We start from the raw sequence: 72089 nt of genomic DNA on the forward strand, positions 1-72089 counted from the left end.
AGCTGTGCACTCACATCAGTTTTCTTTTCTCATCAGTCAGAGGGACACCTTCCAGTGTTTGCTGAAGGGAAGGTATTCATGGTCAGATTTCTAGCATCAGGATCATGCCACCGATAGGTTTTATCTATTTCTTTGCTTGTACAAGCTGTTTGACATCACTGGGTCTCAATTTAGTCATCTTTATTTTTTTTATTTTCTTTAAATTAATTTATTTATATATTTTTGGCTGCATTGGGTCTCTGTTGCTGCGCGTGGGCTTTCTCTAGTTGCGGTGAGTGGGGGCTACTCTTCATTGCAGTGCGTGGCCTTCTCATTGCGGTGGCTTCTCTTGTTGTGGAGCACCGGCTCTAGGCATGGCGGGCTTCAGTAGTTGTGGCACGTGGGCTCAGTAGTTGTGGCTCACAGGCTCTAGAGCACAGGCTCAGTAGTTGTGGTGCACGGGCTTAGTTGCTCTGTGGCATGTGGGATCTTCCCAGACCAGGGCTCGAACCAATGTCCCCTGCATTGGCAGGTAGATTCCTAACCACTGCATCACTGGAGAAGTCCCTCAATTTAGTCATCTTTAAATGGAGACAAAAGTTGTAAATATTTGATGAGGTTATTGTGAAGATTAAATGAGATGAAGTGTGTACTAGGTTGAACATCACATTGTAAAGGTTTTATAAATGTCAAGTACTTAGGTTTTTTATGCTTTGTTTTAAAACAAGATTTTGGGGAGTTACTAAAACATGTGCAAAATTATAAGATTAACATAGGGTAAATGAGAAAGCCAGAGTTAGGAGGGAAATTGCATTATTAAAGAGAATCGTGAGGGTTTTAGCTTTCTTACATTGGATACCAACTTGGCCATTCATTCATTCATTTGCTGAATCAGTGCTTAACTTTGAGCAGCCCTTGGGAATTCCCTGGCGGTCCAGTAGTTAGGACTTCGTGCTTCCACTGCTGGAGGCCCAGGTTCAATCCCTGGTCGGGGAACTAAGATCCTGCAAGCCACGAGGTGCGGCAAAAAGCAAAACAAAACAAACAAACAAAAAAACCTTTGAGCAGCTCTCAGCATGCAGCGTATACAAAGGAGTAAAAGACCTTGTTTGTGCTTCTGGTTCGGACAGCTAGCCCAGAGAGATCCAACTAAAACACAGTGTGGCAGGAACTGTGAGAGAAATGGAGGAGGGCACGTGTGCCAGGGCTTGCCTGGGGGAGTAGCCCTCCCATACCAGCTGGGTTTGCAGTTACTTCCTGGGGGGTCCTGATGACATATCTGCTTTGTGTTCATGTTTCAGCAACCACCTTGGGGCTGAATGTGACAAAGCAAGAAGATGGCCAAGATTAGCACCCAATACTCCCGCCCTTCCAGGACTCACCACCTTGTGGTAAGGACCACGGACAGAGATCTCGATAGCATTGAGAACGGCCTCAGCAGGTAGGATGGGCTTTTAAGTTCATGCCTGGAACAGGTTATTTCCATAGCTGATCTAGACCTGGGGGAAAGACTGCCTTAGCCTGTGGGCAAGCACGGGTTGGAGGGCGGGGTCTGTTCACAGCACTCCTTCTAACTTCATTTTCCATGTCCCTTACTCCTCACAACCCACACTGAAGTAGTTTTTATTCTCATTTTAGAGATGTGGGAAAATGAGGCTCCAAAAGTTATATAACTTTTGTAACTTTTTTCTAGAAGGCAAGAAAATGAATATTCATATGCAGCAGATTAAATTCTACTGTAAAAATGTCCCCAAACCGCCACACTTTCCCTTGTATACATCAAACATTTATCGGGCTCTGTCTGTGCACCAGCCACTGCCCTGGGCACTGGGGTGGAGTACAGATCAGGTGCACTGTCCCTCACTTCCAGGAGAAGGCCAGGACTCAGCCGTGCTCATGTACCTGGGGGGAGTGGGCCGTGCCCTGCCAGCAAAGCCATCAGCCCCATCAGTGACATCCCGACACAGGCAGCCACATGGAAACCTGGGGCTTTGAGTTCTACTTCTAGCCCTGTTCCTAACTTACTAGTAGACCTGGGAAAACTCACTAACCCCTCCATGCCTCAGTTTCTTCAACTGCAAAATGGAGCAGCAGTGGGAAATGGGAGAGTATCTATTTGGTGCAAATGGACTTACATTCTTATGTTTCTTAAATTCTCAGTGAGTTGATTGAGTTGAACAAGAAGAAGCTTTATTTCCAATATTTATGTTATTTTTGTCTCACATATATAACACTTAAAACCTCCCTGCCGTGAAAACTGCATATTACCTGATGGCCAAAAGTGCAATGACAGTCCCTCAATCCTCTCATCCCTGGCACTAGGCCCTCCTCCATCGTTTCTCCTCACTAACTTATATATGTCACTTCCTCTCTCAAATGCACATTTGGTTTTTCCTACATCTAGGTGCTTTGTCCCAGCTCCTTAGCAACTCGGCTAATAAGTGATAGACAGCAATTTCCCTATCTTTGCAAACTTATGTAGTCTTTGGACCTCCACCCTCTGGGATTCAGGCAAAGGAAGGAAATCTCAAAGCATGGCAACACATATTCCCTCCAACTCTTTTAAGTTGGTGCTCGGACCCAGGAAATTTGATAGACTCAGGGGCATCAGAAATTCTCACCCTACTCAAATTTCTCCCTCCTAACTGGCCGACTGTCAATACTTGTGTTCCACAACTGAGGACTCCTTCCTTTAGGTTAAGGCATTGCCCTTATTTAAAAGGAAGAGGAACACTATTAGGACAGTTGTCTACTATTAAAACTTAGGTGTGCATTAATAGTTTCTTTCCCACATCTGAGCTAATAAAACCCCCTGAAGAGGGGCTTCAAAGAGGATTGTGGTAGAGGGGAGAAAGGTCCCAAGCATGGAGCACAGCAGGAAGTCAGGCTCCCTGGGCAGCATCAGGCTCCTGGGGTCTTGGGCCCAATGGGAGAAGGAAGAAGCTGTTAGGATCAAGAAGAATTTGCAGCAAATGGAACTTTTCCCCATTGCTCCCTTTTGCCTCGAGCAGGACAAAACCAGAGCATCTCGTGGAGCTTCCAGAGTCCCTGGAGTCTCAGTCTGGCTCCTCCTGGTGAGAAGGCGGGCCTGGCGAGTGGGCTGGGGCTCCTGCCCAGAATGCCTGCTTGACCCAACACCACCATGAGCCAGCTCTGCCCGACTCATCCTGGCTCTGCCTCGGCCGGTGGCCGACAAGCTCCGTCTGGCTTGCAGGCCGTTCAAGAGCCTCTGGCTTCCGAGAGCCTCGCTGTGGGCTCACACTGGGTCCATGCACACTCCGGGGATAGGTTGTCCACACAGCCGGTGCTCTGAAGTGATGCTCTGGGACAGTACTCTGCCATCTCACGGGTGGGCAAATGCCCTCCCCTCCCCCACCCCCATCCCCAGGCCAGCGTGGTGACCAACAGCACAGGCTCGGGGTCAGACTGCCGGGTTTGAAAAGTGGCTCTGAAAAACTGCTCAACAGCTCCAAGCCTCAGTTTCCTCATCTGCAAAATGGACTAGTACTGACGTCAGGGCAGAAATGAGGGTAAAACAGGGTAAAGCTTGGGGCACAGCCCCTGCCACGCAGCGAGCGCTTAATCGGTGCTCACCGCGGGTCTTGGAGATGCTGCCCCTCCTATGGGCCTTCTCTGGCGTCCCAGCTGAAGCCTCCTTCACCTCCTCTGACCTCAGATGGCCCCAGCTGTCCCGACATCTGGAACGGGCCATTTCCTGCCTGTGCCCACATCAGGCTGTCTCAGCCTGACCACTAGCCGAGTCTCAGCAAGCTCCACTTGGGACCATGCCCAGCTACATACGTGGTAAAAGCTTGTTGACAGATTAGTACAGAATCCCGTGGAAACACTTGAGAGGTTTCAAAAGGAGAGAGAGGAAAAATGCTTCCTTCTTGAGAAGCATTATCTCATGGAGGCAAGAGTGGGTTAACAGACAGAAGTTTCCAGAATGGCTCCTTAGCATCACCAAAGATTGAGAATAGGAGTTCAGGCTCGGGGGAGCAGCCTTGGGCCGGAAGGCCGGGTCCAGAGCCCTCCCCTGCTTCCCAGAGCAGCCCGACATCTGTCGATTCACAGATTAGTTTTCCCTGTAAGATTGATTTGAGCAAAGGACTCTGGCACAGTCACATAAAATTTTTAAAGTTTCAAATCACTATTTCCAGGGAGGAAATGGTGTTTGAACAAATCGTAGATCTTTGCCTTGAAATTCCAATCCTTTTAGAAAACTTTTGGGAGAAATAATCATGAATGTGTGTCCTTAAATATTAATCCCTCTTTATCCTCAGTGATATCACACAGCTGTGCTGGGGACATATGCATTGGTGTGGTCCTTTGCCGAGTGCCCCCCAAAGCAGGGAGTATCATTTCCCCGACCCCTGAGACATCCCGCCTCCCAGGTCTTTCACCAAATTAGAGACCCAGGTTTCTGTTTCTCTTTTTAAATCATTGGGCCTATTTTCCTAGTGAAGAGTCATAAGGAAGGATGAGAATGTTTCCTTTGAACAAAAAAATTAAGTTTATACCTTGAAAAGACCAGAAATAAAAATGTCTTGAATTTTGCTTTTTCTATTTAGATCTGTTTGGTTGACTCAGTTATTTGAGAGCCGTCTGGCATATTTTTGCAGATAATGCAATAGAGAAAGACTTCACAGTCTGCCACAGAGAATTGCAGCTAGGACCGAGGGCACCCCAAACCCCAGATCAATCTCCTAGTGTAGCTATTTTAGGCGAGCTTTTGGGCATAAGGGGTTGTGTCCTACAGAGAAGGAGACTTCTTCATGCTTTACCCTGAACAGAGCCCAAAGCAATTACCACAAAAGAAAACCATTTTCAACCTGCTTCCCCAGGACCCCAAGACAAAAATGCAGTGACTTCAGTTCCCTGGTCACATGTGGCCGGGGCAGTACCTGCCCATCACTCTAGTTCCTCAGGGCTTGAGAGCAGGAAAAGTAAAATAAGGTATCATTTTCTCCACCCTTGTTCCAAAAGTCCACTTCTGTTTCCTCTTATGTCCCCAAAGTCACTGAAAGAAGACACCAGATCCACAGAGCACAGAGTTGATCACCAGTTCCCGTTCTGATGAGAACCTCTGTTCCCTCCCAGTGACGAAAAAGCTTCACCTTGTGGGCATTAATTCCTCTGTATAAATAAACTCAGAAGATGAGCTTTACAGGTTGAAAATGACCTTGTCTTTCAAAACAGTCACTTCATTTTGTTTCACCAGTTGCCCTTGATCTTGCTGGTTGCTAACTTCACAGGGCTTCTTCCTACAAAGGCACCATCACCACGGAGAACCGGAGACTGCGGGTAGAAGGCAACTTCAGGTTGTCCTGGCCTGATCTGCTTGTTTTACAGAGACCGAAGCCTGTCGAGTCCTGAGCCAGCCCCCGGCCGGACGGTACCTGGCCCGCACTCTCTCCTGCCTATGTATTTCCCTGGGAGGTTCTGGATCCCTGATCTTGCACTGATTGCCAGAAGTTTCTCCCTTTTGGCAGTACCTGTGTGTCCTTGGGGACACAAAATATCACCTCAGACATTTGGTTCCTCTTCTCCTAGCCAATCTCCCCTTCCATTTACCTCGTAAATCAGTTTCTCTGAGGAATAACTAATTGGGTTTGCTATTTAAATACCCCCAGGCATTTAACGAGGGTAGAGACTATGGAGCTGGAAGAAAGACAGCAGAGCAGAACTCTGGGCATCAAGAAACAAGTGGGGAGATGCATCAAGAAGAAAAGGCCCCTTGGGTCCCTTGAACTTACATCGTATAAGACCCTTCCTATTCTTCACAGCTAAATGTGCCTTTCTGGACTTGGGCGTTTGACCAATACTTAAATCAATATGAAATCAATTTTTCCTTTGTTTTCTTTTCGAAGACCAGGAAAATTAAACTCAGGGAGGGTAAGTGACCAGCCCACGGTGCACTTAGTTAATAGGTGCTGGGGTAGGGATTCGAACCCAGGCCTCCGGGCTCCCCACTACGCCGCCTCCCCTTCACGTAGGTGTCAAAGGTCCAGGCCACTTGCAGTAGCTCTCACTGCTGCCAGCTGCAGGCCTGCTTTGAAATCTGGGGTGAGTTCTGCCCTTCTCACCCACCCACAAGCCCTGATGTCATGGGCGTTGAGTCCTTTGCTGCTGATGCACATAAATCTGGTCTCAGGATGTACCCCCAACACCCCCCTGCAATGAACAGAATCCAGACTAGGCAGAAATGCTGGGCCGCCTGCTCGGTGCCTAGAGCTCCCGGAGGAGGGAGCTGCTGGTGGGGCCAGAACACCTCGTCCTGGGATTGCCTCTAGACCTTCCAGGCACACATTCTGTGGCAGAGCTAGAGCCCAGCTGTTAGTTGCTGCCCGCACCCCAACTCCCCACCCCCAAGCATGCCAGCTGCTAGGATCCAGGCACTGGAGAGATGGACTCACTTGTCCCCCTGCCGCTGCCTCCTCCTGTAAGTGACCCGGGTGCCTTGCAACATGCATTCCCACCTTTGTAGTACGCAGAATATTAGAAGCGCAAGGGTATTGTAGCTTCCTAACTGCAGCAGGGCCTCTGGTAGGGTCTCTCATAGGTATAAGGATGAGGTGTGAGTGGTCTCTTATGAGTATAGAGAATTCAATTAGGCGGTTTGGAAATAAAAGAGCCATGCCCACATTAGTGCAGCCAGGGGAATCAGAGCCATGTCTCTAGTGGCATGCCACAGGGCTCAGCTCTCAGCCATGTCCTATTCAACTTTTGCTTTAATCAGTGCCATGTATGAAAGTACAGAAGGCAGATTCATGGAGTGGGTGAGAGCAGGCTTTGAAAGGAGATGGAATGGCATCCAAATCTCAGCTTTGCCACTTGGCTGTGTGACCTTGGGGAACTTACTTAACCTCTCTGAACCTCAGTTTCCTCTCCTACAGTTTTTATGTGGATTAAGGATAAAATGTATGTGGCTGACATACAGCAAGCAGTCAATAAATGGCGTGTACTTTGGGTATCACATCTGTGAATGAGACAGAGTTGGGAGGACCCTGCATACCAAGGGTGCCAAAACATCAAGTGACTCAGATAAATGGGAGAGTCCAATACTTATTTCCAACAAATCAATGGTACATGCATAAGACAAGGCCTTCTGGCTTAGCAGCAGCACATGTTCTAAGAGATTGGGTTTTGGATGACGGTAGCTGGTGATGGGGCACCAAAAGCATGTCTTGGGCTCCAGTAACAGCAGGGTGGTTCTCAGTCTCTGTGCCCAGTCAGGCAAGAATACAGGAAGCTGCTCACAGGAGAATGACCGTGACGGGGAAGAGACTTGAACCTGCTGAGGAAAGGCTGGGTGAGCTGACGCGTCTAACCTGGAAAAACGAGGCAGCACGGGTGTGAGAGCTGTCCCTTCGTGGGAGGCGGGCTGTTAGAAGATGAAGTTGCCTGACTCCATGTGGTTCCAGCAAAAAAAAAAAAGTGTATCCTTGATATGGGGAAGCAGAGGGAGAGAAGAACCTGCTGGCAATCAGGGCTGTGCAGAGAAGACCTGGAGGAGCCATGGAATGGTAGTGAGCTCCCCACGCTGGAGACGGCAGAGAGGTTGCAGAAAGGAAGAGGCAGCGGCTCGGCGGCTGAGATACGGGATTCTGACTTCGAATGACTCACTGGGGAGAGAGAGCGCCTTTACCCTGACATTAATTCTTGCTTGCTTCTTCAGCCGTGTTGCCACCTTATTAAGAAGGCTGATTAGGCTGGAATAGGTCATGTGATCGAATTAATTTGTCTTGCCTGGGCTCTTCAAGACTCGTATAATGAAGTGCAGATCCCTGGAGGCCAATGCCTGGATGGCTTTTAATCAGGCCGATCAAACTTCAGCCCTAGGAAGTTTCAAAAGAAAGGGAAAAAAGGAAAATTACACCCCAGCAGGGAGGTCTTATTCCAGGAAGTTCAACCAACACGAGGCTCTGCTGATGCTCGGACTGAGCTGTGGACACCTGTCCTGTGGGTGCTGTTGCTTTTCGCCCTGAATTGCACAGGTGAGGTCCCTGCCTCCCTTGCCTCTGCGTTACAGGGGACACGGGTTAGGGCTTGGCAAAAGGTCACAGCAGAAATGGATTTTCATTTGAAAGCCTTACACAAATGCACGTGGAGGGCTAGGCCAATTCCTTACAATATTGCTGGACCCTCTTAACCAGTGGGCTCCTGCAGTACCTACACACTACGACAGAGGGCAAGGGAAGACCTCTTGAAGGAGGTGGCACTTGATCTGACTTTAGGAGATAGGATTTCAGTATGCAGAGAGGTGTGTGAACCACAATCCTTGTTCTGGAATCCTTGCATGGAAACAGCTGCTGTGGCTCCCGGGACCTCCCCCCCACCCCAGTGCTCTAATAAGGACCATTTGCTGCTGGCTTGCCCTTTTCACCTGGGCTATGGGCAGTAGCCTCCTTGTCATAAAGGAAAGGCCACTTTCTCCTGAAAGCCAGGACCTGCTGGCTCCTGCTAGAGTATGAACTGAAGTGGGGAGCTCTGGGGTGAGGATCTGTGATGGTAGCTTTCCTCTTTAAGCAGGGCATCTGGCCATCTCAGTCCTCAACGTGTCCAGGAGGTTGGAAATCAATGTCAAGGATGAGCTTGAAATCAATTTCACTTGCTGCATATTTGATTTCCTAGGACCCACTTGCCATGTGAGGAGACGCCGTCAGAACTGCAAGAAGGCATCACCATGGAGACCAGAGGACTGGCTGAATCCAAGCGAAGCTCCTTCACCAGCCAGGGGCCCGCCAGGTAACCGACCAGTCTCAGCCCTCACCTTGGGAAAGGGCAGACGGAGGCAGAAAGAAGGTAGACAAGTCTCAGGAAGACATGGTGGTTGAGGGTAGGGTTGCAGATTTGGAGAAGAAAGGGGCAGGAGAAGCGGAGTCAGAAATCTATCAGGGAGTCATTTCCTCTTGGGTCAGGTGTTCCGAGCTCAGAGAAGTCTAAGAAAAACTGCCTTTATCTGAAATTGCTCTCATAAAAAGTGATATTGAGGTACTTGCTCAATTCTGGAAGAATTCAAGAAAAAAAAGCCAACCAGAGAAGTTTCAGAAAAGAATTCAGAAGAAAGATCAGCCAGCCGTGGGAGACCGTTGGGTGGATCACGGTGGCATACAGAGGGCAATCGTGGCTCTGTCGGAAATAGCCCCTGGCAGGTCCTCACTCACACGGGTCTAGACTTCATAGCTTACGTCCTCGCAAAAGTATTTGAAAGATTAACTAGGCTCCAAGCTCTGTCTCCCTTCTGATAACATCTGTCCTCTGGCTTCAGTAGCTGTACCACCTGGAGGAAGTCATTTCACCTTTCACGTCTCATCTAAAGATGCATCTAGTAACATGAGGGCTGCGGCAGAGCCCAGTGCTGCCTCACGACGGGCGCTCAACAAATGTGGGGCTCATTATTTCCTTCCACTGATTTTTTTTTTTTAACCAAAGCCAGAGTTTCATACAGTCATGTGTTCTACAGGTTTTGCTTAAGAGTATTGCGAAATGTTAATTTATCTATTTATTCTTCATGTTTTTCATTGTGGAGGATTATTTATTTCACTCGCCACTTATAGCTGGGCATTTAAGTGATTTCCAGTGTTTTTTGTCTTACTAATAAAATATCTTACTAATAAGAGGCCTGTTGATCGTAAGTTAGAGAACACCTTCAACTAGCTCAAATGAAAAGGGTAGGGCTGGGGCAGGGGCTGGTATAAGCTAAGATCCAGGCCACCTTGTGGAAACGGAGCCAGTGGGGCTGGTAAGGGGCCGTGGGGAAGCAGCTGCCTTCCCTCTCTCGTTTCTCTAGCAGCATTTCATGATCTGTGTGCTGTTTTCCTGCGTGCCTCCTACGTTTCTGGCTTTCTCTGCTCACACCTGAGCAGGCACAGGCTGAAAACAGCCTTCACCATATGATCCTGAGTTGAAACACCCAACCCCACCTTGGAGTGGTTTTTAGTTCAGAGGCTTGAGTGACTCTGTGGGTCAGTCGTCCATCCCCGAGCCTGTTGGCTGAGGCTGGAGCTCCGGGGAGTAAGACCTTGCTTCTCTCCCTCAGCAGAGGGAAGACGTGGGTGTGGGGAGTGTCAGAGCAGAGAGGTTGGGCTGGGCAGGCACCTTGCCATTCATCTGCAGCAGCCGCTGTAAGCATCTCTGTTCATGGGATGTTCCCTCACTTCAACTTATTCCCTTAGGCTGTGGTCACAAGTGTGTGATGGGGAGGGGATCAAGGTATGTGACAATTCATGACTCCATGCCAGGTTGCTCAGAACCGATTTCTTGGGGACAGTGGCATGCACAGTGGGTGCCCAGTCAGGAAAGCTGAGCTCCAAGAAACAGTTGAGTCTCTCTTTCCGTTACCCCCTGGCCAAGACGGGGAAGCAAGAGGCAGGGCTGAGGGAAGCTTTTTTACAGAAAACTGAAGCTAAGATGAGCTCTGGGCGTGTGGACTGCCTGGTCTCGGGTGCTTGAGGCCCGGGTGGTGTCCGCTCCAGGAGAGAGGTCAGGGCACATTGCAAAGGAACTTCTGCACAGGGCTGGGGGTAAGATAAGAGTTTGTATGAAGAGCAGTTCATAGGACAAGGGTTGGGGAAAGAACCTAGGGTGTATCTGGGTGCTTGTTCCTTTATACTTAGCTCTGGATTTTATCACTGTTCGGAAATTGTATTTTTTACTGTTCCTGTGCTTACCAGTCGTAACAAAGAGCTCTACATGGGGCAGAGGAAAGATGAGCAGAAGAGCTTGCTAATGGCCCATTGGCAGGGTCACGCCTTTGATGGAGTCCAGGTGTTAAAGGGACAAAGCCATAATGAAGCAATGTCCCTTATGGAGGAAGCTCCGTCCCAGGTGGCAGAGGTGGAGGGAAGAAAAGGCTCTGGCGAGTGGGGGCCGGGCGTGGCGTGCAAACCTGAGCCCGGCCCCGGGACCCACATCCTGCCGGCATCTCTGCCCCTGCCCCAGCCCTCTGGGAGGGGGCGTCCGTCTCCTTCCGCACCGCCCTCGCTGCGGGTCTGTGCCCTTCCAGGTTGTCACGCCTCATCATCTCGCTGCGCGCCTGGGCCGCCAGGCACTTACGCCACGAGGACCAGAGGCCTGACTCTTTCCTGGAGCGTTTCCACGGATCCAAGCTCAAGGAGGTGTCCAGCCGCGAAAGCCATGTCCAGTCCAACGCGGGCAGCCAGGAGCCGCCAGAGAGAGGGAGAAGGTAAGGGGGGCGGGGCTGCCTGCCCCAGACCGGGAGGGAAGCACCTGCTGCCCCTTCCGTGCAGCGTGGATCCCGCCCCCCACCCCGGGGTGGCCGGGAGCAGGAAGGGGTCTGTCCTGGGGGAACACTGCATGCTCTAGGAGTCTCCACACGAGCCCAAGAAGCCCTGCGGGAGCGGAAACCCTTTAACCAGAGCCCCCAGCCTCATGGGCAGCTGACCCTGTCCTCCGCGGAGCTCCCGCTAGCGCCCCCTGGAGTTGGTGCTCAGAATCGCACCCGGGACGGTAGCCTCACCAATCTCTCCGTTAAAGGACCCTCATCCTACTCACCTTGCACTGTGACCCACCTTGCTAAAAAAATGGGCCTTTTGTACCACGAACCTCAGAGAGTACCTAGATGGTACCCACAATTTTATGGATGGGTATATGTACATTCTTCTGGGGAAAAGGTCCAAAGGTTGGTTAGAACTTTCAAGGGGAACCATCCTCGTCCCAGGTTGGCTTAAGAACCGTGGGGGGCACAGTAGGTGGGAGTAGGGTGGGGGATGAGGAGAGTGTCTGCTTTTTAGTAGGAGAAGGGTCTGCAGAACAAGGGCTCTGAGCACCTTGCATGGCCCCCTGCCCGGTGGGGAGCTTGTGGCTGGTGCTGTCTGGTGCCTGCAAGTAGAGAAATCTGCAGGGGCTGGACTGACACCCCCCAATCCCCCTGCCCCCCTGCACAGAGCTGCTGCCTCCCCTCCCCCTCTTCTCGTGTTCTTGAGAAGTCACCCCAGCCTCTGGTGGGCGGGGAGACCACTGGCGACCGTGGGTTGAATCCATTGTCGCTGAACAGCAGAGGGTCTCTCTAGGACCCTTGGGGCAGTTGCGGGAGAAGAGGTAACACGTTCAGGGGAAGCAGACCTCCTCTCAGCCTCACAAACAGGAGGACACTTGCTCAGAACCTGTTTTAAGGAAAAAGGGGCTTGAAAAAGATCTTTTGGCTGAATTCTCTAGGTTATGCCAGGGTTTAGAAGACGTAAAGTGTGAAAAAAGAAGCATGAGGGCTTCCCTGGTGGCGCAGTGGTTGAGAGTCCGCCTTCCGATGCAGGGGACACGGGTTCGTGCCCCGGTCCAGGAAGGTCCCACATGCCGTGGAGCAGCTGGGCCCGTGAGCCATGGCCGCTGAGCCTGTGCGTCCGGAGCCTGTGCTCCGCAGCGGGAGAGGCCACAACAGCGAGAGGCCTGCCTACCGCAAAAAAAAAAGAAGAAGCATGATTGTTGCAGAACAGACAGTCCCTGTATAATTTGCTAGAGAAAATGCTGTCTGTTTTGGAGTCAAAGGAACAGAAGGGCTCGGTTGCGGGCCCCTCGAAAAGGCAAAGAAAGCCCCTGGTGGGTGAAGGCCGTGAAGCCTCAGGGGAAACAGATGAATCTTTCTGGAGCTTCGATTTTATTTCCAGATTTGGGGCGGGGGGTTATGTTTATTATAGGTTATGCAGTGCATTGCAAAATGTACAAGATGTACAAGCGTATTTAAGATAAAATATGAGAGTTCAAAGAGATGTCTTGCCAGAGACATTTGGAGAACTACATTAGTCTTCTCTGCTGTGGAAAGGTGTGAGAATCTCTGGCTGAGAGGCGGAGGCCCAGTGGAGCAGTGTTCTCAGGCTCCCATTTCCCATGAGCTTGGACTATAAACCCTCGGGCTCCCTGGGCTGTGGGAAGGGGACCGTGGAGGGCCTGGGTGCTGGCTGGATGTGTGCAGGGCCATCCCAGGTTCCCAGGGCCGGGCATCCCAGGCTGTGTGGGAGCACCAGGACCACGAGGCCCACATGCTGTTCGCTGCTGAGCCAGAAAGACAGGAGGGATAGCAGCTAAGGACGAAGGGAGGGTGGATGAGGAGGAGGAAAGAGTGGAGGGGGAAAGGAGGTTTGCTAGCAAGCCAGCCAGGCTGGTTCAGTTCCTTTTAGGCAAACAAAGACTTCCTTGGCTTAACTGATCAAACTTCTTCTCCACAACTTTAGACTCTGCCCATTTCCCTATGTGACCAGATTAACGGAGGGTTGACCCCATCAGAACCAGGCCCCAACTATGCCACCAATGCCTGGTCACTTGCTGGAAGGTTCAGAGGGGGCAGGTGAATGCAAAGGTGCAGGATGGGAGCAGATCAATCAGGGAGGCTTCCTGGGGGATGAAGACTTTGAATTTTCAAGGCCAAGTCCCATCAGCAAAGCAAAGTGTATGCAGAGATGGGTCTTAGTTCTCCTGTGGGTTTGGCCCGATGAGATTATGGCAGATTATGGTGCAGCTCACGGGCAACTGCACCCCAGAGAGCTAAACTTTCCTCCATAAGCTCACAGTTTTGATTCCCCAAGGGATTTTTAGATGATCTGAACCAATCCTGAAACAAGCAGTTAGAGCCCCATCCTGGATGGGGAGAGGGAGGCTTGGGAGGGATGAGCAGAAGTACCAAAAAGGCATTTGGCTGGATGTTCAACATCATAGAACAGGTGCCCTGAGAGTCAGGCTGGAGTGTCACCAGCGCCTGGCTCTGGGCCCCAGGGTCTCCTGTCCTGTGAATGGTCTGCAGTCACCACAGACAGGCAAGCTGCCCTCTAGCCCTGTGAGGCCAGGCTGGCTTTCTAAAACCAGCTGTCAAAGATGCGAACTGGCAGGTGAGCTCAGGGAGATCACGCCTTTTCCTAAAGAACATCACCAAGTATTGCCCAATGCAGCTTTCAATAAACGTGCTTGGTTGTGAAACCAGCCCCCACCTTCTACCAGATTCTCACATAGATCTGGGGTGGCAGACCCTGCAGTTTTAAGATGAATGTGGGGCAGGGGAAGGGGGAGGATGGGCTGAAACCTGGGGCAGCTCTGCCCAGAGTCCATTTTTTATTTATTTATTTTTGGCTGTGTTGGGTCTTCGTTGCCGCGCGTGGGCTTTCTCTAGTTGTGGCGAGCGGGGGCCACTCTTCATCGCGGTGCGCAGGCCTCTCACTGTCGTGGCCTCTCTTGTTGCGGAGCACAAGCTCCAGACGCACAGGCTCAGTAGTTGTGGCTCACGGGCCTAGTTGCTCTGCGGCATGTGGGATCTTCCCAGACCAGGGCTCGAACCCGTGTCCCCTGAATTAGCAGGCAGATTCTCAACCACTGCGCCACCAGGGAAGCCCCAGAGTCCATTTTTTGCCCTGAGAACTGGAAGCGGCCCTTGTGATGGGGTTTCCAAGGGAAGGGCCCTGTGACAGCCACATCTCTGCAGAGGGGGCAACAAGTTGCTGCTGCTGCTAACTATGTCCATTCTGGTCCAAGGAGCTTGGCCTGTTCACCCAGGAGCACCCGAGGGCAGGCGCCACACCGGGTGGTCTCTGTGCCCCCCGCTCCGTAGCACCTGGCCCACTGCCTGGCACATGCTAAAACTGGAGGACATTGAGAGGAATCGAGGCTAGGATGCTGGATGGGATTCAAAGAGTTAATCCTCAGTTATTCAGAAGCCTCAGTTTACCTAGGTGTTCATCCTCTCTCCTTCACCAAAACTAACTAGTCACAAAAAAATGTCTGTCCCTGACAATAACAATTCCCTCTGTTCAAGCTGTGTGGAAAGGCCCGTGAGACAGGGGATGGGTGTCCCAGAATAACCGCCTGGGGGCAAGGGGTCCCCAGCAATTGGACTTGACTTCAGATTCCCATGCTGTGCTCTCTTTACCTCCCCGCAGTGACTGGCCCCTGGCCAGAAGCAACACCAATGCCTGCAACAACTCAGAGAAGGAGTGAGTACCTCGGCTCCCTCCCGCTCCCTGCGGCCAACCGCCTCCCTGTAGCCACCCCAGCTTTGTACTGCTACTTCCCCCAAACCCCACCAGACCATTCTGGGGTCCTGCTCCTTCCATTGGAAACCCATCCCTGTGGACAAATGGGGAGAGGGACCTGGTCTGTGTGACTTCTTTGGGCAGGTCATTTTATCTCTGTGTCTCTCATTGTTCTTATCTAGAAAGCGAAGGGGTTGGATCGGTAAACATTTTCAGTGCTAACACCTCTGTTGCTGTGTATCTGAAGATGCAAAGCTGGAGTCCCTTTACAGAGCAGTGGATAATCTCCTTCATGATGAGAATGCACTTTGCATTCTACATCCTCAAGCTCCTGTGTGCCAGTGAAGTGCCCTTGTCTTAAGGCCAATTCTGGCCAATTTGGAGGGCATGATCAGGATGGTGGAAAGAGGAAATTTAAATAGTTCCGGAGATTAGCCTCTTGAAACCGTGACCCACTGTAATTCCTTCCTACCACCCGATGCTGAGCTGGCAGAGCAGTTTGATGTGTGATTCTGGCAACATCACCCAAGAGCCCAAGCAGACAGTGTGCGTATGTGTGTGACCATATTTGTGTGTGAACACGTGTGCGTGTGTGCCCCGTTCTCCAGCCTTCCTTTTTGGAACACCGTGGGGGTAGGTAGCGGAGGGGGGGTCTCAGTTGGAGCTTAGGGGAAAACCGTCAATATCAGCCAAGAAATGCCAATTTCTTGACTTCCAATTGACCGAGAACTGTGCTGAGGCTTTTTCTTGTTATTTCCCTTTGTTCTTCTGATAGAACTTCTTTCCATTTCCCTCCATGAACCTTAGTTGCATTTTGGGGCTTTTTTGTTTGTTTTTTAAATGTATTTTTTTTTAAAGGGCTTCAAATGCTTGGCTATCTATCTATCTATCTATTTATTTATTTATTTATGGCTGTGTTGGGTCTTCGTTTCTGTGTGAGGGCTTTCTCTAGTTGAGGCAAGCAGGGGCCACTCTTCATCACGTTGCGTGGGCCTCTCACTATCACGGCCTCTCTTGTTGCAGAGCACAGGCTCCAGACGCGCAGGCTCAGTAGTTGTGGCTCACGGGCCTAGTTGCTCCGTGGCATGTGGGATCTTCCCAGACCAGGGCTCGAACCCGTGTCCCATGCATTGGCAGGCAGATTCTCAACCACTGCGCCATCAGGGAAGCCCTAAATGTATTTTTTAAATTGAAGTGAGTTTACAATGTTGTGTTAGTTTCTGGAATACAGCAAAGTGATTCAGTTACACATACATATATTCTTTTTCAGATTCTTTTCCATTATGGTTTATCACAGGATATTGAATATAGTTCCCTGTGCTGTACAGTAGGACCTTGTTGTTTATCCATCCTATATATACTAGTTTGCATCTGCTAATCCCAAACTCCCAGTTGATCCCTCCCCCATCCTCTCCCCCTTAGTTGCATTTTGTTTACATAAATTGGGACATCAAATCCAGAGACCCAAATGCCAGCAGTCAAGAAAAATGAAATGATTCAATCTGCAAAATGATAGCTACAGTGATATGTGTTTGATGCCCTTGGAAACCTGGTGTTGAGTCCCACAGTCAGGCAAAGGCTCAGGGCACCAGAAACCATAGGTAGAGGTCTTGTGGGTGGGTCTCCAGGCTTCTCCATCCTGGGGCTGGGATGTGGGCAAGGATGGCGTGGATGCCGTCAGCTACATCAGGCTCTTATAAATCTTTTCAGATGGGCTCATATCCTGGGTCCACATTGCAGCCAAGGACCGAGGGACAAAATTGGGGGCTGCCCCCAAATGGAGCCACCTGGGTACAAAGATACAGAAGTAATTCTTATGGACACCTTCCCCCATTCTTCCACCACATTTCTAGCATTTTCACTTAGTCCCATGGGTTCTGAAAATTTCTTTCTCCCGATCAATCTGTTCTCAGCCAAAACCAGCCTTGTTTTGTAGCTCTGTGTAGGTCCCCTGGGGCAGTGCTGGGTGGATTCTGGGGCACAGCTGGATGGCACGGGGTCTTCCCTAGGCCCTCAGCAGGTTGGTACCCAGAGGAAAGTCCAAAGCTTGTAACCTGGGGCCACAAATCCTTAACAAGGGTGGCAGAGCCTGGTGTAATTAAACTCCCGATAAGCTTGTGGGCAGCGCCCTCTTCTGGTGTCTTGACATTAAGACTTCAGCTGCAGAAAGACCAGTAGATTCAAGAGAACAGAGGATGGGTGAGTGTCCTTGCTCTTCTCATTTAAAGATTCTAACAACATTTGTTCTTAGTTTATTAATATGCTCATTGTCAAAAACTTAGAAAACACAGAAAAGCACCCACGAGCATACACCCATAAAAAAGTACACTTTATGTTAGCAGTTGAACCCCATTATCAGAGACAACCCCTCTTCACATGTTGGCAAATATCCCTCCAAGTTTTCTCTAGGCATATATATATTGAATAGATAGATACATGGATACATAGATACACAGATACGTAGACAGATGCAATATGTTTAATATATGTACTGGTTAAGAGCATTTGCATCCCAGCTCAACCACCTAAGAGCTTTGTGACCTTGAGCAAGTTACCTGACCTCTCTGTGCATCAGTTTCCCGACTTGTGAAATAGGGGTTGTAATCGGCGTCTTACACAGTTGTGTTAAGACTGACTGTTCTAATACATATGAAGTGCTTACAACAGTGCCTGGTACGTAGTAAATGATCAATCAATATTGACTACTGTGGGAAGCAGAGTAATTTCACTACCACAACCTCACCAAAAATGTTTCCATCCTAATCCCTGGAACCTGTGAGTAGATTATCTTACATGACAAAGGAGACTTTGCAAATGTGATTGAATTTAAGGACCTGCAGATGGAGATATTATTCTGGATTATCCAGGTGGGCCCAATGTAATCACATGAGTTCTTAAAAGCAGAAGCGGGAGGTAGGAGAGTGAGTCAGAGATATGAGAGGGAAGGAGGAGAGATTCGCAGTGTGAGTGGGACCATCCTGTCATTGCTGGCTTTGAAGATGGAGGAAGCGGGGAGGGAGGCATGAGCCACGGATGCAGCAGCCTCCAAAAGCCAGGGATCCATTTACAGCCAGCAGGAAAACAGGGACCTTGGTCCTGAGCTTCAAGGAGCTGGATTCTGCCTGCAATCCCAGTGAGCAGGAAACATTCTCCCCAGAGCCTCCAAAAAGGATCACAGCCTGAGGGCACCTTGATTTTCATCCAGTCAGATTATACGACTTCTTCCAATCTCCAGAACTGTAAGAGAATAAATTTGGGTTGTTCTAAGATACTACACTTGTGGTAATTTGTTATGGCAACAGTAGAAGATCAATAACACAGCTTTCGATCCCAGAAGTGGAGTGCTGCTGTAACAAATACCTAAAATGTGGAAGTGGCTTCAGAATTGACCCTAGGCAGGATCTAGAAGAATTTTAAGGAGCATGTTTTTGTTAAAAAAGCCTAGATTGCTTTGAAGAGGTTGTTAAAAGAAATATGAATGTTAAAGACTCTACCAGTAGCACAGGGAGATCAGCTCGATGCTTTGTGACGACCTAGAGGGGTGGAATAGGGAGGGTGGGAGGGAGGGGATATGGGGATATATGTATATATATAGCTGATTCACTTTGTTGTACAGCAGAAACTAACACACCATTGTAAAGCAATTATACTCCAATAAAGATATTAAAAAATGGGGAACAATCATCAGAAAAAAAAACTCTACCAGTGAGGGTTCAGAAGGAAAAATGGGGAGCATTACAGAGAAAAACCTAAGTTGCCTACATACTTAATACCTAAATGATCGAAACAGACTATTAGTAGAAATCTGGACTTTAGGGGTGCTGCTGGTGAGGGCTCATAAGGACGTGAGGAGCAGGCTATTAGAACCTGAAGGAAAGGGGATTCTTGTTGTTTAGTGGCAAAAAGCTTAGCAGGATTATGTCCCACAAGTATGGGGGAAGCAGAATTCGTATGCAATGAGCTTGAATATTTAGCTGAGGACATTTCTAAGCTAAGGTACTGAGGGTGCAGCCTGGTTTATTCTTGCTGTTTATGGTAAAACTTAAGAAAGAAATTGAGGGAAGAACTGATAAATGAAAAGGAAACACGACTTGATGATTTGGGAAGTTCTCAGCCTGCTCAAATGGCAAAAGAGAATAAGTTTTAAAAACTCACTGTCAGGGGCTTCCCTGGTGGCGCAGTGGTTGGGAGTCCGCCTGCCAATGCAGGGGACACGGGTTCGTGCCCTGGTCCGGGAGGATCCCACGTGCCACGGAGCGGCTGGGCCTGTGGGCCATGGCCGCTGAGCTTGTGCATCTGGAGCCTGTGCTCCGCAGCGGGAGAGGACACAGCAGTGAGAGGCCCGCGTACCGCAAAAAAACAAAAACAACAACAACAAAAAAAAACAACTCACTGTCAGGAAAGCATGTCTTCAAGGAAAAAGCTGAGGATGCGGCTGAACTTTTGCTAATAACTCAAAGATCAAAAGTTCTGAGTATTCAGTCACCTAAAAGACCTTCTGAAGAGACTGAGGGTGTGAACCATGGCTCATCTCAACAGAAGCCAAAAATAGGAGATTTCTCAGAAAGATCTGTGGATGAGCCTCTGTCTAGTGGAGTGGATCCCTCTGGTATACATGACCCATTAAGTTCTAGAAGATTTTATGGCAGCAGAAACGCTGCCAGCTTGGACCTGAAGGATAGAAACAGTACAAAATGAAGGAAAACTGTTAGACCTTTAAATTCTAGATGCAGAAAGCAGGCTGATAAAAAACTACTCAGCTACAAACAGGTGCTACCTTTCATGAAAAAGAAAGGATGACTGAGGGCGGAGCCATGAGCTATAGAAGTTTATTCTCAGGCCTTGAAACATACTGACCGATGGCCCTGCTGGATTTCGAAATCACTTGGAACCACTGGCTCCTTTTGTCTTCCCATCTTCTCCCTTGCTGAACTAGAATATCTACATCTGGTGTCCTATGCCTGCTCTTGCATTGTGTTTATGGAGATGATTCGTTTCTTTAGTTCCACAGGTAGGGAGGACTCGTGTCTCAAATGATTCACACCCAGAGTCCACACACACCTGATTTAGATGATGAAATTTGGGACTTCTGAACTGATGAGACTTAGATGATAATTTTGGACTCTGAGTTGATGCTCTAATGGGATGAGGCTGGGCGATCTTGGAATGGGGGTGAAGTCATTTTGCACATGGGATGCAAGGAAATCTTTGAGGGCCAGTGAAGACTGCAGTAGGTAGCCCGGAGGTGCCCATATGCTAATCCCCACATCCTGTGACTATGTTACCTTACACGGCAAAAGGGACTTTGCAGATGTCATGAAGTTTAAGGACCTTGAGATGGGGAGATTATCCTGGCTTATCAAGGTGGACCCCGTCGAATCACATGCATCCTTAAAAGTGGAGAACCTTTCCCAGCTGCAGAGAGATGGCATCTTGAGAAGGACTCAACCCTCTGTTGCCGGCTTTGAAGATGGAGGAAGGGTGCCATGAACCAAGGATGCAGGAGCCCCTAAAAGCTGGGAATGTCCTCAGCTTGCAGCCAGCAAGAAAATGAGGATATTGGTCCTATAATTACAAAGAACTGAATTCTGCCAACAATCCAAGTGAGCAGGAAACAGTTTCTTCCCTAGCGTCTTCAGAAAGTATTACAGCCCTGCCGACACCTTGACTTTGATGAGACCCCTACCAGGCCTCTGACCTACAGATCTGCAAGATCATACATTTGGGCTGTTTTAAGCCACTAAGTCTGTGGTAATTTGTTCTGGCGGCAATAGAAAACTAGTACAGCTATTATTAGAAAATCTTTTGTAGTCTACTTTTTAACTTAGCAAAATCTGAGGAACATTTTCCCCTGTCACTGAATATTCTTCCACAACCTCGTTGTAAGTGGCCTCATAGAATTCTGTGGTTGATGAAGAATTTCCTCTCTTGTGTGATTAGATTGTTTATGCTGTGACTGTTAGAAATAATGGTGGTGGTGATTCTTCTGTATGCGTGTTGGCACACATCTTTGATTATTTCCTGGGGAAGTGCTGTGTAAAGTGCATTGGTCCTTTTCAACAAGTGTTTAAATAGCAGACACTTATTTCTCAGCCTTTCCTTCCTCCAGGGGGAGGAACAGGGGAATCAGAAGGGCCTGCGGGTGATTCCGGGGGTGCCCTGAGGCAGGCAGGGTCTTTTACCCTCCACCTTTGTTTCCTCGGCTGTTCAGTGGGCAGTAATGCGTGCCTTGCAGGACTACTCTAACCGTTAATAGGTAACCCTTGTAACTGTGTCCAGCCCATAAAAGACATGCAATAAAGAAGGGGAAGCAGAGTAAAGCTGTGTGTGTTGAGGAAACATCTGCCCTTACAGGCCCTTCCTGCTGATGCAGACAGGAGGGCGAGGCCCCACATGCAACGCCACATCCAGCAAAGTCTGGAAGCATCTGAGCGTGGCTGCATTTGCCTCAGACGACTTGAAGACTTGCTGCTGCACAGCACACCTGTGCCTGCCTAAGGGTCTTGCTTCCTTTCTGTCCCCTGGCTTTCCCATCGAGGGCCAGGTTTTCATGTGACCCCAGAACAACGGAAAAGCCACCCCCATTCCTCAGAACAAAGCACGTTCCATGTGACTCCCAAAACTCTGAGTGACTTTTCCACCCTAAAGGTGTGGATTTGGGTTTATTTCCCATTACCTCAAAAGTTTCCGGTCTCAAGCTGCTTGTGACTTTCTAGGGACTCACGGAAATAGGTCAGAAATCGTAGAATATTAGACTGAACCATTGTGTACATTTCAATGTATACAATGGATACTTCAGTGGAGGTGGTACCCTCCCCCTTCAGGAATAATAATAATGATATTATTCATGAAATCAACAACCTCATTTCATCCCAGTGTGCTGGAAAGATTGGTTTCCTGCACCACGCCCTCTCCCCCGTGTCACTGTGGCCTACCCTCTCCCCGTGGTAATGACCTTGGTATATGAAAATTGCTAAATGTCACTCTGTGTCATCCAGTGACAAGGCGAAAAAGGAGGAAGAGAAAAAGGAAAACCCAAAAAAGGAGGGGTAAGTACTGAGAGAAACTGCCCCCAAAGAGGGGGTTCCATGGTCACAGCAGGCCTGGTTCCACACCACCCGGCCCTGGCCCTGGGGAGGAGAGAGGTGCAGTCAGGCCTTAGGGTCAGCCCTGGAGAGAGGGCTGCTTAGGGCTACAGAAAAGGAGTTGGTCTCAGGCAGGGATCAGGCCTGCTGAGATCACGTGAGGGTCTCGTTCTGCAGGGAAAGTCGGGGAACCCAAAGTGGGGCTTGTAGGTAGGCAGGTTTGTCTGCAGCCTCAGGTGAGCAGTTTGGGGCTTCCCTGGGAGCCTGCTCCGGTGCCCTCCCCTTGGGCATTCTGTTTGCCCACAAGGTGGCCATCCACTCAGTGGGGTATGCAGAGCCCTTTTCCTGGGTACTAGAAAACACTATATTCACAAACTTTAATCCAAACCCAGTGGCAATGAGTGTTGGAAACGTGCAAAGCGCAGTCGATCAGCAGCTGATCTTGGACTTGCTGAATTGAGGTGAAAACAGAAAGGCAACTCAGGGTCTCCTCTGGGGCGCGGGAGCAGCTCCGCAGGCCTTGGCTGGCATGGGGGGCAGATGGGGTGGGGGAGGAGACGCGTGGACCCAAAGAAAGATCTCCAGTACCACCTATAAATTCCAATCCTCCGAAAATCCTGAAAATAAACACGGAAAGCACCCTAAGCTATTTCTTCCATTCAGTGTTGGCTGACATAACCTCGGTGATTCCCAGGTTGGTGGTTTTTGGTGGAGAGGCAGGAAGTGTCTTTAGAACATCTGCACGATTGCAGTTAGGTGGAGAGAGCACATTCCCAAGGGAGAGCTCTGGGCTCCCAAGTTCAGTCCAGAGAGGAGCTGTCTCAGAACCACCCAGGGCAGTGATTAAATGCACATTTACAGACCCCAGTCCTGGAGGGGTCTGGCTGGGCCTGGGAGTCGGCATTTTCACAGAGCTCCCCGAGATGGTTCCAACATCACTGTGCTCCATTTTCCTCCTCGGCATCCTGAAGGCTATGGATGATACCCCAGGACATGGGAATGTCATCACTGTGGTTTTGTAGTCACCGGTGGCTTCCTGGGGCACTGAGCTGGGAGAGAAGGCCTTCGGAGTCTGCCCTGCTCCCAGCCTGGGTGGGGGCACCCATACAGGGACACCCATGTGACCCCCCTGGGACTGACAGCACCCTATCTGGGAAGCCATCTCTAGCTGCAGCCCACAGTTGCCCTGGGGTCTCTAAGCCTTTCCAAACCTGTGGTCTTCCAATGCACTGAGCTGCTTGTGTGTCGGGGTTTCCAGAAAGAAGAAGGACACCATCATGGTGGACCCCTCCAACAACATGTACTACCACTGGCTGACCATCATCGCCGTGCCCATCTTCTACAACTGGTGTCTGCTCATTTGCAGGTAGGGGCGTGGGGCGGGGCCTCAACACAGAGCTCTGAGTCCCTGGCAGCCACCATCCAGCTGCATGTGCCTCAGTTCCTCCTGGGTTCCCTGAAGCACTGGTGGAGGCCTGGCTTTGAGATCAAAACCATGGTCCTGGCACCTTGGAGCCTCCTTGATGGAGTCGCAGGAGGAAGATGCAAGGGCGAGCGTTGCTCTCCTGAGGGGAAGTGGGAGGGGCTGGGTCACTCCTGAGCTGACCTGCAGGACAGGGATGCAGGCGCCAGGAGATGTTCTCGGGCTGTCGGCTGTGGGCTTTGGGTTTTCTGAGCCGGTTGGGAAGCAGGGTGAGCTGCTGCTCTTGTGAGGGCAGCCGGGGCCTCAGGGTGCTCCCAAACTGCTAACTTGTGGGGATAGATGTGGCTTGTTCTGTTGTTAATCTCGCAGAAATTGTTATATCTTTGTTGGCATTTAAAGGCCCCAGAAAGGGCAAGTTCTCAGCCCCTTCCTCTGAGGCCTGGATAAACTGCCCCACGGCCGGGGGAGGGGAGCAGTCTTGTCGCTAATGCTGCGAGGCAATGGGGCCCACTCTTTGGGGTCAGTCCCAGCTCTTCTTAGGAGCTCGGTGACCTTGAGACAGAAAAGCGTCTGAGAGCCTGGGTCCCCTCATCGGGGCTGGGACGCTGATTTTGGGGTGCAACCCTGTGGGCTGGGCTGTGAGCGGGATGAGCTGACCCCAGGTTTGTAGCACAGAGCTGCTGCCCGCCTTGGTCCCGCCCCCCACACACCTGCCCCCTCTCACACTTGTTTCGGGCCTGTTTTGAGGAGCTTCAGTCAGCACCTGACGCTTTGGCTGGTCCTGGACGACTCAGCCGACTTCCTCTATGGCTTCGATGTTCTAGTCCGAGCCCGGACAGGTGAGCGGGCCCAGGACCGCAGACCCCACAGCATGATTCGGGGGCCACCTGGGGGCCACAGGGCGGGTTCAGGGAGATCCAGAATGGTAGCCCTTGGAGCTCCTCTTCTTGGACAGTCAGAGGAGCCAGGGCATGTTACCCCATGGCTTTTAGAGGAGGTGTAATATACTGAAAGTATATTAGTTTCAGAACTAAAATCTAAAACAGGGCCTAGGGGGATATGACTTCCTTCAGATTAAGACAGGCTGGGACCTGGGACCCTCTACCAGAGTGCTTGCACTTGCCGCTAGACAAACATCTCCTCTAGCACCAGGACACAAAGAACCTGTAAAGGACTAAAAATAACTACATGGCATGTGCAGACCACCTAAGCCCCCCCTCCAGCCTAACCCACCAATCCACCCCCATATCCTTTAAGGGACAAGCTCGCCCCCACCCCTCAGGGAGCAAGCAAGGCCACCTGTTATTGTTTTCGCTCCCTTGTGCTGCAGCATGAGTCCCAATAAAGGCCTGAATTCCTCATCCGGACTCTTATCAATTTCTATTGATTAAAGAGTCCAAGGACCCCAGTTGGTAACAAGATCACCTCTAGTTGTGAGTGGGGGCTAAAGACCCCACCCATGCCTCAGTCTCCAAGCTGTGCCTCCTTGGGCCTCCTTTTTCTGATTTGCACAAAGGCATCACATAGGCTGGTGGAGGCCCTGCTTGTCATTTCCAAGATTTTTAAACTCAAAACTGTGCCATGGTTGTGGATATAAAAGCCACTGGATCACAGCAAAACCTCAGGGTGGCTTCATGGTGTATGAGGCATTCCAAGCACGTCTTGTTTTCCCATGAGAACTGCTGCAGAAGACAAGAAGTGTAGGCATGATTATCTCCATCTTACTGCTTTAGAAACTGGGGCCCAGAGAAGCTGAGTGGCCAGCCTAAAGGCCATAGTCACCACCCAGCAAGCCAGATGGGTGCCCGCCCCTGCTCCAGAATTAGTGCCCTGCATCATAACTTAGAAGATCTCAAGAACACAGCTTGAGGCTTGCCTGGGTGACTTGGCCAGTCCTGGTGGCCTGCCACTCCATGGTTACATGAGCCTATGGAGATGCAAGAGCCCCATGGGTGGCTGACTCGTTGGGGGGACTCCCTGCTTCAATCAGGCTTCAGTGGGACAGGCAGCCCTCACCCAGACATCGACCATCCCTTTTTGTGCTTGGTACTGTCCTTGGCAATCTAAGATTCAGCAGAAGGCTGGGAGAGAGAGGGGGACAGGTGGGCACAGACACCAAGAGGCCATGGATCATACTCCAGGAGCAAAAATCGTCAGAATTGAGGCAAGATATATTAAGGAGGTGTTGAGGAGTCCCAAGGCACACGAGTGCAATGTAATGATCCAGGCACTCAATAAACACGAGTGTAACCAAACAAACGGGGGATGGGGAGCTGGGAAGCCAGGTGTCCCTAACGTGTGACAACAAACTTGATGTTTGCTTTTCACAGAGGGGGCAATCCTACCTCTTTCTAGCCCTCAAAGTGTGGCCCTGGACCAGCAGCATCACCTGAAAGTTGTTAGAGATGCCCCAGACCTATGGGACCAAACTCTGGGGACAGGTCCAGCTCTGTGACTTACAGAGCCCTTGGTGTGTTGCTGTTGCTCACCCATATCTAAAAAGCATTTGTTATATTAGTCTGTCTACTCTTTTGCATGTTTGAAAATGAAAGAAAGAAAGAGGGAGGGAGGGAAAGGAAGGGAGAGTGGGACGAAGGGAGACGGCAGGTCACGGCCTACTTGGTGGATTTCCCCAGTAATAACACTTCACGACTCCCAGGGTCCAGCCCATCTGCAGACTAGGGTGGGTCCCAGGCTTCATGTGTTTTCAGAGCCCCTTGGGTGACAGTAATGTGCAACCAGGAAGGAGAACCTCTGTGCTCCTGGGCAAGGTTTTACAAAGATAAGTTGCAGGACTTCCCTGGTGGCGCAGTGGTTAAGAATCCGCCTGCCAATGCAGGGGACGCAGGTTTGAGCCCTGGTCCAGGAATATCCCACATGCCGTGGAGCAACTAAGCCCGTGTGCCACAACGACTGAGCCTGCACTCCAGAGCCTGTGAGCCACCACTACTGAGCCTGCGTTCTGCAACTACTGAAGTCTGCGCGCCTAGAGCCCGCGCTCCACAACCAGAGAAGCCACCACAATGAGAAGCCCACGCACCGCAGCAAAGACCCAATGCAGCCATAAATAAATAAATAAATAGAGTTTAAAAAATAAATAAATATAAATAAATAAAAAATAAAAAGATGGGTCATGCCCCATCAGTGACTTGTAAAGTCAGTTTGCTAGGCCATGACCAGTGTTTTCAATTTTTTTTCATAAATTTATTTATTTAATTTATTTTTGGCTGCTTTCACCTTCATTGCTATGCGCAGGCTTTGTCTAGTTGCATCAAGTGGGGACTACTCTTCGTTGCAGTGCGTGGGCTTCTCACCGCAGTGGCTTCTCACGTTGCGGAGCACGGGCTCTAGGCGTGCAGGCTTCAGTAGTTGTGGCACACAGACTCAGTAGTTGTGCCTCACAGGCTCTAGAGCACAGGCTCAGTCGTTGTGGCTCACGGGCTTAGTTGCTCCGCAGCCTGTGGGATCTTCCCGGACCAGGGCTCGAACTCATGTCCCTTGCATTGACAGGCAGATTCTTAACAACTGCACCACCAGGGAAGCCCTCAAATTTTTTATTATTAATATTTTCAAACATATACAAAACTGAGGCAGTAGTGTTGTGAATCCCCACATACCCTTACCCAGCTCCAAATGTTATCAACATTTTGCTCATCTTTTTTCATTTATCCTCCCACTCCCTGTTCTTGGATGGAGTTTTTTAAGGCAAATCTCAGACAGTAACCATGTTAGCATGTAACCTTAACTAGGGGCCCATTTTTTAAGTATAACTTAAAAGTATATAAGTATAACTTCCATTTATCTCTGAAAATTTAATAAGCATTCCTTACTACCATCAAATACCCAATATCCACATTCAAATTTACCTAACTGATCTATGTTTTTAATTGAATAAAATAGATTAGGTCATTGAATAGAAAATACCAGAGTGCATTTCCTGTAGTAATGGTATGTGTGGTTTGTGGAAATTGTTTCTTTTATATATGTACAACCACGTTTTGTGTGGTCTTGAGGTGAGATACCTTTCTGCGGGCCATGGCCATAAAAAGGCCTCTTTGATGCCCATGTGATCTATCTTCTTCATCAGGCTTCCTGGAGCAAGGCTTGATGGTCACGGATGCCAACCAGCTGTGGAAGCACTACACAAAGACCTTGCACTTCAAGCTGGACATGTTGTCCCTGGTCCCCATGGACCTGGCTTATTTTAAGCTGGGCATGAACTACCCAGAACTGAGGTTCAACCGCCTACTGAAGTTGGCCCGGCTCTTCGAATTCTTTGACCGCACAGAGATGGGGACCAACTACCCCAACATGTTCAGGATTGGGAACTTGGTCTTGTACATCCTCATCATCATCCACTGGAATGCCTGCATCTACTTTGCCTTTTCCAAGTTCATTGGTTTCGGGACCGACTCCTGGTTCTACGCAAACATCTCAAACCCAGAGTATGGGCGCCTCTCCAGGAAGTACATTTACAGTCTCTACTGGTCTACCTTGACCCTGACCACCATCGGCGAGACCCCACCCCCCGTGAAAGATGAGGAGTATCTTTTTGTGGTCCTCGACTTCCTGATGGGTGTCCTGATTTTTGCCACCATTGTGGGCAATGTGGGCTCCATGATCTCGCACATGAACGCTTCACGGACTGAGTTCCAGGCCAGGAGTGACTCCGTCAAGCAGTACATGCAATTCCGCAAGGTGACCAAGGACTTGGAGACACGGGTGATCCGGTGGTTCGACTACCTGTGGGCCAACAAGAAGACGGTGGATGAGAAGGAGGTGCTCAAGCGCCTCCCCGACAAGCTGAGGGCCGAGATCGCCATCAATGTGCACCTGGACACTCTGAGGAAGGTCCACATCTTCCAGGACTGCGAGGAGGGGCTGCTGGTGGAGCTGGTGCTGAAGCTGCGGCCTGCGGTGTTCAGCCCCGGGGATTATATCTGCAAGAAGGGGGACATAGGGAGGGAGATGTACATCATCAAGGAGGGCAAGCTGGCCGTGGTGGCCGAGGACGGGATCACCCAGTTCGTGGTCCTCAGCAATGGGAGTCACTTTGGCGAGATGAGCATCTTGAACATCAAGGGGAGCAAGTCAGGGAACCGCAGGACGGCCAACATCAGGAGCCTCGGTTACTCGGACCTGTTCTGCCTCTCCAAGGACGATCTGATGGAGGCTCTCGCTGAATACCCTGAGGCCAAGAAGGCGCTGGAGGAGAAGGGGCGGCAGATCCTGATGAAGGACAACCTGATCGAGGAGGAACTGGCCAAGGCCGGGGCGGACCCCCAGGGCATCGAGGAGAAAGTGGAGCACCTGGAGTCCTCCCTGGACACCCTGCAGACCAGGTTTGCACGGCTCCTGGCTGAGTACAGTGCCACCCAGATGAAAGTGAAACAGTGGCTCAGCCGACTGGAAAACCAGGTAAAGATCGGACGCTCCACAAACAGAGGCCAAACAACAGTGAAGACGCAGGTGTCTGTCTCCCGCTTCCCAGAGCTGGCTGTCAGTGTGATGCTGCACGGCGTGGGACTTGGCCAGCGTTGAATTCCAGCTTTCCTTACCCTTTGCGAGCTGCATGGCCTCAGCTTTCCTCATCTAGAAAATGGGACTCTTTACATCTGCCCCAGTTAAGTGGCAGGTTGCTGTGAGCTCCACAAGAAACACTGCATGGGGCTTCCCTGGTGGCGCAGTGGTTGAGAGTCCGCCTGCCAATGCAGGGAACACGAGTTCGTGACCCGGTCTGGGAGGATCCCACATGCTGCGGAGCGGCTGGACCCGTGGGCCATGGCTGTTGAGCCTGCGCGTCCGGAGCCTGTGCTCCGCAACGGGAGAGGCCACAACAGTGAGAGGCCCACGTACCGGAAAAAAAAAAAAAAAAGAAAAAAGAAAAAGAAACACTGCATGCAGCAGGGCTTTGTAAAGTGTGAGGTGTCCCCTGCTCAAGAGTATGAAAGTGTGAGCACAAAACTCTTTTAATTTTTATCCACGGGGAATCTTTAGACTTTTGAACTTCTTTTTTTTTTTTTTATAAGTGGAAGATGATTTAGTCACCCACCCGCCCCTGCCCCTCACTTCACCCCCTTCTGCTGAGGGAGATGTAACAGAATCTGAAGTACATGTGGTGACTCAAATTCAGTACACGAGACAGTTTGGGGCTTGTTTCTGACTCTGGTATATCCTCGTGTGCTCTTTGGGACCCTAGAAATCCTGGCCATTGGTGCTGCAACAAGCACAAGGGATAAAGCCAGGTCGCCCCAGTTGAGGTCACTTCGAGTCTGAGAAGCAAATCCAGGCTCCCTGCCATCCAGCTGCTGTGAAAACGGAATCTGTTTCATAGAAAAGAGCATCTCCGTTAGGGAAAGAGACATCTCCTAACTTGCCAGCAGGGTTCAAAGACAACCTCTCTCCTGGTATCTGAGTCAGGGTTCTGGGGCAGCCTGTTCTGACTTGGTGGGGGGAGTTATGTGGAGGGGAAAGGCTCCCAGGTCGGAGGTCAGAATGGGGTCCTAAGCCAAACAAGCTGACCACCAGGACTTTTAGGAGATGAGACCCTTAGGCCATGTTTTTGCAAACTGCTCCTTGACCCCTGAAGAGGAAGCCTTGCTCTCCCTTGGAATTACATCCTGAGGCAAAGCTCTTAGGTGAAAATGTGCACAGTGTAGAACCTAGCTCTTTTTGTCTAATCCAGTAAATAGTATTGCATTAACATTTTATATAAGATCTCTAGATTTGGGTTCTGTTTGTGAATTATTACCTTAATGGTCCATCCTTTGTTTAATACACATTGTAAATTACCCAAAGACGAGTCACTCTCCTGATGCAGAGAAGCCGTATGTGTAGGTTTTCGTGATCCTCTTTTCCATCAGTCTCTCTGTCTCTGTCTCCCCTTCTTCTTCCTTCTTTCTCTTCCCTTCCTTCTCCTCCTCTTTCTTCCTGTTCTCTCTTGTTCTCAGACAAGATGCCCCATTTGCTTTGAAGTCTCTGTGGTCCACTGTTATATAATCCATATTCTATATAACTCGGCCCTAATGTAGTTCATCCAAAAGGTGCTGCCTTTTCAAGTATGTATTTTGGATTTACATGGGTCTCTTCTGGTTTTTACTATGGATCATTTGACCATTTTAACTTTCTAAAAGGAATTTCAAAGGCCTATTAAAGGAAAGTGTGATCCAAGCTCATATCAACAGCAAAATGTAACTAGCAGCGTGTTATCAAAATGCATATATTTTAAAAAGCCTTTTGACTATTAATTTTGCCTACATTCATGTTTGCACAGGAAAAATAGAGACCTGGATTTTAAAAATACTGAATGACTCCTGCTTCATAGTTTGTTATAAGGGAAGATTCAGTCCTGGGGTATGTTTCTAGGGCGATGAGCCCGGCTTCCCCAAAAGAACGGGCGCTGGTGAACAGGGGCAGCAGATGCTCGATGTGAAGGGGATAAGTACAAAAGCAGGTAAGAAAATGCAACCGAAGCGGCAACGTTTGTCAGAGTGAGTGATTCAAAGCATTCAGATATATAAGAAGTGTATCCCAAGCAGGATGCTAAGATTCCTGGCATCATTTGTCCCGGGTCACCATGGGGGTTGGTCAGGCAGTTCGGGAAGGCATGGATGGACAGAAAGCTGGGTAAGCGTTTCCCCAGCTTTGTCCAGTGCTTATGCCCAAGGAGTTTGGGTGGCAAGTTAGAATATGGGCTTTGGGGAATCAGGACTGCTGTCGTTCAAGTCACAGCCCTGCCTCTTGGGCAGGTTATTTTGCCTCACTAGGCCTCGCTTTCCCCACCTGAAAAATGGGAACCATATTGCCTGTCTCACAGAGTTGTTGTGAATAAACTTTAAAATAACACAGTATAATGGGGATGGCCCGTTCAACTTCTTGGGTGCACAAAAAGTCACATTATTGTCCTAGAGAAATAAATGAATACAATTTCATCTAGTTAAGATGAAAAGATTGTTCCAAGATTGTTGGGAAGTTGAGTCTCGGGTTGTTTTCAGGACTGCCGTTCACTGTCTTGGAACCTGAGACAGGGTTTGTGGTCTCCCAGCCCCTGAAGGCCATTCTTCCCTCTGTACTGGGTTCAGCCATGGGGATCCATGCTGGGAGACAGCTTCTCTTTGTGCCTTTTGTGGGAATCTAAGCTCATTGAGGTCCGTGTGTGTGTCTGTCTGTCTGTCTGTCTCAAGAGAGAGAGTCTCTGAAACAAAAAAGAAAGAAAATGTTGGTGGGCACCCCTCAAGGTATGGACTGATGCAGGATCCCTGGCAGAACCCTGGGAAGGTGAGAGGTGGCAGGACCTCAGATGACCGGGCTGGAGCTTTTTGACTCTGGGGAAAACAGCCTGGTAAAGAGTCCAATGCCTCAAGCTTGGAAAGTCCCAAAGCTTCCAGGCCTCAAGGAACCACACAGAGCTGGGCAAAGGATATCTTGGCAGTAACAGTATAAGGAGCATCTGAAAAAATTTGTAACTCAACTGACTCAGTAAGAGAGAAGACTGCTCCATCCCCCCTGAAACACTGGCCCTCAGACATCTGATGCTACCAACTCCCAAAATTAAGCAGGACCAGAGACCTGCTGTAACTTTATCAAGCACACTCTGGTCCCTCTCGGACCCTTCTGCCAGGGTTCTATCAAATAGAAGGAAGCCAAGGCAGATTCCTTCTCTGGGTCTGGGGCCATTAGTAATACTCTGAGGAAGGAGAGGTGAAATGCAAACCCTGAATGAATAAAATGGAGAAGAAAAATGCTTCTCTGAAGTGCAGGGAGTGATTTTGATTAGTAAAGTTGAAGACTTATTCCTGTAACATAGCAACCACACTTCTGGCTCCCATACACAGGAAAGCTTTCACACATGTGTACCCAGAGACATGTACAAATGTTTATTGTAGCATTATTTTAATACAAAAAACAAAATAACCTAAATACCAGAATCTAAGAACACCCTTGCAGCTCACAGTTATTACAAGGGTTGGGGAGCACCCCTCTCCTTTCAATTTAAAGCCGGAAACATCCTGTGATCTCGGTCCTAAATGGGCTCCTCCTCTCCCTCCCACTTTGCACCCTCGGTCCAGCCTCTCTTCTGACATCACACACGAGCAACCCCTGTCCCTCACTGGACGCTGGCCTCGCACTCAGCTGCACACAAATGCAGTCAAGGTTGGGGGAGCCTCCGAGAACCACTTCCGAACCCCTACAGTGCTCCTGGAGCCCTCCAGAAATTTTTTTTAAATGCCAAGCAATTGCCAGGCCCCCAGGGTGGGTGCTCCATTGCACCGCTGGGGCACAGCTGGTTCGCAGAGTGCACTGGTACAAGCCCGGGAGCCTGAAAGAACAGAAGGAGCACCCCCGGGGCTTCCCAACTCTGCAGCCTCCTCTCTGCAGAGAAGAAAAGCAAGTGGCTTTTGGCACCTGGATTGTGGTTTTCTTCTGTCTGGTGTCTGCCCCCTGGTGGGTGAGGCTGGTCTAGAAGCTGGTGAGGGCTTCCACCACTGAGTGGAGCTGGGTCTTGGCCCTCTGGTGGACAGGGTCATATCTAGAGGTGGCTGTGAGCTCAGGAACTCTTCAGGCAGCGTCTGCTAACGGGTGGGGCTGTGTCCCTGCCTAGTTAGTTGTTTGGCCTGAGGCTTCCCAGCACTGGTGCCTGTAGGCTGTTGGGTGGGGCCAGGTACTGGGGCTAATGAGCCATAGTGGAAGCCCCAAGGAGCATTGTTCCCACACTAGAACGTTCCCCAATATTGCTGCCACCAGTGTCTATGTCCCCCAGGTGAGCTGCAGCCACCCCCTTGCTCAGCCTCTCTGGGACACTCTCCAAGGCCAGCAGGTAGGTCTGGCCCAGGCTCCTGTCAAATTACTGCTTTTGCTCTGGGTTCCTGTGAGCGTGAGATCTTGTGTGCACCCTTTATGAGTGAAGTCTCTGTTTCCCCCAGTCTTCCCAAAGACTCCTGAAATTAAACCCTGATGGTCTTCAAAGCCAAATCTTCTGGGAGCTCATCTTCCTGGTACAGGACCCCCAGGCTGGGGAGCCCGAAGTGGGGCTCAGAACTCTCACTCCTGTGGGAGAATCTCTATAATTATTCTCCAGTTTGTGGGTTGCCCACCCAGGGGTATGGGACTTGATTATATCACAAGTCTGCCCCTCCTATCTGTGTTGTCATGGTTCCTTCTTTATGTCTTTAGTTGTAGAAGATCTTTTCTGATAGGTTCTGGTCTTTTTTATTGATGGTTGTTCTGTAAATAGTTGTGATTTTGTTGTGCTCATGAGAGGAGGTGAACTCAGGGTCTTTCTACTATGCCTTTTTGGTCATTATCCCCTCATCCTCTCAAATCTGACCTGCACTTTGTCCCTCAACCTTGGATGTGAGCCTGGATATAACTTGAACCTCAAAAATAGTCATGGGCCTTGAACCAAATCCTGGACTTGGACATTGGAAGTAGACCTTTGACCTTGCACCTGAACTTTGAACCTGGAACTCAGACCTAGCCCTAGACCTCGGACCTGATCTTTGGACTATACGTCAGATCTCAACCTGGTCAAAGGCCTTGGCTACTGACCTTGTCTTTGGACTTGGACTTGAACCTGAAAACCAGACACCAGACCTCAGCCATGTACTTGGATTAGTCCTGAACCTTGAATCTGGCCTTAAATCTGATCTTTAGTTATAGATCTGAACCTTGATACATGGTCCTCAAACCTGGACCCTAGACCTCAGTCCTGGACCTAGATATGACCTTCACCCTGGAACTTCATACTGAAACTTGATCTGCCCTTGAACATTGAACCTGGAGCTTGGACATGAATTTGAAATGAAACATGTGCTTGACATTATTATACTTTGGACCTAGGACCTAGAACCTAGAATTTGGAACTGGACTTCTAAACTTGAATGTAGGGACTTCCCTGGTGGCTCAGTGGTTAAGAATCCACCTGCAAGTGCAGGGGACACGGGTTCGATCCCTTGTCTGGGAAGATCCCACATGCCGCAGAGCAACCAAGCCCATGTGTGCCACAACTACTGAGCCCACAGGCTGCAACTACTGAAGCCCACGTGCCTAGAGCCCATGCTCTGCAACAAGAGAAGCCACCGCAATGAGAAGCCCACGCACTGCAACAAAGAGTAGCCCCCGCTCACCACAACTAGAGAAAGCCCGCGTGTAGCAACGAAGACCCACCTCAGCTATAAATAAATAAACAAACAAACAAATAAACTTGAATGCGGACCTTTGGTTTAACCTCAGATTTGGACCTAGACCTGACCTTGTTCATAGACGTGGGCCTGGACCTTAGATCTGGACATGGATACTGAACTTGGACTTTGGACCTGCGTGAAGTCATCAGGGCTCGTGGCTGAACTGTTCTCCTATACTTTGGTAATGAACCTAGACCTGGACCTTGAACCTGTACTTGGACACTGGTCCTTCATCTTTGATCTGGATTTGTCCAGGATCTTACGGTTCACTAGACCAGCCAGTGGTGAAGACAGAAAAAAGCTAACTGATTATTCATTGCTATAATCATGCTTGCTTTATCCAACCCAATGAGAATTGTGGATTCAGTGTTGAAAATAATCAGGTATTTTAAATTTCAGTCCATTTCAAGGTCCTGGGCTCTAGGCATTGATTCCTCCCCCCTCCCCCAACATTGTATTTTGAAAATTTTCAAACATGCAGCAAAACAGAAATAATTGTGCAGTTAAACAACCATATACGCACCACCTAGATTCTACCATTTACATTTTACTGTATTTATTTTATCAGTATCCATCTTATCCATTCTTCTATCCATCCATTAATGCACCTAATTTTAAAATATATTTCAAAGTAAATTGCAGCTATCGGTATTCCTCCCAAATACTTCAACATGCATATCATTAGAGTTCTGTGTTTACAGATTTTTTTTCTATTGAGGCAAAATGCATGTGTGAACTATGAAGTACACAAATATTAAGCGTATGTCCTCTGAGTGTTGATAAATGTATACCCTGCAACATACCCCTATCCAGATGTAGAACATTACCAGCACTCCAGAAAGTTCCTCACACTCCTTCCCAGGCAACCTCCATTCCACTCTCAGAGGCGACCACCTTTCTGAGTTGTTCCCATCAGAGATTGCTGGTTTTTAAAAAATATCTAACAAAGGTTTTGTACTAAGCTTTCCTGATATATGGGGCCCATGTGTCAGTGGTCATGGCTTTGAGTGGCTTTTTGTGAATGGTGATGGGAAGTGTGACACCAGGCTAGGTCAGGCCCTGATGGCTCATCAGGAGGATCTTGCATTTGCTGATGGATGCCCTAAAATCCAGGAATGGGGGCTGGCTTATGACCAGAAAGTACTAATTTGCCTTGGGCCGGCATAGAACTGGGATTTCCCAGACCCAGGCTCTAATCAGTTAAGCTAATAGGAAGAGAGTTGGAGACACATGCCGTAATACTCCCTGACACGTGGAAGGCACTTGCTTGGTGTCTGGTACAATATCAGCTGCTCTGCATTTCTTTTATATTCAACCTTGAAGGCAAGGAGTAGAATCCCCATTCTACAGCCATGGAAACTAAAACTGAGAAAAGTTAAATGTCCCACCCAGTGTCAAATCAATTGAGATAGAGAAAAAAGCACCAAATGTTGGCATTGAATTCACCCATATACATTATCTGTGATCAGAGCATAAACATTTATTAGTATATATTTTGTGGCCAATTTTGGATTCACGATTTTTCTTCTAGCAGGATAGCATGCCTGCTAAACAAAAATGAAGTTAAATGCAGCCCAACAAAAACCTGGACTAATGAGAATTTCACATTCTCTTAATAATTTACTAGGATAATCATAGCATAGAAGGTAGAAATTTATCTGAATTTTAAAATTTTTCTTTGAGCCAGTCATCAGATGAGTCTGTAGCTCAGTTGTCCTCACCCTCATCCCCACTAAGACTTCAGTATGTATTTTATAAGAAAAAGAACAAGAACATTCTTTTACCACAGAGCAGTTTTCAAAAGCAGAAAGTTTAACTACTTACTGATTTAATACTTTTATCTGATCTGTGATCCGTATTCACATTTCAGTGAGTCCCAAGAAGCTCTCCTTTTTCCATGTCCAGGATCTAACCCAGGTACAAATTGCATTTATTGTCACATCTCCTTAACCTCCTTTCATCTGGAACAGTTGGCTCCTCAGTCTTTTTTCTGGTCTTTTGCTCCTTTGACAGTTTTTTGTGGTTTTTAAATATTTTTCTTTCTTCCTTCCTTCCTTCCTCCCTTCCTTCCTTCCTTCCTTCCTTTCTTTTTCTTCGTTATTGTACACTGGCTTTCTCTAGTTGCAGTGAGCGGGGACTACTCATCATTGCAGTGTGCAGGGTTCTCATTGCAGTGGCTTCTCTTGTTGTGGAGCATGGGCTCTAGGTGCGTGGGCTTCAGTAGTTGTGGCGCATGGGCTTAGTTGCTCTGCGGCATGTGGGATCTTCCTGGACCAGGGATCGATCCTGTGTCCCCTGCACTGGCAGGTGGATTCTTAACCACTGTGCCACCAGAGAAGTCCCTGTGCAATTTTGGGCCCTAAGATTTAAATGGTTAAAGGTTGAACATCAAATTGGGCTCCAAGGATCCAAACAATGAAAGTAAAAAGGCAAACACTGTAAGTCACGTGACTTGTTATCAGAAACCAAGAAACCATGCCATTCTTATTCAAGAGGCTTACACATTTAGCATTTTTATACATCCTGCCTGAGTCTCCCACCCCCCAACAGCTCTATCAGTGTACCCGCCCACCCCCTGTCTGAAAGAGCAATTCTCCCAGTCTTGCTGGTGGTGAGTGCGGTCAGTCTTTAATCACACATCTCCACTATTCATTTCTTATTTTGTGAATGATTTTTTATTCTCTTTGTTCATTTTTCTATTGAGGTTTCATCTGATTACCTCCTACGCTAAATTCCATTCTGACAAAGATCAAGTCTTTCTTTTTTTTTCTTATCACAGTATACCCAGCAAAGGGCCAAGCGCAATAATAGGTGTTCTATGAATATGTGCTGAAAAGTTGAAGGGATGAAGCTCCTTAGGGTAAATTCCTGGAAGTGGAATTAGTGAGTCAAAGTGTAGAAATTCTCCAAAAAGGCTTTTGATGCACATTAAGTTGCTTCCCCAAAAGTTTACATCATTTTACAGTTTATAAGAGTAACTGTGTGTTATCATTTTTTTATTCTTTATCAAACTGATAGTTGGGAAATTATCTTATTTTAATATGATTTATTTCACTATAAATATAAATGGATCTTTTATATAATAATTGGTTATTTATAATTCTTTTTAAACCCCTGTTTATAACTCTTCCTATATTTCTGTTTTTCTTCTCTTTCTTATTCATTTGTGAGACAGTATTAGGAAAATGAATTGGTATTCCTTTGTCAACATGTGATACAATTTCCCCTCTGCTTAGTTTTTGTCCACAAAAATTTCTACATTTTTATGTAGTTGAAGTTATCAGTCTTTTATTCGTTTTGGCCTTTATGTCATAGTTAAGCCTTTTCATTCAGGATATAGAAATATCCACCCATGTACACCTCTAGGATTTTTATGGCTTCATTTCATATATCTGAATTCTTTATCTATTTGGAAATAATTCATTTTGGTAAAAGGAGTTAAATGAGGTTGAGACCACAAAGTTCCAGAGCAAAGGTTTTGATGTAGATAAGATACACACAGTGAAGTGGAGAAATCGTAGATGTAGAGCTTGATACATAGTTACATGTGGACATGAACTCACAGGCATAGAACAGTTCCAGCATCAGGAAAGACCCCCTAGTGTCCCTTCCCAGTCTAGAACACCCTGGAAGATAACCATTTTGACTTCTATCACTAGAGATTAGTTTTGTCTGTTCTCAAACTTCATATTATAGAATCATATTGTATTTGCTTTCTGTATCTGACTTCTTTTGTTAAACATAAAGTTTTCAAGATTCATCCATGATGTTATATATAGCTGTAGTCCATATTCTCATTGCTGTCCACTATTTCATTGGTTGAATAGAACCTGATTTATTTATCCACGCTGGTAGTGACGGGCTTTGGGGCTGTTTCTGTTCTTGGCCATAATGAGTAAGGTTGCTATGAGCGTTCTTGTGGTGGATGTGTGCGTTAATTTCTGTTGGGCAAATATACCTATGGATCATATGTTTTTATCTCATGTTTTCTCACACAGTAATGGGATGGCTCATGAAGTGAGAAGCTCCTTTCAAAAGTTCAGCTACGTTATCACTGGTAGACTTTGACCACCACAGTGTGGAGTTTCAGGATCACTCAGTACCAGGAACTCTGTTTTGGGAAGAATAAAGAATCTGTTGCTGGGAGCTGCATGGCTCTACTTCAAGGCCACTGAAAGGAGGCAGCAAACAAACAGATGCCTTTATTAAGGATTCTAATAGTTATTTCTTTGCCTCTTCTGTCTACTTGCCGAAATGTAAAGATTTGACCATGTAGAAAAAGATAAATCATGTTCCCTCTCTCCTTTCTAAATCATAAAGCACATTCAATTCACTTAAAATATGAGCAACAGAAAAGGATCACAGCCAAATTCCAGGCAAAGTCATTATTAAAAGAGAGAGAGAGAGAGAGAGAGAGAGAATAAGATAGAGTATAATGTCTCTCTATATAATGAAATCCACCAAAAAAACATGCTTACAAAACAGACGTAAACTGTGACCTGACATTTCAAAATCAGCCCAAAGAGATTAAGAAAATGATGGACACTCTAAAGAACAACATAAAGCAAAATCAGGATTGAAGTGATTGAGGAAAAGGGAGAGTCAAAAAGAGAGGTCATAGAACTCAGAAAAGTATTGGAAATAAAAGAAAAAAATCACTTCAAAATAAAGACTGAAGTAGAAGAAACACTGAAGCAAATAAACATAATAGATAATGAGAGAAATATCAAAGATGGAAAGGAATACTTTAAAACTCAAAAATAAAAAAATTGAAAAGATTTGAAAGCGATAGATACAGAGGACAAGCAATGAAGATCTAACATGTTGACAAAAATTTCCAAAGAAGTAAACCAAAACTCTGGAAAAGAGCAAACACTATAACTTATAATTTAAGAAAACTTTCCTAAAATAAGTCAGCTTGAACTGTATATTGAAAAAGCATCCTGCATCCTGACAAACTGACCCAAGAAGCTGGCATTGAGACATATTCTTCCAAATCTTATGGATCTTTCTTTAAAGGAAAAGAAAAAAATATTTTAGGCGCTCAAGCAAAAAGACAAAATCACTTGTAAGGGGGAAAAAACAAGGGGGACTTCTATAAAGTAGCACTTGATGCTCGAAGACAATACAGTAACACATTTAATATATTTAAAGAAAGAAAATATGAGCCACAAATTTTATATCCAGCCAAACTGACCTTGAAGTATAAAGGCCACAGATAAACAGTTACAAACATGCAGCAACTCAGAGAATACTGTTTCAATGAGCCCTTCCTGAGTAATCTCCCAAAGTACAAGAAGCTTCTGAAGATCAAAAGATTGGGAAGATATTGGCATAAGGAGTGTCCATTGAAAAAGCTCAGAAACAACGACAATTCTGTAGTATGAGTATCCATAGAACCCAGATTGCAGTCTTTAAACTTATTTTCACATTTAAGAAACCAAAATGAACCTGGACATTTTGTTTTGCCAGAAAGCAAGGGAGCTATCAAAGACTACTTATTGGGGTTACATCCATAGGACACAGGAGCCGGCCTAAATGAACTTCCAGTGGCCAAAGATGGGAGATTTGAGCATTGAAAAGAAAAGCAACTGCAGTGGTTCGAACTAAATCAAATATATATACATATATATGTGTGTATATATATATATATATATATTTTTTTTTTTGAGGTACGCGGGCCTCTCACTGCTGTGGCCTCTACTGTTGCGGAGCACAGGCTCTGGACGTGCAGGCTCAGCGGCCATGGCTCACGGGCCCAGCCGCTCCGCAGCATGTGGGATCTTCCTGGACCAGGGCACGAACCCATGTCCCCTGCATTGGCAGATGGACTCTCAACCACTGCGCCACCAGGAAAGCCCTATATATTTTTTTAATCTGTGAGTTGATAAGTATACTAAAAAGTAATCTATTGGTCACCATTGCAACTCGACATTCTGAAAACCGTTGAGGGGAAAGAATCAAGCACTTATCCTGATCTTCCTGTACAAACTGTATTTCAGAGCAGCCTAAACAGTTGAGGAAGGAAAGTTCTTCTTTATAGAAGAATTCCAACTAAAAAAATCACCTTATGAAATATTGGATCTAGGCAATAATATTAAATGGATGTCAAAACTGCTAGTTGAAAAGTTGATGGGGAAATTTATTGTGGATCAGACTGACAAATCTGAACTCAGTGACCCCCTTTAACATCACTACAGGTGGCTCAATCAAGCATTATGGGCCCCCTCACTTATGTAATAAAAAGGACACACCACGAGTTATGAAATGTTTTCACCAAAAGTGAAAGGAAGGAAGCAAAGGAAGGAGAAGGGAGGTAAGGAGGGAGAAGGAAGAAAGGAAGGAAAGCACTTCCTCCCTATTACTTCAGCTCCTGATTTATGATAGTCTTTACGGAAAAGATGGCCTTGGAGATGTTCCAAACCCTCAAGCTCTACACCTGGCTCAGGTGAGTGTGAACAGCAGTGTTACAGCGATGAGGACAGAGTCCTGGTAGGTACAGGAGAGCTTTCTGCCATGTACTTACCACCACCAGGCTGTTCTCCTGAAGGAGTGAGCAGAAAGCAGCCTTCCAGAAAGCCTGTTCAGGGATTCTCAAAACCATTTTCTCATGGAATGTGTGTGTGAGCTTTGCTCTGAAATTTAGAAAGGGCAGTCTTTTGCCAATCAACAGAAAACAGTAATGGCCTTATTTTTTCATTTTCCTCCTTAAGGTTTGCTGAAACTTTTGCTCCCCGGTACTATTTGTGCTATTCGCAGACAAAATGCCTTAACTATTAGCAAATCATATTAAGATAACGCTAGCTGCTGTGATAAATGAACTCCCAAAGGTTCGTAGCTTGATGCAATACAAGTTTCTTACTCTGCAACAGGGCAATGTGGGTGCTTCTGGCTGGCAGGGATCCAGGCGCTGTCTATTTTGGGGGTATGCCCTCCCCTTGGGTCTCAAAGCTCTGAAGCCTGCAGATGGGGGGCAAGGGAGATAGGGAAGGCACCCCTGCTTTCACAATCACCTCAGCCTAGAAGAGATGTACATCACTTCTCTTGGCAAAAATTTGTCATGTCTAGACACACAGGAGTACAGGGAGGGGAGTGAAAATTATGGTCCTTGACTAGGCAGCCCCTTCCTGGTGACAACTCTACCCTCTGGAAGGGAGCACAGTCTTTTAATAGACCTATAGTTGTCCATGCAAACTAAAATTAGCTGAAAAATCCTTCAGAATTCATGTAGCTCACCAGCTTCCTTTTATGTCCTCATACTTGCTCTTGAATTTGATGTATTTCATATACATATAATAGAGTCAGTCCTATTCTCTGATGACTAAACATGCCAGGGAAACAGGATCACCCTTTATATAAAGGCTGGGTAAGGAAAAAATCAAGTGTAGCCAAAATTACCCTAGGAAATGTTTCAAATTGCCCTCTGTGTACAGTCTAGGATTGTGTTAGGTCCAGCATGCCTGTATTCCCTTCAGTGGAGCAGATTGCTCACTCATTGGCTGGGAGCCAGAGGAAGGCATTGGCTTGCTTTTAGTGACTATATTCAGGACTGCCACATATGGTTTGCTCTAGTTGTGCACTGCTCAACAGTGTCCCTTCTAAAGAGGCATCCTGCCTTGTTAGCATCACAGATTTTTGTATTTATTATGACATATTTCCAGCAGATGGCAGTAGAGGGTCCTTTTTTTTTTTTTTTTTTTTTTTTTTTAATAGGAGTATAGTTGATTTACAATGTGTTAGTTTAAGGTGTACAGCAAAGTGAATCAGTTATACATATACATATAGCCACTCTCTTTTAGATTCTTTTCCCATATAGGTCTTTACAGAGTGTTGAGTAGAGTTCCCTGTGCCATACAGTAGGTCCTTCTTAGTTATCCATTTTATATATAGAGAGGGTCTTGTTCTAATATGATAAGTGTAGTATGACAGTTCTCTAACAGGGTAGGTAAAGAGTCTTGTCTGGACAGGGCAGCTGTATATCTTTCCTTTCTGTATAACGGAGAGACGTGAGTTCTTAATGGAGTCATTTTTTGACCCCCACAAGGATGTTGGAGCATACTTGCAGCAATGATTTACTGGATTCATTTCTGAGTTCTTTTGTATATACTTATATACAAAATCAGTTAGCCAATATCAGTTGTCAGTAGAAAATGTAGCTTCTTAAGGTTTACAATGCCACAAGAAAAACTGGCAAATGCAATGATCATTTCTATAGGAAAGAGATAATGGACACACCACCATTAAAACTGGCAAAGCATTTCATTTCCGTGAAAGCAATAGCTGTATCTGTTTCATAACAAATTAATTTTTCTTAGTGATTTTGAGTTTCCAACTCATTAACAATTCAAAATTTCTATTTTATGTTTGATAATTAGCTTCATATAATTTTTATTAAAAATTTTTTTATTGACGTATAGTTAGTTTACAATGTTGTGTTAGTTTCTGGTGTACAGCAAAGTGATTCAAATATATATATATTCATATACATATTAATATAAATGTATTATTTTTCAGATTCTTTTCCATTTAGGTTATTATAAGATATTGAATATAGTTCCCTGTTTTATACAGTAGGACCTTATTATTTATCTATTTTATACATTGTAGTTTGTATCTGCTAATCCCAAACTCCTAATTTATCCCTCCCCTACCCCTTTTCCCCTTCAGTAACCGTGAGTTTGTTTACTATGTCTGTGAATCTGTTTATGTTTTGTAAATAAGTTCATTTGTATCATTTTTTAGATTCCACAAATAAGTGATATCATATGATATTTGTCTTTCTCTGTCTGACTTACTTCACTTAGTATGATAATCTCTAGGTTCATCCATGTTGCTGCAAATGGCATTATTTCATTCTTTTTTATGGATAAGTAGTATTCCATTGTGTGTGTTTACCACATCTTTATCCATTCATCTGTCAATGGACACTTAGGTTGCTTCCATGTCTTGGCTATTGTAAATAGTGCTGCTATGAACATTGGGGTGCATGTATCTTTCCAATTATGGTTTTCTCCAGATATATGCCCAGAAGTGGGATTGCTGGATCATATGGTAACTCTAGTTTTAGTTTTTTAAGGAACCTCCACACTGTTCTACATAGCGGCTGCACCATTTTACATTCCCACCAACAGTGTAGGAGGGTTCCCTTTTCTCTACACCATCTCCTGCATTTATTATTTGTAGTCTTTTTGATGATGCCATTCTGCCAGTGAGAGGTGATACCTCATTGTAGTTTTGATTTGCATTTCTCTAATAATTAGTGATGTTGAGCATCTTTTCATGTGTTTGTTGGCCATCTGTATGTCTTCTTTGGAGAAATGTCTGTTTAAGTATTCTGCCCATTTTTTGATTGGGTTGTTTTGTTGTTGTTGTTGAGGGTTTTCTGTTTGTTTGTTTTTGATATTGAGCTGTATGAGCTGCTTGTATATTTTGGAAATTAAGCCCTTGTTGGTTGCATCATGTGCAAATATTTTCTCCCATTCCATAGGTTGTCTTTTTGTCTTGTTTATGGTTTCCTCTGCTCTGCAAAAGTGTATAAGTTTGATTAGGACCCATTTGTTTATTTTTGCTTGTATTTCTTTTGCCTTAGGAGCCTGACCTAAGAAAACATTGCTACGATTTATTTCGGATCATGTTTTGCCTATGTTCTTTTCTAGGAGTTTTATGGTGTCATGTCTCATATTTAAGACTTTAAGCCATTTTAAGATTATTTTTGTGCATGGTGTGAGGGAGTCTTGTAACTTCATTGATTTACATGCTGCTGTCCAGCTTTCCCAGCACCACTTGCTGAAGAAACTGTCTTTTCTCCGTTGTATATTCTTGCCTCCATTGTTGAGGATTAATTGACCGTAGGTGTGTGGATTTACTTCTGGGCTCTCTATTCTGTTCCATTAATCCATATATCTGTTTTTGTGCCAATACCATGCTGCTTTGATTACTGTAGCTTTGTAGTATTGTCCGAAGTCTGGGAGGGTTATGCTTCCAGCATTGTTGTTTTTCCTCAGGATTGCTTTGGCAATTCTGGGTCTTCTTTGGTTCCATATAATTTTATGATTATTTGTTCTAGTTCTGTGAAAAATGTCATGGGTGATTTGATAGGGATTGCACTAAATCTGTAGATTGCTTTGGGTAGTATGCCCATTTTAATGATATTAATTCTTCCAATCCATAGCATGGGATATCTTTCCATTTCTTTGAGTTATCTTCAATTTCCTTTATCAGTGTTTTATAGTTCTTAGCATATGTCTTTCACCTACTTGGTCAGGCATATGATTTTTTAATAATGGCCTTATGTTTGTTATAATTGTTAAGACTGGGAAACAAAAAATCTATCAACTGAAAAAATGTTTGTCTTGTTCTGGCACGTTAGGATGTCTGTGTGGTAAACTGCTCATACTCTGAGATGCTCTTGGGAATCCCTGCTCATTTCAGCAGCAGAAGGACAGGCAGAGTCTCCCATACTGTTCAGAGTGCTTCCCTCCTTCCCTCCCTCCTGCTCAGCCCCAAACTCAGACAGTTGGATTTGTAGAAGCTAAATGAGCAAATGCTACAGCTCCACCATGTTTCCAGATTTTTTTTGAGAAAGGCTACTGTGTCCAGGGTTCTGGGGCTGCTCTGGTCGGTTAATGCTGTTGCCAACAGGGTGATGTCACAGCTATTGCATCTCTCTGCACCTGGGGCAGGGCTGGGGGCGTGGGGTCAGCCAGTGTCCAAGGCCCCTCCAGCTCTGCCCTCCTCTGATCCTACCAGTAGGAGAAAGGGGGACTGTGCCCCTTGTGTTTTATAGGTGACCCTTATCCTTTGATACTGGAGGGTTCTGAGCTGCCTCCTAAATAAACCGCTGTGTGTGGGAGTTGGATTTGGAGACCTAGGGAGACCAGTTGGGAAGCCTTAGCGCTGGCCCAGGTAGGGAGGATGGCAGGCTGAACAATCAAGAAACATTTAAGAGGCCTAGTAGTTAGTAGTATTTTAAAGCCTGGGGAACATCACCATTTTTAAAGGGTAGGAGAAAGAAGACACACCCATGAAACCTACAGAGAACTGAGGCAAGCAAGTAAGTGGTCAAAGTCAGAGATGGAAATTCAAGGAGGAGGGTGCGATCGATGATGTCACGTTCTGGGAAGAGCTGCAAAGTGTGCATTGAATTTGGTAACAAAGAGGACATCAGTGACCTTGGCAGGTTCTCTTGTGCTATTTCATTCAGTCTTTCCGTCTGGAAGAGGTAGGTATGATAGCAAAAGGTAGAAAGATACATGCACTAAATCATCAACCGTTGTCTCATGGTAGAATTGTGAATGATCTTTTTGTCCTTTGCTTAACTGTACCTTCCAATTTTTTTAAAAACCACAAGCATGTATTACTTTTGTTATTATTTATGAAAAAAAATAAGAGACATGAAGGAGGAAGAACTCTGGGCCAGGGGCCCTCAGAACCTTTGGTAAGCAACTCTCATCTTCTAATTCCTGTCTCAGCCAGAGAGGATCCTGCACATCTAATATACTTATTCTCCAAGTCTTCTGTTTTAACACTTTGCTTTAACGTTGTATTTGCTAAACCACATCATGAGTACAGAGAATAGATAAGTAGGTAAACATGAATGAAACCATTAAAATTAAAATGATGGACCATTATTTTTTTTCTGTATGCAAGAATTTCATGATGAATGGATTTCCCAGAACCACAACAAAGCAAGATTTTGGGGGAAAAAAAAAACCTCATGCCCGTGGGTGGCATTGTACTTCAGAAGTTGCCTGTCCCCAAGACAAGGCAATTATATCAGAAACCAGGCTTTGTATCTAGTAATTGCTACAGTGTGGCAACTGCAGTCCAGAAGGATCTGACGTCAATGACCTTGAATATAACCATGTAACCGGCTCCCCAACTTGAGCAATGATGCTTTAGATGCCAAGGATCAACTTCTTTTTTTAAAAAAATGAGGGGTTTCCCTGGTGGCACAGTGGTTAAGAATCTGCCTGCCAATGCAGGGGACACGGGTTCGAGACCTGGTCCAGGAAGATCCCATATGCCGCGGAGCAACTAAGCCCATGCGCCACAACTACTGAGCATGTGCTCTAGAGCCCGTGAGCCACAACCACTGCGCCCATGTGCCACAAATACGGAAGCCTGCACGCCTAGAGCCTATGCTCCACAACAAGAGAAGCCACCGCAATGCGAAGCCCATGCACCACAACAAAGAGTAGCCCCCGCTCGCCGCAACTAGAGAAAGCCCGCATTAGTTATGAAAACTTCAAAACTCTTTTGATAGATCCTTCAAAATAACCTGAGTTCTGTTTTACTAAGACAAGCATTTTAAGATGAGAATCTCAAGATGGTCTTTGGAAATTTTTTAAACTTCAGATATACTTTCAAATATTAAAATTAAATTTTGGTCAATACGTTAATAGACACCTTATATTACCAGTGAAATTGCCTAAGATTAGACAGTTACGCATGACACATTATGAATCATTTGGGTGATATTTTCCCCTGGGGCCTGGTGAACCACTGAAGCAAGCTTGTCATGGCTGCTGGCAGCAGTGGTTTACCCTAGGCCCAGGTGAGGAGTCAGCTTTGACAGAATGATTTCATTCTTCCATATATTTCAGGTGGGTATGCAAGATGCATGCTGTTAATAGAAATCAGTGTTCACGGATTTGGCAATGTTGGACTCTCCCATTGTTTAAGTATAGCCCATATCTTTCCTAAGTGCATTGGAGGAGAAATCGTGTGTGTGTGTGAGTGTTGTATACAAAGTTTAGATTAATAATCAGGGGAGGGAGGGATCCAGAGGGCACATCTACCAGTACTTGGAGTGGTTTTCCAGGGAAAGGTTAGGCTGAACTGTGCACATACACCCACCCAGGGGATCCACCCAGCAGGGAACATGCCTCAGAGCCAGAACAAGTAACAGTGGGAGGGAACAGCTCTTTTCTGTGCAAACAGCAGCCTTCAGGGTTGGCAGCAAGGTATGGTTTGGCCTTTTTAGCACCCTGCAATAATTAAGTCAAGATGCCAAAGCAAGAATGTGGTTGACACCATTTGTAGAATTTAAGATCCAATGACTGATAATAAATAAACTCCTAAGTGCTTGTCCCTCTCGTGGGAGGGTGGCTTTTGATGATGGTGATGGTCACAAGCACCCTCTCTCCTTCCTCGTCTCTGTGGTGAGGCCACGGTGCGGGCCCACTGACAGACACCGAGGGCCCCCTCTGCCTCCCTTGCAGTTCAGCTGATGAGGGGACCAACAGTGGGCAGAGATGTGTGAGCGGAAGTAGCGTGTCTACATGTGCCCACCCCACGCTTTCTTCCTCCTCTGCCTTGGTGACCTGCAGGCCTCATGATGCAGAGTCTGCATCTCTAAGCCATTGCTGCAGCCCCCAAGACTGTGATATGAGTGAGAAATAGGCCTTCACTGTGTAAAGCCCGTGACATTTGGTGTTTATTTGCAACGTTTTATAATATCTGCCTTTGAATAAGGAAGGAAGCATTTTACTTCCTGTGCCAGCAAGTCGGTGTTATATTTCTATAAAAGTTATTCCCAACCCTACTTCCTGATCCGTGATGCTCCTAAGGGTGCTGTCCCCATCCCTGGGTCCCTGCAGCGCCATTCTGCCCATGGATGCACAGAAAGCCTTGGGCCCCGAGACACACCAGTTATTTTGCCACCTGTGGGACAGCTAAGGGTGAGCGCAGTTTCTAGGAGAGATCTAGGAAGGAGGAAGTAGCTGTCATCATTCCCATTTTCAAATGGGGAACCAAGGCTGAGCAAGATGAAATCACTTGTTCAGAGCATACAGCTTTGAAGCCAGGCAGGGATTCCGGAAGCCTGTATTTTTAACCACTATGCTAAACTGTGCCTCAGGAGTTGGGTCAGCTTGACAAGTTCAAACAGAATATGTCCAGTAATTGCAAAATTACTATGATTCTGTGAAAAACATTTTTTTTTCCAAATTGTGGATTGCAATCCATTATTGGGTCATGAAATCAATCTAATGACAGATTTTAAGAGAATATAATAGAAAATAACAGACTGCATTGGCACCATTCACAGGGGTATGGCTCCATGAAAATTGTGTTTGTTAGACTCACGTATCATGTGTTTGATTGGGATGTAAAATTCAATCTTTTGCTACAGATTGTAGTCAACAGTCTGACAACACCACAACAATTAGGCCTCAATTGTTTGTGAGTTTAATGGGAAAAGAAAATGTTACATTTGGGGGTAACCTGTGACTCCTAATGGGCCAGCCCTCAGAAATGCCCCACTCTACCTTTTATGTTTTAGACAACATTGTATTAGTTTCATGTGTACAGAAAGGGATTCAGTTATATGTATAAACATCTATTCTTTTTCAGATTCTTTTCCATTATAGGTTATTATGCGATATTAAATATAGTTCCCTCTGCTCTACAGTAAGTCCTTGTCGCTTATCTATTTTATGTACAGAAGTGTGTATCCATTAATCCCAAACTCCCAATTTATCCCTCCCGCCCTTTCCCCTTTGGTAACCATATGTTTTTTTTCTATGTCTGTGAGCCCCGCTATACTTTGATCCCCAAAGTACAAGGTGAACAAGGCTGCTTTATTTATCCTACCAATGAAGGAACAAATGTCAGCATGCTCCCTGGCAACCAGATCTGCTCCAGCCCCCCAGAACACCCAGATCATTCCCAATGAATTGGCCATGTCAGATAGTAGTCATCCCTTCCAAACAGACCATCCCCCAGGCCTCCGATACACTCACCTTCAGGGTGCCAAGAAATGTTCCCATCTATCTCTCCAAGTGCCAACCTCACCTTCCCTCTTCCCTCACACAGGGAATCCACCATCCACTAGCTCATCTCTCCCCTGCTTAGTCTCAATCTGCTTTGGATGAGATGTTCTGTTTTAGCTAGAGAATAGAATAGAATATGATACTCCTTTAAAGGAAAGCAAAGCAGAATGAATAGGAAGTGAAATACAATTCACAGTGAGCAAGAATTTTGACATTGTGTGATATCGACAGAACTGCTTCTCAGACCTCAGTGTGCGTGCAAACCACCCTGAGGACCTTGTTTAATGCAGATCCTGAATCAGTAAGTCTGGGATGGAGCCTGAGATTCTGCATTTGTAACAAGTTCCTTGATGATTCTAGTGCTGCTGGTTCACAAAACACAATTTGCATAGCAAGGGTCAGTCTCCACAATGGCTGGCACAGAATGGGTGCTCAGAAATATTTGCTGAATTGAATTAAATTTCAGGAGAAGCTGATTTTATGGCAGGACTCACCAGCAAGAGCAAGTGTGATAGGGTGAAGCAATCAGTTAAACCAGTGGTTTGCAACCCTAGCTGCACATTAAAATCACCTAGGAGGCAGCAACGTGGATGCAACTAGAGATTATCATACTAAGTGAAGTATGTCAGAAAGAGACAAATACCATATGATATCACTTATATGTGGAGTCTAAAATACGGCACAAATGAACCTATCTACAAAACAGAAACAGACATAGAGAACAGACTTGTGGTTGCCAAGGGGGAGGGGGGTTGGGGAGGAAAGGACTGGGATTTTGGGTTAGCAGATGTAAACAATTATATATAGGATGGATAAACAACAAGGTCCTACTGCATAGCACAGGGAACTATATTCAATATCCTGTGATAAACCATAACAGAAAAGAATATAAAAACAAGAACGTCTATATGTGTATAACCGACTCACTTTGCTGTACAGCAGAGATTGCCACAACGTTGTAAATTGACTATATTTCAATTAAAAAATATCACCCAGGGAGGCTTTTAAAAATTCCAATGCTTGGGCCCCATCCTCAGTGATTCTGATTTAATTGGTCTTGGGGTAGAGCCTGGACAGCTACAATTTTTAAAAGCTCTCCAGATGATCCTAATATGCAGCCAAGTTAAAGAATTTCTAGAAAGAAAATTGTTGAATGCATGCTATGTACCAGGCGTTGTGAGCTGAGTGAGGCCCTAACATAGAGTTGAGTGACACCAGGTCCCTGCCCTCAGTGAACTTGCTGACTAATAGGGGAAATAGATCTGTGTGTGACTATAATGCCAAAAGTCGCTATAGCACATTTATGTATGCTTGTTTTGGAAATACAGATGAGAGAGGAACTGTTTCAGTCTTGAGGAAGTTGGAAGAAAAAAACGACTGCTCAAGAAGTGATGATATTTAAGACCTTAAAGGATGAGTAGGGGATTGTCAGGCAGACAAGGGAAGGAGCTGCCCCAAAGCCTTGTTCTTTCTCATTATTAGCTGTAGGGAGATGATATTTGACCAGGACTCAGGATCCCAAATTCTGGACCTGCTGCCCACTGCTGCTTGTGAGATTTATGAGGAAGATCTCTGCACAGTGAAGAAGGTCAATCAGTGCCTGTTCTTTCTTTTCAGCAGCTAGGGGTATTTGGAAGACCATATGTAAGCTGTCAGTAGGGTGCAGTCAGGAAAACAGCCCACAACAGATACTCAATAGAGAGAATTTGATAGAGGAACTAGTTACATGATAGAGTTGCTAAAAATCCAAACATAAGGCAACCCAGAGATTAGCAGAGAGCCCAAAAGCTGAAGGGACGTTAGGAGGTGGTGGAATTACCAGAACCCAGGGTCCAGAGTTGTCTAATGGGAGCTGGAAACACAGTAAGGACTGTACAAAGGGAGCTGGGCTGACTAAGGAGATGCAGCCAATGATGCAAACATGACAAACTCTGGTCAAGGGAGATAGGGGATGCCTAGATTCTCCATTCCTCCTGTTCCTCTGTTTCCTGACAGTGCATGCCATTGGGGAAACCCAGCCAGAAGTCAGTTGGCAAAGGAACCTAGGAGCTGTAGTTTTCAGGGGTCAGTCCCTGAAAGGTGGGAAATGAACCTAGATGCTTACAGGCTTAATTGATACATTCTGGACTTCTGGCCCAAGGCTGACACCAAAATCAGACTGAGAAGCCTCTCTGTCCCTTTTTCCTACATCTAACACCTTATCTTGCCCTAGAGCAGAGATGCTCAACTGATATGCTGGAGGCACTTCCCTGACGGGGCCTGGGAGGCCAGAATCCCTAAGATTTTTACCTCCAGCTGCAAGAGGCTTTCTTTCATTACCCCAGGATTCTGGAAAATATGTTTTCTGTGTGCCATGGAGTAAAAATATTTGGGAAGCAATGCTATAGGAAGAGGCAAAGAATGGAAGGTTCTGGAGGAAGCCCGCACTTAGGAAGAGAAGGTGCTTCTAAAGCAGGGGCCCACCTTGAGGGTCTGCAAGGTGAGACAGTCCCAGACTCATCCAATTGTACTAGCCAGGAGAAAAGCAATCAAAGGAGGGAGCCAGTATCAAAAAGGAGAAGTATGATCAAAATCCACTCTCTTCACAGAATCCTGAAGATGGAAGACTAAATGAAACCAAAAGTTCTCCCAGCCTCAAGTTTTGAAAGAAGTAACAAGACACTAGCATGTCCTACATCTAGGTAGCTGTTAAGTAGCTGTTCCTCTCAGTTCCTATATGCAAATAAACAGGAAAGTGGGACCCATACACAGGAAAACAAAAACAAAAAAACAGGCAATAGAAACTGCCTAGGAGAGAGCCTGGATTGTACTTAACAGACAAAGACTTCAAAGCTATCATTATAAACATATTCAAAGAATGGAAACCATGCTTTAAAGAAGTTAAAAAAGGGAATTCCCTGGTGGTCCAGTGGTTAGGACTCCATGCTTCCACTGCCAGGGGCCCAGGTTTGATCCCTGGTCAGGGAACTAAGATCCACAAGCTGCATGGCATGGCCAAAAAATAATAATTATTATTTTAATGTAGTGTTGGCCCTTTGGAAAGTAAAGGAAATCTTCAGGGTCCCCAAACACCAAAATTAAAATCCTAGACTTGAGCAAAAAACAAAATGAAAACCAGATTGCTCTGAGGCAAATTACCAAATCAGTCCAGAGATTCAGGAATTAGGTGGTCGGGAATAAACTTTGGGGCTGAAATTAAAAAAAAAAAAAAGGAAAAAAGATTATGGCAATGTTTCATGAAATAAAGAATATCAGGGACTTCCCTGGTGGTCCAGTGGGTAAGATTCCGTGCTCTCAATGCAGGGGGCTCGGGTTTGATCCCTGGTCGGGGAACTAGATCCCGCATGCATGCTGCAAATAGGAGTCTGCATGCCTCAACTAAAGATCCTGCATGCCTCAGCGAAGATCCCGAGTGCCACAACTAAGACCCAGTGCAGCCAAAATAAAGATAAATATTTAAAAAAAAGAATATCAATAAAAAGGCAAAAATTATTAAAAAATCAAATGAAAATTCTGGGGTTGAAAAGTATAGTAATTGGCATGAAAGATTCACTAGAGGGGCTTGACTGTAAATGCAAACTGGCAGAAGAAAGAATCAGCAAACTTGAAGATAGAGCAATAGAGATTATGCAATCCAAAGAACAGAGGGAATAAAGAATAAGGAAAAATAAACAGCACCATGAGAAATATGGGACTCCATTAAACATGCTAATATACACTTAATGGCAATAACAGAAGGACCAGAGAGGGAGAGAGGAGCAAAAAGGGATCTACACATTCAAGAAGATTAACCAACTCCAAATAGAATAAATCCAAAGAGATCCAAACACAAACACATCAGAGTAAAAATACTAAAAATAAAAGACAAAGGGAAGATCTTGAAAGCAGCAGGAGAATGTGACTTGTCACATGCAAGGAAATCCCAATAAGATTAACAGCTGGCTCATAATATGAGTAACATATTCAAGTGCTCCATTTTTATTCAACATTGTAATGGAGGTTCTAGCAAGCACAATTAGGCAATAAACAAGCAAACAAAATAACAAATGCATTTAGATTGGAAAGAAAGGAAGACATCTCTGTAGACAGATGACATAATCTTATATATAGAAAACTAAGGGATCTAATAAAAATCTATAAGAACTAACAAATGGGTTCAGCAGTGTTGAAGAATACAAGATGAATATACAAAAATCTACTATTTCCATACAGTAGGAGTGAACAAACCAGAAATGAAATTAAGAAAACTATTATGGTATTATAAAAAGAGTAAAATAGGAATAAATGTAACCAAAGAGTGCAAACCTCATACTCTGAAAACTAGAAAACATTATTGAAAGAAACTTTAAAAGACCTAAGTAAATGGAAAGATATCCCATGTTCATAGATCAAAAGACTTAATATTTTAAGAGGGTAATATTCCTTGAATTTACCTATAGTTTCAACATATTCCCTAATGAAATTCCAGCTGGATTCTTTGAAGAAATTAATAAGTGGATCCTAAAGTTCATTTGGAAGTTCAAGGGACCCAGAAGAGCCAATGAAATCTTGAAAAAGAAGAACAAAATTGCAGGACCCACACTTCCTGATTTCAAGATTTACTACAAATCAAGGCATTGTGGCACTAGAATAAAGATAGACATATAGATCAATGGAATAGAACTGAGAATCCAGAAATAAGCCATCACATTTACAGTCAATTGATTTTTGGCAAGGATGCCAAGGCAATTCAATGGGAGAAAGAATCGTCAGTTAAACAAATAGTACCAAGACAAATGGCTATTTAAAAGAAAAAGAATGAAATCGTACCCCTACCTCATACTAGAAAAAAAATTGAAGTCAAAATGGGTCAAAGACTTCAATGAAAGAATTAAAACTATAAAACTCTTAGGAAAAAACAAAGGCAAACATTTTTGTGACCTTTTAGTGGGCAATGGTCTTTCAGATGTGAAACCAAAAGCATCACCAGCAAAAAGAAAAATAGATAATTTGTGTTTTGAGAATTGTTCTAAAAGCAAATATTGGAAATACTGTTATTTTCAAGCTTGATTTTTGACCAAATTACACAATTTGTACACCCTTTGAGAATATTATAGTGGCTGTCAGGGGGACGGATGTAACTGACAACACAGAGCTTGGTGAGAAAATTTCTATCTGGAAAGTGTAGGTTAAAACACTCATTTTGTTCTTTTTTTTTCTATCTGATTTTAAAATAAATTGTGTTTGATTCCTTGGAGAAGAAATGCTTCATTTGCACTAATTCACTGAAGTAACAACCTCAAAACATTAATATCACTCATTAGGCATAGCTGGATCCAAAGCCTGGGATTATGCTGCCAGGGCTCCTTCCCTTGCCTCCATCCCTTGACTGTTTTTCTCTGCTTCCTGACCTCGTTTTCAGTCTGGCCCTCTCTACATAATGGGAAAGAGGCCAGTGTCTGCCAAACACACACATCCTTGAAGAAGAGAGATAACCTTTTCTAGGGTCCACTAATCAGGTCCCACAGAAGGTCTCTTGTCTTCTCTGGAACACCTGCCCTCGAATTAGAACAGTTCCTGTGGAAAAAGGGATGATGTCCCATGATCAACCAGGCCTGGGCCATATGCCTGTCCTCATTGCACTGTAATTGATAGCAGCCATCAGAGTCTCATTGGACGAGAGATGGACCTCTCCTCAAAAAGAAAAAGGGATTCAGAGCAAGCAGAAACAATAGGTTTTTACTACAGAAAGCATGAGTGAAAAATATGAAATGCTTGAAAAAGTTTGACATGATAGTAATTACTTTTATTCTGATTACTAATTACAGTAGAAGAACAACTTCTTTTCAGTACTGAAGAATAATGAAGTACCTTAGCTTTTATATCCCTTCACAGTTCATTGAAGTTAAAGAAATCATGCTATTCTGTATCTCACTTACTTTAAAGGTTCACTTAAGGTTGTGAGGATTCCATACCAGCACTGGTCATGATTACAGAATATTGTTGAGGTTCATTGCGTGTCCTTTTCTCTGGGAAATTTTATACCAACAGTTTGATTTAAACTGTATACTTGCTTTCGGTCTAGGGGTCTAGACTTCAGTGACTGAGGCTAGTCATGCAGGTGCTGTATGCCTGCATGACTGACCTCCAATATAAACCCTTGACATTCAGGCTCATGTGAGCTTTCCAAGTTGGCAACACTTCACACATGTCGTTGCTGGAGGAATTAAGTGCAACTTGCGCAACGCCATTGAGAGAGTCCACGTGTGCCTGATTTCCTCGGGACTTTGTCCCACGTGCTTTTTCCCTTTGCTGGTTTTGTTCTGTATCCTTTCACTGCAATAAACTGTAACCTTGAGTATAACAACCTCTGGGTCCTGTGGGTCCTTCTAGCAAATTATTGAATTTCAGGACATCTTTTGAAGATCCCCAACATAATAATACCCTATTTGCTTTTTTAAATAACAGTTTTTTTGAGATATAAATTCACATACCATAAAAATTACCCTTTTGGAGTGTACGATTCAATGGGTTTTTGTATATGCACAGAACTGTGCAGCCATCACCACTATCTAAATCCAGGATATTTTAATCATCCCCAAAAGACTGCTTTACCTATTAACAAACACTCCCCATCCTCCCCTCCTCCCAGTTCCTGGAAACTACGTATTTACCTTTGTCTCTATGGAATTGCCTATTCTGGAAATATTATATAAATGGAATCATACAATGTGTGGCCCTTTGTAACTGGCTTCTTTCATTTAGCATATTATTAAGGTTTATCCATCATAGCATGTATCCATACTTCATTCCTTTTTATTATAAACAATATTCCACATTTTACTTATCCATTCATTCAGTTGATGAACTTTGGGTTGTTTCTACTTTTTGGCTGTTATGAATAGTGCTGCTATGAACAATCCTGTAAAAGTTTTTTCATGGATATGTTTTCAGTTCTCTTCATTACATACCTAGGAGTGGAATTGATGGGTCATATGGTAACTTTATGTTTAACAGTTTTGGAAATTCCCTTGCCATCCAGTGGTTAGCGCTTTCACTGCTGTGGGCCCAGGTTTGATCTGGGAACTAAGATCCCACAAGCCATGTGGTGTGACCAAAAAAAAAAAAACTCAAAAATTGTTAAAGTGGCTGCTCCATTTTACAATACTACCAGCAATGTACGAGTGTTACAATTTACCACATATTTGCCAACACTTGTTATTATCTGACTTTTTAAGTCTTGGTCATCTTAGAGGCTGTGAAGTGGTACCTCACTGTGGTTTTGATTTGCATTTCCCTGATGACTAATGAGGTTGAGCATCTTTCCATGTACTTATTGGCCATTCATATATCTTCTCAGAAGAAATGTCTGTTTGGATCCTTTGCCCATTTTCACTTGGGTTATTTGTCTTTTAATTGCTGAGTTGTAAATGTCCTTTATGTATTGTGGATAAAAGTTCCTTAAATATATATGATTTTTTAAAATTTTTTATTGTACGCAGGCCTCTCACTGTTGTGGCCTCTCCCGTTGCAGAGCACAGGCTCCGGACGCACAGGCTCAGCGGCCATGGCTCACGGGCCCAGCTGCTCCGCGGCATGTGGGATCCTCTCGAACCGGGGCACGAACCTGCATCCCCTGCATCAGCACGCGGACCCTCAACCATTGCGCCACCAGGGAAGCCCTAAATATATATGATTTTGAAATGTTTTCTCCCATTCTGTGGGTTGTCTTCACTTTCTTGATGTTACCCTTTGAAGCACAGAAGGTTTTGATTTTGGTAAAGCCCAAATTATCTATTTTTGGTTGTTGTTGCTTGTACTTGTGTCACATCTAAGGAATCACTCCCTAGTCCAAGTCCAAAGAGACTTATTCTTATCTTTTCTTCTGATAATTTTACAGTATTAGCTTTTACTTTTAAGTCTGTGATCCACTTGGAGTTAATTTTTGTATATAGTGTGAAGTAAGAATCCAATGTCATTTTTTGCCTGTACATACCCAGTTGTCCCAGGACCATTTGTTTAACAGGTTATTCTTTCCCCAGCTAAATTGTTTTGGCATCAATAAAATCAATAAATCACGTATATAAGGGTTTATTTCTGGACTCCCAATTCATGTCTATCCTTATGCCAGTACCATGGTATCTTGACTATGTAGCTGTTTAGTAAGTTTTGAAATTAGTCAGGATAAGTCCTCTAACTTTGTTTTCCTTTTTCAACATTGTTTTGACTATCTGAGTTTTTTCCATTTCCATATACATTTTTAGATCAGCTTGTCAATTTCTGCAGAGAAGCTAGCTGGGATTTTGATAGGGATTATTTTGAATTGAAGATCATTTGGGGGGAATATTGCCATCTTATAAATATTAAGTCTTCTGATCCATGAACATGGGGGTATATTTCTATTTATTTAGGTTTTCTTTAATTTCTTTGAACAATGTTTTGGATTTTCAGTACACAAGTCTTGAACTTTGTTAAAGATATTCCTAAGTATTTTATTATTTTGGTGCTATTATAAATGGAGTTTATAATAAGTGGAGTTTTATTAATTTCATGTTTGGATTGTTCATTGCTAGTTTATAAAAATATTGGTCTTATATCCTGCATCCTTGCTGAACTGGTTTATTCTAATTTTGTTTAATTGATTCCTTAGGCTCTTTTATATACAGGAAGACACTGTCTGCAAATAGAGAGGGTTTTACCTCTTCCTCTTCAGTCTGGTTGTCTTTTGTTTTTTCTCCTTTTCTACTTGCCCTAAGTGGAACCTCCAATACAATGTTGCATGTAAGTGGAAAGAGGGGACATCTTTGTCTTATTCCTGATCTTAGAGGTAAAACATCCTATCTTTCATCAAATATCATGTTAGCTCTGGGTTTTCAAAAATGTTCTTTGTCAGTTTGAGGAAGTTCTCTTTTATTCCTAGTTTGTTGAGTTTTGGGTGTTGAATTTTGTCAAATCATGTGTTTTTTGCCACTTATTAATATCATGTATTCCCTTAATTGGTTATCAGATGTTAAACTAAATTTATACTCCTGGGATAAATCTCTCTTGGTCATGGTGTATAACATTTTCCATATGTTACTAGATTCAGTATGCTACTATTTTGGGGGGAGGATTTTTGTGTATATTCATAAGGAATATAGATTTGGAGTTTCCCTTTATTCTAATGTCTGTGTCTGTTTATGGTATTTAAGTAATACAGGCCTCATAGAAAGAGTTTGGAAGTGTTTCCTCCTCTTCTAATTTCTGTAAGAGTTTGTAAAGAATTTTTAAAATATTTGTTAAAATTCATTAATGAAGACATCTGGGCCTGAGGATTTTTTTTTTTTTTTTTTTTTTGCGGTATGTGGGCCTCGCGCTGCTGCGGCCTCTCCCATTGCGGAGCACAGGCTCCGGACGCGCAGGCTCAGCGGCCATGGCTCACGGGCCCAGCCGCTCCGCGGCACGTGGGATCCCCCCAGACCGGGGCACGAACCCGCGTCCCCTGCACCGGCAGGTGGGCCCTCAACCACTGCGCCACCAGGGAAGCCCCGGGCCTGAGGATTTTTTAAATGGAATGCTTTAAAGTTATTAATTAAAAATTTTTTCTTATTATAGGTCTATACAGATTTTCTACTTCTTTTGAGTTTGTCTCATTTGCTTCTTTCTAAGAATTTCTCAATTTCATCTAGGTTTTGTAGCTTGTTAAGATAAAATTGTTCAGAGTTTTCTTTTATAATCCTTGCTATTGATGCATGGTCAGTAGTGATGTCTCCTCTCTCACTCCTAATTCTAGTAGTTTGAATCTTCTCTCTCCTTTTTTTCTTGGCCAATCTAGTTAAAGGTTTGTCAAAATTGTTAGTGTTTTCAAAGAACTGACTTTTGGTTTTATTGATCTTTCTATTTTTTCTATTCTGTATTTCATTTGTTTCAATTCTAATCATTATTATTTCCTTTCTTCTGCTTTTTTTTGGGGGGAGGATTGTTATTTTTCTCGTTTCTTAAGGAGAAAGGTTAGGTTACTAATTTTAGGTTTTTTTTTTTTTTTTTTAAATATAGGTGTTTCCAGCCATAAATTTTCCTCTTAGCACTGCTTTAGCTGCATTCCGAAAGTTTTGGTATGTTGAGTTTTCACTGTAATTTTTCTGAAAATGTTTTATCACTTCCCTTTTGAGTTCTTTTTGACCCACTGGTTATTGAGGGCTGTGTTGTTTAATTTCTACCTACTTGTAATTTCCTTTTGTTGTTGATTTCTATTTTAATAACACTGGGGTCAGAGAACATACTTTATATGATTTCAATCCTTTTTAGTTTATTGAGACTTTTTAATGGCCTACCAGTCTATCCTGGAAAACGTTTCATAAATAACTGAGCAGTATGTGTGTATGTTCTGATATTGTTGGGTGGAGTATTCTATAGATATCTGTTAAGTCTAGTTGGCTTATAGTGTTGTTCAAGTCTTCTATTTCCTTGATCTTCTGCCTCATTGTTATATGCATTATTTAAAGTAGAGTATTGACATCTTTAACTATTACTATTACACTGTCCACCTCTTACTTAAACTCTGTCCGTGTTGTCTCCTGTAATTTGGGTCTCTTTTTTGGATGCATCATCTTTATTATAACTTCCTGATTAACTGACCCTTTTAGAAAATGTCCCTCTTTTTCTGTAGTAATAGTTTTTCTGTTTCAAAGTTTGTTTTGTCTGATATTAGTATAACCACAGTAGCCCTCTGTTGTTTACTGTTTCTATGGTATACTTTTGTCCATCATTTTACCATTGACCTATTTGTACCTTTAAATTTTAAGTTTGTTTCTGTAGACAGCACATAGTTCAGTCAAGTTCTTCTTTTTTTAAAAAAAAAATCCATCTGCCAATCTCTGCCTTTTAATTGGAGCATTTCATTTATTTATATTTAATATAACTTGTGATAAGTTAGGACTTATATCTGCCATTTTGCTCTTTGTTTTCCACATATTTTATGTCCTTTTTGTTCCTCTCTTCCTCTATCACTGCTTCTTTTGTGGTAAATACGTATGTTTTAGTATACTACTGATATTTTAATTCCCTTTTTTTTTTTTTTTGTGGTGCGTGGGCCTCTCACTGTTGTGGCCTCTTCCGTTGCGGAGCACAGGCTCTGGACGCGCAGGCTCAGTGGCCGTGGCTCACAGGCCCAGCCGCTCCATGGCATGTGGAATCATCCTGGACCGGGGCACGAACCCGTGTCCCCTGCATCGGCAGGCGGACTCTCAACCACTGCGCCACCAGGGAAGCCCCCTTCTTTCTTTTAATGTTTATATTTATATCTATATTTGTGTATATCTGCAGTTAGTGTTTGTCCTGGGAATTAAATTATCATCTTAATTAACTTAAATCAATCTAGTTTGTATTAATACCAACTTAATTTCAGTGGTATATACAAACTTCACCCCAATTAAGCTGTTTTCTCCCCACTCCTTTGTGCTATTATTATTATACACATTGTATCCTTTTTATATTATGAGCCCATCAACACAGATTTATATTGATTGTTTTATGCAGATATCTTTTAAATCAGAGAGAAGAAAAGCATTTCAAGCTGATTTTTACCTTTGTATTTACCTTTAGTTTTTATTTATTTGTGTGAATTTGAGTTATTCTTTAGTGTCCTTTCATTTCAGCCTGAAGGATTGCCTTTATTATTTCTTATAGGATGGGTCTGCTAGCAGTGAATTCTCTCAGTTTTTGTTTATTTGAGAATATCTTATTTCTCCTTATTTATGAAAGAGAGTTTTGCTGAATATAGAACTCTAGGTTTACAGCCTTTTCCTTTCAGCACTTTGATTATGTTATTTTACTTCCTTCTGGCCTCCATGATTTCTTTTTTTTTTAAAAAATAAATTTATCTATTTATTTATTTTTGGCTGCATTGGGTCTTCATTGCTGTGTTCAGGCTTTCTCTAGTTGCAGTGAGCGGGGCCTGCTCTTCGTTGTGGTGCGCAGGCTTCTCATTGCAGCACGCAGGCTTCTCATTGCAGTGGCTTCTCTTGTTGCAGAGCACAGGCTGTAGGCACACAGGCTTCAGTAGTTGTGGCTTGCAGGCTCCAGAGCTTGGGCTCAGTAGTTGTGGTACATGGGCTTAGTTGCTCTGCAGCATGTGGGATCTTCCTGGACCAGGGCTCGAACCTGTGTCCCCTGCATTGGCAGGCAGATTCTGAACCACAGCGCCACCAGGGAAGTCCCTTTCCATGATTTCTGATGAGAAAACAGCTGTTAATTTTGTTGAGGATCCCTTGTACTTTATGAGTTGCTTCTCTTGTGGTGCTTTCAAGATTCCTTCCATCTTTGGCTTTTTTTTTTTTTTTCATCTTTGGCTTTTGATAGTTTGATGATTCTGTGTCTAGGGTGAATGTACTTGAATTTATGCTAGTTGGAGTTTATTGAACTTCTTGGATGTGTAAATTAGTGTTTTTCATCATACTGGGAAATTTTTAGCCATTATTTCTTCAAATATTCTTTCTGTACCTTTCTCTCTCCTCTCCATCTGGGACTTCCATCATGTGTATGTTGATATAGTAGATGGTGTCCCACAGATCTCTGAGCCTCTGTTCATGTTTCTTTATTCTTTTTTCTTTATGTTCCTCAGACTAGGCTATATCAATTGACCTATTTTCAAATGTAAGTCTCTCTTCTGCCAGCCCAATCCTGCTGTTATACCCCTCTAACAGATTTTTCATTTCAGTTATTATACCTTTTAAATATAGGATTTATGTTTGGTTCTTTTTTTATAATTCCTATCTCTTTTTGTTGCTCTCATACGTTCCTTTAGCTTTTGATACGTGGTTTCCTTTGGTTCTTTGAACATGTTTATGATAACTGATTTAAAGTCTTTGTCTAGTAAGTATAACATTTGTGTTTTCTCACAGACATTCTATTGACTACCTTTTAGCCTCTGTCCTTTCCTGTTTCTTTATGCTTAGACTTTTTGTTTGAAACTGGACATTTTAAATTACATAATGTGGCAATTCTGGAAATCAAATTTCCCTCTACCCCAGGGAAAGAGAAGAGGGCCTTTTGTTTGTTTAGTGGCTCTCTTGGGATAATTCTATAAAGCCTGTATTCTATGTCATTTGTAGCCACTGAAGTCCTTGCTTGGTTAGCTTAATTCCTATCTTTTTATTGATATTCTTTGTGTAAATTGGCTATTATACAAAGATAGTCTCAAATGCTGGGACCAAAATGTCTTCTTTTTTAAAAAAAATATTTATTTTTGGCTGCATTGGGTCTTTGCTGCTGTGCATGGGCTTTCTCTAGTTGCGGTGAGCGGGGGCTACTCTTCATTGCGGTGCATGGACTTCTCATTGCGGTGGTTTCTCTTGTTGTGGAGCACCGGCTCTAGGCACACGGGCTCAGTAGTTGTGGCACACGGGCTTAGTTGCTCTGTGGCATGTGGGATCTTCCTGGACCAGGGCTCGAACCCATGTCCCCTGCATTAGCAGGCAGATTCTTAACCACTGTACCACCAGGGAAGCCTTCAATATGTCTTTATGAAGGGGCTCTGTGTGTACGTTGAGGCATGTCTTTAGTGTTCGGGCAGGCAATTTATAACTCTGCCTGAGCCTTCATTTCTTGCTTGCTCAAAGCCTCATGGTCAGCCAGAAGTGAGAAATTATGGCCTTCTTAAGTCTTTCCTGGACATGTGCATAGTTGTACACATGTTTGTCCTTTTGGATTCCAAGAAATATGTCAGGCCTTTCCAAAGTTCCCCCATTCTTTCCTTTTAAGTTAATTGGTGAGTCTCTTGCTACCTCCACCTGGTATCACCACCTTAGGCAGTTGCCCTGTTAAATAATTGCTGCTGATTGCTTTCACCAAATGCTCTGTGGATAGGGCCAACTGCACCAAATAAGCACTGAGTCAGGTCAATTAAAGACAGGCCCTGAGAATGGAGCTTCTCCATTAAGCTGCCAGGCCAGTCACATAGTGAAAATTCCCTGGGTATAGGGTGTTATGAGGCACTCCAAATGCTTTTTTGTGCCTCCATTTTTGCGAGGCCACTGGTTTTTACAGCTACTATGGCAGCAGGGCTGTTAGTTTTCCAGGCTACATATATTCTCCAGTGAAAACACATGTAAATATATTATGGTTAATGGCCCCCAAAGAAATTCTCATGTAGGTTGGTTCTAGTCCCCAAAACAGCACTGCTTAGCTCTTAATGATCATATACAGATGATCTAAGTCAGCTTACTTATTGTATTTAGACAATCTAGGTCCACATGTTTATCAGAATCCCTGGAGGGCTTGTTAAAACACAGATTGCTTGGCCCCACTTTCAGAGTTTCTGATTCAGCAGGTCTGGCATGGAGCCTGGGAACTTGCATTTCTAGCAAGTTCTGAGAGGATATTAATGCTGTTGTTTGGGTATCACATGCTGAGAGTTTCTGGAGGAGGATATTTTCCCACAAGCACACTTCTAAGATACTTTCTTCTATCACGTTGTGATGCTTAGGGAATGCATAGTACCATATTTACCAACAAACTAGGCTCCTTTTTCTTTTCTTTTTTTTTTTTTGCGGTACGCGGGCCTCTCACGGTGGTGGCCTCTCCCGTTGCGGAGCACAGGCTCCGGACGCGCAGGCTCAGCGGCCATGGCTCACGGACCCAGCCGCTCCGCGGCATGTGGGATCTTCCCGGACCGGGGCACGAACCCGCGTCCCCTGCATCGGCAGGCGGACTCTCAACCACTGCGCCACCAGGGAAGCTCCCTCCTTTTTCTCTTGATAATGTTCATTCTACAGTGAAATTGGGGCCCCGTTCCTTGCTGCACTGAAATTGTAATTGATCTTTATAAGATTAACCTGAATTACACAACAGTCAAGTGACAAATGTTATTGGAAGCCTGATTCTCATTCAGTGTTTGTTACTATGCTAAATGAATGAATTGTTGAACTTTGATGTCTATTTTTAAATGTTTGTGAATTTAAATTTGTTACTTTTTTTAAAGCCAGTGATTGAAAAACTCTCTTGGCTTGATTAAAGTTATCATGGCCATAAAATGTATTGTCTGAACGCTTTTGAGAACACTTCTGAGAATGAAAGGGGACCTATTAATAATTTTGCTGGGTAAAAGATGTAAACTGGGGTTGTCCCAGCTAAACCAGGTATATTGGTCACCCTAATTTTAGAAAATAAGGTATAAAATTATTTTTGCATTTCCACAAGTTTGATATTTTGGATTTAATTTTACACTAGGGTTAAAGTTCTGTCAATATTTCTTTCCATTTATCTGAAGAAATAATAGAAAGCTTTTTGTTAGTAAGTTACTTTTTAGAAGAGAAATTAAAAAGTCAGAAAATAAATTAAACTTTAAAAAGTTTCATATTTACTTATTTTTATTCCAGACCGTTGTCTGCGTCTGGTTTTTGGTGACATGGGGAAGCTCAGCTCTAATTCTAAATATTAGAGAATTTTTGTTTAATTTCCATTTCTTACAGGTTAATCTTTTCTTTTTAAAGTAATTTATAAATGTTTGTTTTTATACCTGAGGTATGTGAGCGCCAAGTGAGAAGTGTTCTGGTTTATTGAATTAAATTAGTTTTCATTCAAGAATTTTAAAGAATTTTTTTTCTGACAAAATTTAAAGATGAAGATTAATGTTTATATTCAGTCGGGACTGCGTAGTCTGCACCCGGGGAGCGCGCTAAGCGGAGGGCAAACGGCCGGAGCGGTTCCCGGGTCGCGACTCTTCAGGAGTCTTCTTCCTCAGGGATGCGTCAGGGCCTCCAAACCTCAGTATTTGTGAGGGCGAAAATGCCATCGTCCAATTAAAGTGCAGAAGTTCAAGAACTCCTTGCAGGCGATTCGATCACAGCTGAGAGCGGGTCTTGCAGGAAGCCAAGAGAAGTCTGGCAGCGTGAGCAGCCGCGGAGGAGGACCAGCTGGGTGGGGTCGACCCAGACCGGGGCTCGTGGAGCGCGCATGCGCGGCGAGGGGGCGGGCCCGGGGCGGGGCTGGCGTGGCTTCCCGAGCGGCGGCGGCGGCGGCGGCAGCGGCAGCAGCGGTAGCAGCAGTAGCAGCAGCAGCAGCCGCAGCCGCAGCCTGGGCGGCGGGTTTGGCGCTGCAGCGCTGGCGGCAGGTTCGCGGCTGGGGTGGGCGCCGCGGACCCGGAGAAGAGGACGAGCACCTGGAGCCCGGCCGCAGCCCACGACTTTGCGACCCAGCGGCGGCGTTGCTGCTGAGGGGCTCGGGCGCGCGGCCCGGCGGGAGCGAGGACGGCGGGGCGGCAGGGCGCGGGCGCCGCGGGCCGGGACGCGCCAGGTAGGTGGGCCGGGCCGGGCCGGGGGCGACGCGGCGGCCGCGAGCCGCCGGGGACCGGGATGCTCCCCGGGCGGAGCGGGGAGCGGCGGGGCGCGGCGCGCATCCCGACACCCGGCGCGCCGGACGCGGAAGGCGCCGGCGGTTGTCATGGAAATCGTACAGCCTAGCGGTTCCCTGGCGGTGGCGTCTTTGGAGAATGATCAGACCCCGGCGACCCCTAGCAGGATGGCGCCCCGGGCCGCCTCGGGCTGAGGGTAGCGGGCGGCGGGGAGCCGGGATGCGGGACGTGGCGCCCCCGAGGCCAGGTCGCGGCGGCTGCTTGGTGCGTCTCCAGGGCTGGATCTAGTGACTCCAGACGCTGAGGCCTCGGGGTGTTTCGGGTGTAAACAGAACCGGGTAAAAATAAACAGACACCTCGGTGTAGGCCCCCATCCTCCCAAACTCTTCCTTTTTCTGCCGGCCCACCGTCCCCGACAACAGTTCTGGCATCTTTGCTTTTGATATTTTCTTTCTTTATGGCTTTGCTAGTCAATGAATTGAGGCCTGGGAAATCTGCAGGGGTTTGTGACCGTCTCCTGAAAAGCCAGTCATGAATGTGTAGGCCACAGGAGATTGAAACACTCAAAACGTCAACGGTTAATTTACGTGTTTGTGGGCGAAGGGAGCGGTGATGGGCTCGGCTCTCCCTCCCCTTGTTGCCTGCCCTCTGACATTACATAATCATGTATTCCTCCTGCCCCGACTTCATCCCTAATGACAGATCATAAAAAAATATCCCTCTGGATAAGAAAAAAAGTACAGGCGGTTGTAAAGCCCATCTTCTTGTGTTTTTGCGTTGCCACTTAATGGGTTTTGTGTTGAGAGGCTGCTGAAGAGTCGAATTTGATTTGCCACCTGCCTCTTAAAGGGGCATCTAAACCGAGGGAGTAGGCGGTGGGGTGGCAGTTTGAATGTTGCAGTGAAATTCTGCCTGATTCATCTCTGTTCACAGTGGCTGGGGCGGACTGTGGGCAGTGGGGTTGGAGAGCGAACAGGCTGACTTGGATGTGAATCTTGAATATGCCAGTTGCTAACTCTGGTTCTCAATTTTCTCATCTCTGGAAGGTGAGAACAGAACCTACTTTGCTGAGTTTGTTTTGGAATCTAGATGCTGTTGGCATTGGTAAGTGCCCATAGAGTAGCTATAGATTGTCCTAGAATTAAGCCTAATTTTTCTTTGATTGAAAACAGGCTTTCTTTAACGGGAATTTTTGACTTTGGATTTAGGCTAGGGCCTTTGTTTGGGGGGTTCTTTGCTGAAATGTTTACTTCTGGAAGAGTCAGTTCACTGGTTTCTTTGAAGAAAGTTGAGATGATGGTGCCTGTGTGGGAAGGTCAGTGTGGTTGTTGTGTTGGAGGGCTGGTGTCAGGAGACCGCGATGCTGGCAGGGGGCGGGGGTGGGGGGGCGTTGCGTGCGAACGGAGCCCACAAGGCCAGGTTCCCTGTGGTGTCTTGCAAACAAGCCTCTGTAACAACAAGCCAGAGTTACATTTACAAGGAGGGTTTGCCCTGAAGACAGGGCTTAAAGGAATAAATGCTGGAAAAATACAAAGAGAAAGGAGGGCTGTATTTCTACTGAGCTCGGTGGTAGAATTAGTCGTACTAATTCCACTAGCCAGTTTACTTATCCAACTATTTTTCATTAGGATTACGCTGTCTCAGAGTGTTTATCTGCTCAGGTGCAAGTCCTGCCTCCCAGCTAGACGCAAAGTCAAGGGTAGACATTATAACTCATTGTTTTTGGAAACTGGATATTTTGTTGTATTGCTGTTAGACTTAATGCCATTAGTAAGTAAAAAAAAAATCAATTTAAAGGAAGGATGAAATCAAATAATATACATAAGAGGTTGTAAGCTGTAAAGCTCTAGAGAGACAGGTTGTGTACGATAGAACTATTGACTGTTCAAGTCCCGTTCGCCAGCTGCCTGCCTGGGAGCATTCTCCTCAGCCAGCAAATCTGCAAGGGCACCAAAGGAATGGAACCAAAAGGGTGTGGGACAAACTGATCCCAACCCCCATCCCATGGCTTAACATTTCAAGAATCCAATAAGACACAGTAGAGGGGGAGACTTTGGACCAAGACTGTTTTATCCTGGTTTCTTACGAAAAACTTCTTTAGAGATTATGTATTCCAGGAAGGGCCCTGTAGCATCATCAGCTACGCACAGTGTCAGGATGCTGTGGCTTTCACTGAGGGAAAAATAACACAAATTTGCAGTGAAGAAGCCTTGATTATGTTGTTGCTACTTCTGTGGAACTTGGTTAATGAGCTAGTCTTGAGAGATCCTTCAAAACAGCTTTTTCCGGTGTCCTGGAACAGAAGCTCTGTGAGGACAGCATATTCTAGGGAGACCAGTATTAACACCAGGGTAGGCCTGCTTCATTTTGTCTCTCTGTGCTTTTAAGGAAAATACCATTGTGAACTTAATCCCCAGGAATTTACCTGTATTTTTCTATGCATATGCATACCTTGCTCTCTTAAAAAAGTTTTAAAAAATATATTATTTCAGATTCACTGAAAAGTTGAAAGAATAATCCAAAGAGTTCCAAGATGTCCTTTACCCAGATTCTCCAAATGTTGACATTTGGTTTATCCTCTCTCATATTTGTGTGTGTGTGTGATTACTTTTCTCTGAAATGTTTAATGTTAAGTTGCAGACTTGATACGCCTTTACTGCTAAATACTTTATTGTGTATTTCATAAAAACAAGGACATTCTCTTACAAAACAACAGCATGATTATTAGAAATCAGGAAATTAAATGTTGATGCAACACTATTATTTAATCTACAGGTCTTTTTTCAGATCTTGCCAGTAGGCCACTTTAGAGCAAAAGGAAATCCAAGATTCTGTGGTGCCTTAAACCATCCTGTCTCTTTAGTCTCCTTTAATCTGGAACAGTTCCTGAATCTGTCTTTGTATTTCATGACTTTGACATTGACATTTTTGAAGACAACTGCCTGTGTTTTGGATAATGTCCCTCCACTTGGGTTTGCCCGTGGTTTCCTCCTGCTTAGATTCCTATTATGCACTTTTGGCAGGTGTGGCATGGGGCGGTGCTGCAGCCGTCTTAGCGTATCTCACGGTGGGAGGCATATGCTGTTGATTAGTCCCATTCACTGGTCCTGTCATCACTTCATTAAGATCCTGTCTGTCAGATTCCCTCACAGAAAGTTACCATTTTTCCCTTTGTTGTTAATATGTGTCTCATAGTAAGATCACTTGAGACTGTAAATATACCGTTACTCCTCATACTTTCACCCACTAGTTTAAGAATCCATTGATGATTCTTACCCAGATCAGTTATGATAGTTGACAGATGGTGATTTTCTAATTCCATGTTTCTTTCTATACTTACCAGTTGGAATTGTACTAAAAGGAAAAACTTTACTTTCTCCCTCATTTGCTCTTTGGTTTATGTCTCTACACTCATGAATGAATTCCTGCTTTATGCAATAGATTATAGTTTGTTAGGCTCATTATCCATTTTTCTGCTTAAATTGTCCCAGACTTGGCCTGCAGAAGCCCCTTCCAGCTGGCCCTCCTGTCCTTTTGATTTGGCCTCATCATCTTTGAGGACTTCTTTACTCTCTGGCACAAAACCTCCAAGACTCAGCTTGTACTTTCCAGCCCTGGAATCAGCCATTTCTCCAAAGAGTCCAAGTTCATTTTAGTGGAGAATGATCCTGAAAAACCCAGATCTGGGTGCTAGGTGTGCTCGTTGCCGCTTCTAGGCCTTTTCAGTGGACACGTGTTCTTCATTGTAAACATAAATGGAGACACATCATACAAAATTTTCTCTGATTTACTTTTTAAATTTAATGCTATGTCCTGGGGATCTATAGGCACTGACCTGAAAAGTTTGGTCTGTATTCCAGAGTGAAGGCGTACTGTTATTTACTTAAGTGTCCTTTATTGATGGACTTCTAGGTTGTTTCCAATATTCTGCTCTAAGAATAGCGGGGAATCTGTGAACCACGTCATTGTCAACCCAAATGTTTCAGTCTCCTAGATCCCTAGAAGCGGCATTTCTGGGTTACAGAGTAGTATTAAGTGGACAGCTTTGCCACATTGCCCCCCAACCGCCCCTTCCAAGAAGCTTTGCCACTCTATGCATTCATCAGTGTGTGAAATTGCCTTTTTCCCTTTAATTTGGCCAACACTAAACTGAAGAGTATAAATCTTGTTAATTTTTGCCAATCTAATGGATAAAGAAGACATTACTTTTTAAATTACCTTTTCCAAATTACCAAAAATATGGAAAACCTTTTCTTGCTAGTTTATAGTTTAGCTTCTGTGAATAGCCTGTTCATACCCTTTGACCATTTTTTCTTATTAGGTTATCTTGCTGGGTTGTGGAAGGTAGTATAACTTCGGACTTGATTCTCGGCAGCCTTTGATGTCTCCTTTAAAGGTGATGCATTTTTCATCCTAAAGGAGAGGGAAACTAACATATTCTGAACACCCCTATGTTGCAGGCCCTGGGCCAAGCGTCCATATGCATTCTCAGCAAGGTCCCGGGAGGCCAGTGGTGTTGAGGGGGAGGCTGAGGTGAGACATGATTAAGGCACCACCTGGGAGTGATTGTAAGTGGTTGAACCGGGATTCAGACCCGGGTCTGTCTGGATCTAGTGCCGTCTCCACGAAATTACATAGCGTCCTTCACAGGATTTTGTAATGAATGCTTTACGTGTCAGTGTGGACGTGAAAATCAGTTACCTGGAGTCCCCAGTATCAACAATTTCTGTGTCAGTAAAGGGCTTTTTTACTCAGTCCTGCTTGGTGAGCATACACATCTCTCAAAGCCATCTGTTTTATTCCTGGAGCTATTGTGAACTCTGCAGTCAAACTTCCTGTGAGCCTCCAACTAGCTGTGTGACTTTGAGCGAGTGGCTTCATCTTTCTGTGCCCGGTTTTCTCACCCGCAAAACTGGGCTGATGGCAGCAGCAAACCCAGAGGCTTTGCTGGGGGCTTGAGTGACTTAATACACGTCAGGTGCGTTCAGTGGCGCCTGATGCCTGCTGAAAACCCAGGGAACGTACCTTAGGATGAGTCTATATGGAAAGCACGTGCGGGAGGCCGCGTGGAACTAGCAGCGCAGCCTCTTCTGGTTGGGTTTAATCTCTTAACCATCCCTTTTGTCATAACCCGGCCGGGAAATGGGAACCCAGGGCCCCTGCATGCTGTGTGCTTGTATCCTCTCTCTACAGACCTTGCTTGTGCCCTGTCACGGGCCTGCCAGCTAGCCCAGTTGGCCCTTCCTGTCTGCCCGCAGCTGCTGACCTGGGGCAGCTGAGACACTGCAGGCCTTTCCCTGTGCGGTTTGCTCAGTGGGGGCCACCTGGGAGGGTCTCAGAAGCAGGCAGTATCTGGTGGGGGAGGGGCATGCTCTGGGGATAAAGAGGAGGTGTCCATTTTCTGGAATGGGGTCAGGAGAACAGACAGGTGTCCTCTGGCCTCCAGGAGGAGGGGAGGGGACCACTGGAGGGGCCCAGCGACCAGCTCCCCTCAGCTCTCTTCCTAGTCATTCTCCTGACCTCGAGCCCCTGCAGCGCCCCTTGTCTTACGCTTGCAGGCAGGACTCTGAGGCCTCCTGAAACCCCCGGCCTCCCTCTCTGCTTCCTGCCCCACGCCTCCACCAGTGCCCTTGGATGGCTGGCATCAGCGGCCGTTACAGTAGCTGCCTGATAAGACTCCCTCCCTCCAGGATGTGGAACTCCTCTCCTTCCCTGTCCTGTGTTGCTTGCATTGCAAGTGGTGCCTTCTCTAACCCATGAATTAGAGCTTTCAAGACGGATGACCTTGGTGTGCACATTCTGGGAGAGTGAAAGAAATGCGTTTAGGCAGGTGGGTGCTTCTGGGAGAACAGGGCCTGTTAGGAAATGAGGAGGCCCAGTTCAGGAGTCTCCCTGGGGTTACGGATTATGGGGCGGGTCAGTTGGGGTGCTTTTGGCTGCCAAGTGAGCAGTGAGGACGCTGACTGTCTCACAGACCTGGAGTCCTACTCTAGCAGCAGTTTTGAAGTTTCATCGAGGACCTAGATGCTTCACCCCAGGGTCAGCCTCCCCGCGGTTATGAGATGGTCCTTAGCGTCAGTGGGACTGCGTGAAGGAGACACGCCAGCCAGTCCCCAGCCACAGCATCTGCCTGTCCTCCCTCCGGTCTGTGGGAGCAGTGAGCATCACGTGGCCTCCCTGGACCCAGGCTGTGGGCCGGCTGACTTAGGAGTGCTCCCCCGAGTGTGGCCCCCGGACCCGCCGCATCAGCATCACCTGAGACTTGTCCGAAAAGCAGTCTCAGGCCCCAGCCAACCGACGGAATCAGAAACTCTGGGATGGGGCCCAGCGATCTGTTGCGAAACAAGCCTTCCAGGTGATT

The 72089-nt window shown here is 45.4% G+C and overlaps 1 protein-coding gene across 1 annotated transcript; it reads left to right on the forward strand.

Moving 5' to 3' along the window:
* Positions 1-1286: 1286 nt before the first annotated feature.
* CNGA3 (cyclic nucleotide gated channel subunit alpha 3) lies at positions 1287-29003 on the forward strand (the record flags this gene model as incomplete). Its single annotated transcript, XM_079720615.1, is given in 9 exon segments — positions 1287-1420; positions 8614-8727; positions 10988-11167; positions 14862-14915; positions 21953-22003; positions 23298-23405; positions 24197-24220; positions 24222-24301; positions 27550-29003. Coding segments are annotated over 9 exon segments (2169 nt in total). The 5' UTR covers positions 1287-1316.
* Between the last annotated feature and the right edge of the window lie 43086 nt (positions 29004-72089).

Source organism: Hyperoodon ampullatus (genome assembly GCF_949752795.1).
Source record: "Hyperoodon ampullatus genome assembly, chromosome: 15".
Classification (NCBI taxonomy): Eukaryota; Metazoa; Chordata; class Mammalia; order Artiodactyla; family Ziphiidae; genus Hyperoodon; species Hyperoodon ampullatus.